At 39.7% G+C, this 72,089-nt stretch overlaps 1 protein-coding gene across 1 annotated transcript; it reads right to left on the bottom strand.

Annotated features, from left to right (window-relative positions):
- Positions 1–18,551: 18,551 nt before the first annotated feature.
- On the bottom strand, positions 18,552–45,144 carry LOC128944989 (solute carrier organic anion transporter family member 4C1-like). The gene is made up of 13 exons (XM_054288511.1): positions 44,910–45,144; positions 39,815–40,078; positions 35,888–36,082; positions 33,229–33,325; positions 32,217–32,338; positions 31,255–31,370; positions 30,830–30,974; positions 28,785–28,980; positions 25,492–25,645; positions 23,753–23,940; positions 22,128–22,192; positions 20,217–20,354; positions 18,552–18,676 (listed from the first exon to the last, which is right to left on the bottom strand). The coding sequence occupies exons 1-13, from the start codon at positions 45,142–45,144 to the stop codon at positions 18,552–18,554; spliced, it is 2,040 nt and encodes a 679-aa protein (XP_054144486.1).
- Positions 45,145–72,089: the final 26,945 nt, after the last annotated feature.

Here is a 72,089-nt window from a genome sequence, read left to right as displayed (position 1 = left end):
AGGTATCAGGGTGGTTATCCAAGTCAATCGTCCTTTACCTCTAAATGTTAAATAGAACAGGCATATCAGCAACACTAACCAGTATGATATCACTATCATTTAGAGAAGATTTGAACCCTTCAAAAGGTGAGGTAGACCCAAAGAGCTGGTTTGGAGAAAATTTCCCCTGGTGTCATTTCCTCACAGTGGGTACCATTACTGTGTGTGACAGGTCTGAATCCATATGCCCGCCTTCCAGAGGAAGTTAAAAATCTATGAGTTCCTCACCTTATTAACCCATAAAACTGGACAAAAGCCACAGTAGTCTTGGTTATGGGGCCCATGTTTAGATAAGGGCCTGCAAATGGGCGAAATATAGGCACAACCACATGCCACCCAATCCAGGATAAGCATGGTGACATCTAATGGGGTTTATGTATCTAGCACACAAAAAATTAGGTTAATCAAGAACTGTTAACCTAATGAATTAGGTTAATCAATAACTCTTTTCACTCTTTTTCTCTTGATGCCCTCATACCTCACGTTAGGTGCCAAAATCTGTCTTGGTTTGAAAAAAACAGATGTCTTCTAAGGAATGCAGGAGCCTCCCTTAAAATGGAAAATGTAAACCCCCCCGTTACAGGGCTTGCAAGGGTCTTCAGGGTGAGAGAGAGACGAGAATGTTGACCTCATGTTCAGAAGGCTTGATTTATTAGTTTATGATATATATATTGCATTATAACTATACTAAAAAGTATAGAAGCAAAGCTCTTAGAAGCTAGCTAAGCTAAGAATAGAAAAGGAAAAAATAACAAAGTTCTGTGTCCAGGCAGAAAGCAAGAACAGCTCTGCCATGAGCAGTCAGTAAATCCAAACATCCACAGGAGACCAATCTTGGATCCACCTGTTGCATTCCACAGCAGCAGATAACCATTGTTTACATTTGTTGCTGAGGCCACAGCTTCTCAGAAGGGAGAAAAATCCTAAAGAAAGGATTTTTCACAAAATATGTCTGTGACATTTCACCTTTTAAATTCTATTAAATTAAAAAGAAAAGGGTCTGTAATTTTCTCTGCGGTGCACATGCAGATGAAAGAACAAACACTTGATGGGTTATCTGTTGCCAATCCAAATCTTAATCAAGTGCTGGTGTGGAATGAACAGAGAATTTCTTCACCTGTAGAACATACAGTACTAACAAATCACCAAAACAATCTTACAATCTAAGAAAACGCAAAAAACAATGCAAAGAAAATTCAAGTCCAAACAGCTGAGTTTCAGGAAAATGTCCACGGACCGAAGATGTTCCTCTTTGCCATCTCTGAAAGTCCTTTTTGGTCCTGAAACAGGCTTGCTGCATAAAAGTCCTTCAATAGTTATCAAAGTCCATTGACAGTCATCAAACAATTTCAAACAATTTGAGACAACTTCTGGAATGTCCTTTTATGGCCCTTCAATGCTTTAGAGCTGCTGCCAGCTATTCAACTCTTTTTATTTAATTTAATTTTTTTTTTTTAATTGGAAAAAGCAGCAGCAGCAGGGCAGAGACAGAGAAAGGCCCTGGGGGGCCCTGGCCCATGGAGAGGCACCAGGAACCCCAGATCTGGCCCACAAAAAGGCGGGCCAGGGCTGGTAGGGGAAAGCAAAACCCCCAAACCCACCAGGAGGCCGGGCGGTGGCCCTGGCCCAGGGACCCGTGCCCAACAGCCCAGGCCCAAACCACGAGGCAGGCTCTGCCTTGCCACAGGCCTGCACTCTGCTGCCAGTACAATGGCAGAATCGGTGGCCACACACTTCTTTTGCCCAAAATCACTGAGACATGCCAGCAGCAGGTGAATAGAAGAAGCCCCAAGAATCCTCATCTCGGGTCTAGGAATGTTTGTTTCCCACAGCAAGCAAGCCATGATCACTTCCCGCTGTGCCCTCTGCCTCTGCAATGCAAATGCAACAGGTGTGTCTCCCATCTGCCTCACGGCACCACCCTCTCTGGGCTGGGGACCAAAGGCAGAACTTTCGGGACCCACCTGCCCCTTGTCGCTGGGGCTCAGGAGGGGCGGCAGAGATGGCAACCTCCAAGGGGCAGCAAGTGACCAAATACCCCCTAACCCACCAAGAACGCTGATCTTGAATGCCGGCAGATGGGCTGCACCCACAGCCAGCGGGCGAGCACCCCCTCCTCCACAGAAGGAGAGACCGGCACCCTCTTCCCCTGTCCCAGCTTCCCCCGCAGGGGCAGCCCCGGGATAACCCGAAAAACTCGGGGGGGAAGACACGCTGGATGCAGGAGGCGCCGCAGGATGCTCTGAGGGTCCCGCGGGTTTGGCGCCGTCTTCAGCATCATCCCGAACAGGCACTGGCTCGGCTTGAGGCGGCGGGGATATGCAGGAACACACCACTGCTGTGTCCCCTGGCTCCGGGAGCAGCAGCAGGCATGGCACAGGGTCGGCAGCGCCTTCTGCCGCTGGCTCTGGGGTCAGCTGCGGAGGCGCAATTGCAGAAGCTGGCGGAGTGCACACGGGCAGCGGCGGGGCTGGCACAGGCAGCGGCGGAACAGCCGGGAGGGGCGGCGACGGAGGATCGCTGTTGCTTAGCAACATCAGCTCCGCTGCAGGGAGCGGTGTTCCTGAGCTCTCAGGTGCAGCCGTGGAAGCCAGCGGAGGCACAGGCGTGATCGCCCGGGGAGGCGGCCGCGGAGCGGGTCCGGGAGGCGGCTGCGCCAGCCCAGCAAAGTGGGCCTCGGAGACCGGTACCGCCCCCATCTCTGAGCAGGGCAGGGTCGAAGAGGCTGGCTGTAGAGGAGCCTGCCCGGCTTCCAGGGGCGGTGCTCGCGGGGCTGGCCAGGGCGGGGCCTGCAGGGCTGCCAGGGGCGGTGCCCGCGGTGCTGGCGGGGGTGGTGCCGCCCACTCCCATCCCCCTGGAGAGAGAGAAGGGGCGGAAGGAATGGCTCCATCTGGACATGCTCTGAAGACCAGGTAAAAAAAACTTCTTTGGCTTGCAGCGAAACTTCGCCCCCCCACCGGGTTGCAGGGGGGCTGGAAAGCAGCAGATTGTCTTCCTCCAAAGGGTCTTCTCCTGCTGGAGACGGGGGAAATGGAGCTTGTCCCTTGCAGTTAGCAATCCAGGGAAAAACAGCTGCTCTCCTTTTCAAAACTGGAAGGAGTATTCTAAATTCTGGATAGATCCCGGGGTAACCAAACCCACGGTCCAAAACGAATTGGAAAATGGAGTCCATGCACTCCCATACAAAAACATCCAGAGCATACAGCAGATTAGTAAAAAACCCAAAGAGCTTTGCCCATCAAAAAAACTCATAGAAATCTGTCTCCAACAGGAGAATTCCTCCTCTTCACCCCATTTTTGCCAGAGGGCAATAAGTTTCTCCTCTGAAGCAGAGAAATGAACCTCATCCTCTATGGGGGAAGTCCCCCATATCAGCAGCCACAAACTATGAAGGGCCGCATTTTCAGGAAGGGAAAAGTGTACAGTACCTTTTGAAAGAGTCCAGCATGCTCTGGCCAGTTCCATGGTGCTGCTAGGCCATGCAAACATCTTCCTGGAGGCTTTTCAAAAGGTTCTCTTTGTGGTCAGCCTTGGCTGTGAACTCTGTCCAAATCAGGATCTTCGGTTCTTCAGCTCCTGGCTAGAATCCACTTCTGTGGTCACTTGTGAAGCAACCATCAATGCCACACATTCAGGGTTTACCCACTGCAGCACTTGCTCCTCTGTGGTCTCACCAATTGATGGTTTTCCTCCTCAGTCGGGGTTCACCAATTGTTACAGGGCTTGCAAGGGTTTTCGGGGTGAAGAGAGAGACGAGAATGTTAATTCCATGTTCAGAAGGCTTGATTTATTAGGTTATGATATATATATATTACATTATTACTATTAAAAGAATAGAAAAGTTCTCAGAAGCTAGATAAGCTAAGAATAGAAAAGGAATGAATAAACAAAGGGCTGTGTCTCAGCAGAGAGTGAGACCCAGCTCTGCCATGAGTGGTCAGTAAATCCAAACATTCACCCAAGACCAATCACGCATCCACCTGTTGCATTCCACAGCAGCAGATAACCATTGTTTACATTTTGTTGCTGAGGCCACAGCTTCTCTGAAGGGGGAAAAATCCTAAAGAAAGGATTTTTATGAAATGATGTCTGTGACAGTAAAGCCCCTTCCTCCCTCCCTCCAAATTATCACAATTTTTAAATTAAGGGCCTCTCAGGCAAAGATATGGGAATAGGAACAACAGTTCTTTACTAGTATGTATAACAAGGCAAAACAAAACTACAATATTTATGGCATTAACAACAAACAGAACCAGGGACCCGGTAACAGTTCCCTTGCCGGCAGTCCCTCTGCCCTTTGGTGCAGTTGCTATCAGAGTCGGCAGCAATGAGCAAAAGTCCTGGGCTTGTGGGCAAGATATATCAGCACTTTCGCAGTAGCTGGAACTGTGGGGACATGCCGGCAAGGCAGCACGGTACAGGCTACAGCATGGAGAAAATGCAGAGCAATAACGAAGGAACAGCGGAGGTGGGACAGCGGTGGCCCGCCTCTGAGAAGAGTAAGGAGAGGTGAAGTTCAGGATTCCACAAGCAGATAGTGATCGGTCATTCAGGGCTGAGATACAGTGGTGCTGCTGAATTCTCCTCGCAGTAAGCAACAGCCTGGCAGTCCGCCTCTGATACTGCAAAGTGAGAGAGGACTGCCCCCAACCCCGTCTCCTTTTTTACCTACTCCCATTCTCCCGGTGGTATCTCTGCCCTCCCCGTCACCGCCCCCTGCGCCCCCTTACCCACCCCCCCCCGCCAGAGAAACTCCCCAAACCCAAAGGAGTTCCCCCTCCTCACCATCTGTGCTTATTAGCAACTCAATGGGAACAAAATTCCATATTTAACAAGGAAAGAAGAGAAATAAGCCAACCTCCAACAGACTGTTGCAACAATAACAAGAACTTTTAAAAACATGTTAACAGCTAAATGTAGTGTAGAAATAGATATTAGAAATAACATTGGCCAGTCGCTGTCTCCTTCTCGGCTGTTTTGATAGCCTGGAAAGGCTCGGGGAGGCCCTGGGACAGCCCGCGCTCCAAAGGACGAGAAGAGTCTTCAGGTTTTTTCTCGGTCTTCAGTGTTTATTAGTTTTTATCTACAAGATTTTCTCTCGGCCCGACAGAGGTCCGCACAGCACGTCAGCCATGGACACACTGCCTCCCTTCGGGGCGGTCACTTATCTTTATACCCAACACTACGTATAAGATATTTACCTATTTTCCCCAATGCTTTTCACCCTTATTGACAAGTGCACTTTTAGTAAGAACCAATCCCAAAGTGCCACCACCACCACAGAAGATGAAGGCCAAGAAGAAGAAGAACAGGACACGCCCCAATTCCTCCATCTTACTTCTCTAGACCCCCCTGTACCGAAATTCTAAAACCTGTGTTTCACACTATAATTAACCTATCCCTTCACCATTTATCCCAGTGTGATCCTCCCGTCCTCATACAGGTGTTGTCTCCTGTGCAGGATCGAAGTCCAGCCACCAGACACTTCTGGCAACATTCCAGGATCTCCGAGCCCCCCAAGGGTTGTCTCGGTGTCTCTGCACCTCAGGGCTGATGTGCTGAGATCCCACAAGTCGCATCATGGAGAGGGTCACTTCAGGGACTTACACAAAGCAGAGATGGTTAAAGCCTTCTTTGCCCTGGAACCAAGGGAATAACACAAAGCTCTGTCAAGGAGGGTTAAGCTGTGCTGGGCCAGGAGTTGTCTCATTGTTACCAGCCTTGTGATGGCATTGTAATCTTCTGAGACTGAGTCTGATTCCCTCTGTGTTCTCAATGCCTTTATGAAACAGGAAAATATATTTCTGAATTACACTATTAAGGCATTAGAAATCATTATGGTATTAGAAAAGCTGAACTAGTGTTTTTATTATTTTTCTTATACTAAAGAGAAAGTGAGTATCTTCATCAACGTACATTTTCATAGATATTATATCTATAATCTGGCATGAAAGCATGAAATTAAAACAGACTATCACTGAACTGAGGCAAACACTGACCCATGGCTGCCCCCATGGTGTTGGAAGCCTAGATAGTATTTCCACAAGCAAAGCATGAGATGTTTGAGTCACACTAAAGAATGAATAAAATTATCCCTAATCAAAACACAAATCTCTCCTCTAACTTTGTTTTGCAATGTGGAAACAGTGTTGTCTACTGTAAAATGTAGATACTATAAACTTGTCTGTGGTAAAAGTATAAAATTATGCATCAATAGATGACTTAAATCAGCCAGGAATTAAGGTGATCATTAGAGAAGGTTGGGGAAAAAAAGACAATCCAAGACCATATCCTAACTTTTCTTTAACCTCAGTCTTCAATCATGTGGTTTCACAGGAAAACACAGGACCAAGCAAAAGCAAAAATACTTCCAATCGTACCCAGAGATTGTTCCAACCTTTCAAAACAAGTTGATAATCACAACAAGAACGTAAAGGGTGAAATGGCTCATCTCACTATTTTGAGCATGGCAAGAACAGCTACAGATTTGTATTTTCTTGTCAACTTAAGGCCTATTATTCAGAATTCAACAATAATTTTAATGCAGAACACCAAACCTTTTGAATCCCTGCCAAGCATGCAGCATCAGGATGTGATGCTTTCCACAGCTTTTCAAGAGCCATTTGGACCCACTATGTACACAGCACCTGACAGAGATTCAGCTTCCTGCTGGGAATGGGAACAGGACTATTGTTTGGTACTATACACTTGTCAAAAGTTCTGGCACCGGTGCACTGCACGCCACTAAAATGTTTTGATTTGCCATGGGAAAAGAGGTTTACCTGCCAGGTTTCAGATTTTGCTCCTCTTCAGCCTATGAAAATAGTAAATCTCATTTGTAAGAAGCTTTATAGATTGAAAATCTGAAGCTAATACTGTAGAAAGAAAAGTGAATTTTGTTCAAGCACATAATTTTTTTTATAACAGGCAACAGGGTTGAAGTGGAAGTATTAGAATAAGTAATCTTCATCATCACTTTCCCCCTGCAGAGAGAACAAGAAGATATAATGATTACTGGTATATTGCTCTGCATCAGATGCTGACAGTTACAATTTTACTTCCATTTTAATTTTCTGCCATGAATATGCTGCTCTCAGCAAATGAATTTACTGTTTGAAGAAATAAATTCCCATTAGGATCATATTTTAGGAGAGCAGCAACTGCATAGTTTTGTATTGTTAAATTATGTAGTCACTACAGTCTAGTTAATTTAATAGTTCAGAAGTATATGCCGGGGGAGGGGAAGAAGGGGATCTCAGTGCCCCTGTTTGTCCATCTCAATTACTCTTACGCTCTGAAGCAAGAGAAGAATATCCTTTCTGAAGAGAATTTACTTACTTCAACAAGACCTGGCTCCCTGTTATAATAACAAATAAACAACTAGAATGCCAGATAGTGGAATCACAGAAAACTTTGCTTTTAAATGGAAATTAAAACTCAGGATTACCTGAGATCTGCATTGAAAACTTCACCTCAAGTTGCCTGAACAAGCAGAAGTTGTTGGATAAATGCAGTTGCTTCTACCTTGAGTATTTAAAATGGAGCTCAGCTACCTGCATGTTGTACTCCAGTTGGACACAAACGTGGGTAGTCCCTTCAGATATCTCTTTAAGTGAACTTTATTTTTCAGATTGCTGAGGACATAAGTCTTTCAGTAGAGCTTCACCCAAACACTCTGAAGAATCTCCACAGGAAAACATGGCTCATGTTAAAATAAGCAATATGCCATTTTCCTAATGATGTTATTTAACCATCTACAAGTGATGTTAAGTACTATTCTAAAAGGATGTTATTGTTCAGAAAAATAATAATGGACCTAATGAGCACATTTTTCTAATGGTTTTTCTTCCTCATCCCAAAAAGTGAATTCTCCCTATTTCTACTTCTATATAACACATTACAAGTACCACTTTCTAAACCAAATCATAAAATAGAAATGCAAGGAAAATATTTTGTCTAACACAATGTGAAAAAGTTACGAGATAAAACTAATAGCTAGCACTTTGCTAGTTTCAATATGAAAGTGAAGGACAATAGAATACATATTGGGTGGACCAGGCAATTCATGCAAACCACTGTGGAGTTCAGGATGAATTAAATGTCTTCAAAGTAAGTCTAAACTATTCAAACAACAGAGTCTTATAAACAAGATACTACCTACCATTCACTATGTATAAGATTTCACACTTTTTCACAGAGCACAGAATAACAGCATCCAGCCATATTGAGTCCAGGTCATTTCTGCTGACCACAGTACTGGAAGACACTGACTACATATAAACAAAGTAGACAAACCAAAAAATGGAAAAATTAACTACATTGCTGTTGTCAGTCTGGTTTAGCTTGATAATTTTTCAAAATGAAGTAAACCTAGTCACTGACCATACCAACTTTAATACTGCCCTCTATGTACACAAGGGATATAATCTTGAATTGAGACTTTAAGTATCAAATGCCATCACAAAACAATGTGCAAAACCCAAGTTTCCTCAAGCACTGAAATTGAAGAGTAAGTTCCAAAAGACTCATTAACATGTAATTATAAAGATGCAAGGTATTACATCCCAATGGAATAGTCACCAAAACTATAACACAGTTTTTTTCCATAATCATTCCTGCACCAATTTAATTTCTTCTTTCAGTGACTTCTCTTGAAATTTACTTCATGGTACAATAATCTTCATTAGCACGTAGCAAATAATAATAATAATATATTCTAGCAGAATAGGGAACAACACTAGTGTAAAGCTAATTGAATACAAACACCTAACTGGAATGTGTAAAAAATTTTCCTCCTTTTTACTCAGTTTTATTATCATGGGAATATACTTCTTGTATTCATGGACACTATGTACTTTGACTAAGTAACAATGGGCTATAACTTACCTATGTGTTTCCCATTCTCCATTATTTATGTGGCTTTTGTATTTAGGTGACAAATATGTCTTAATTCCAGCATTTGGGACTGATGTTCTACTAGATCAAATTTTATCCAGTCCACATTTCTCATCATATTCACATGTTCAGATATCTGTGTACTCTCCCTGAAATCATGAAACCCATAGAAAAGACTATGAAAGCTATTGAAACAATTGCAAAAGCAGTTAATTCATTTGCAGTAGTAGTAAGTCTGCCCTGCATTATGGATCTTACTGCATTTTTCAGTAGAAGAGTTTTTGGGCTATGTCTGTTTTCTTGAGTACTTGAGCTGATAAGGAAACTCTCAGAGCCTTTTGGAGTTAGAAATTTTTATTGGTACAGTAGAAAAACCACCCTTTTTTTTCATTGCCTATTTTGCTAAAAAGCTCTATTGGACATTTTCTGAATACTGAAGTTACCATTCTGGGAATAGTTAAAGAGACACTTTGTTTAGTTTTTAAATTACTTTTTTCAAAATTTTGATGCCAGTTATGTGAGCAGACCTAAGCAAGTGAGATTTATTAGATTTCAGAATGACACAAGTCTGATGAAATTTTTTTCTGTTTAAAAGTTAAAAGTTGGCCACTAAGACGTTGAAAAAAACTAAATATCTTAGCTCAGTCTGTCTAAGAAGCTACTCAAGAAGTTTTAGTATGTTGTTACTTGGTCTCCCATGCAAAATTTAAAAGTGCTTTACAGTTTCCAGAAGCAGTCCTCAAACTATCTGGAGGAAAAACCTATGAATGAAGATTTTTCTGTGTTTTCATAGAATCAAAGAATTATCAAGATGGGAAAAGACTTTCAAGATCATCCAGTTCAACCAACACTGTCACTGTCACCACTGAACCACATCACCCAGTGCCAGATCCACGTGTCTTTTAAGTGTACCTAGGGATGGTGACTCTACCACCTCTCTCAGCAGCCTGGTATAGTTCCTGACCACATCAAAATTGTTTTCTAGTACCTAATCTGAATCTCCCGTTGTCATGGTTTAGGCCTGGCACAGAGCCAGTGCCCCCATGAGAATACCCTCTGCCGGTTGTCTGCTGTGAGATGTGACCAGGAATAAGCAAAGCAGGCTCCAGCTTAGAAATAAAGAAAACTTTATTAACTAAACTACAAGAAAAGAAGGGAAAAAACTATAAGGGAAAAAATTGCAAACCTTACAAAAAGCACTTTCCTCCTCCCCCACACCAAATTTCCCAATCCAATACATTCCCCCAAATCACCAACTCCCAGTCCGGCACAACCCTTTAGAATACTCAATCTTCAGTTCATGAAGAGGAGAGGAGTCCTTCTTGCACTATAGGCTTCCCCTGGAAACACGTTGAAACCTCGTGTGCTTCCATGTCACTCAGCACCGCCTGGAAAGTCCTTTTGCATCGTGACATCTTTCCTTCCATGCCCAGTGCTCTCACCACTGTGCATGGACCAGAGCTGCTTCTAGGGTTGTCTTTCAAGGATGCCTTTTCTCACTCCAAAAAAAGGCACAGTCTCTCCTTCGGGACATCTGTTCCCCCCCCAATTTTTCACCCCCTGGGGCCGAGGGGTACCCACAATGAACCCTCCTGGTTCTAAGGCACTGCCTCCCCCTAAATGCAGTCTCTTGTTGGAGAGTTTTGTTCAGACATGGCTTATAGAAAAAGGCCATGATCATATACAGCTGGTTAAGAAGTAAAAGGCAGCTGTAAGCAGTAAGTTCTCAGGCTTTTTCCTTAAAAACAATAAGCACTGTGTCCTTGCCTAAGTGATGAGACAAACATGGTGGAAAACATGGAGTCCTTGAGGGTGCTCAATAACCAGTCAGCAGCAGGATGAGGAAAACAAGTATTAGCCTCAACAAGAAACCACAGGTATTAGCAACAAAGGAGGGGTTGGCATGTAATCTGTAACCAATGATGAACTCAGGTTTTGCAATATGTATGAGCTTAATTAACACTACTATAAAAGTGTGTAAGCTGGATCTATAAAGCGGAGATCGATGCTCATCAATCGGATGTGTGCTCATCTCCCTTCACTTTCCTCAAATGGTGACCTCGATTGTGATACGGCGACAGACCACGGAGGAGTGAAGAACCGTGTCGGGTTCCAAAGCAGCCGGAACGGCAGATAAGCATGGAGAAAAAAGGAGAAAAAAGAAGCTGAGACGCGCCATGCCATGGGTGATCGTACAGGCGAGCCCAGCTGAAAAGTGCCGCCGCGACCTTGAAGAGCTGCAACAGCGCTGACGATTTAGGTATGGAAAGGCAAGCAGCATATGATTTATTTACTGCCTTTTTACAAAAATGGCAGGTTAGGGGAATAGATTTTCAAAAGGATTTACCAGGGCTTTTGGCTTATGGCTATGCTAAGGGAGTTTTTATTAACCCCCATATGGTTCACGAGTTAATGGAGTGGCGTAAATTCGGTGATTTATTGTGGGAGGCCACTTTAGAGGACGATAAAACTGCCAAGAAGTTAGGTAAATTATGGAGGGTTGTTCACAATCAGATGTTAAAGCTTCAGGCCGAGAAAAAAGCAGCCGAGCAGGCAACAGCTGCACATGGACGTAATAAAGATTATGATCAGGAAATGGGTACACCGCTCGCTCCTGCAGTGAGGACGGTTTTCTTGCCTGCTTCGCCGTCCTCCTCTGCTTCAGCAGGCCAGGGTAAAGAGCGCACCTCTGAGGCTTCCACACCCCCTGAAGAACAGGCCAAGACCACCCGATAAGCTCCCACAAAGTAATGAGCCGATCCCTGGGGCGGAAAACGACCTAGCGGAGGCTATTGCGAGGGAGTGACGGGAGGCTTGGGCTGCGCTGGCAAGAAAAGTCATGGAAAAGGGGGATAAGGCAGTTATCAGCACTGCTACCCAGCTGGCTTGTCCTGTTGTATTCAATCCGCAGGAGGGAGGGGGCATGCAGGCTACTATTACAGCCCTTGATTGGAAATTGCTGTCTCAGCTGAGGTCTACTGTTAGTCAATTTGGAGTGAAAAGTGAGCCAGCCAAACAAATGTTAGACTATATTTTTGATACCAGTCTTCTCTTGGTAAATGATTGTCGTGGAACAGCTAAATTGATCTTTACTCAACATCAGCAGTTGTTATTCAATGCTCATTGGCAAGAGCTTGTAAATGAATGTGTAGCAGTACAGAGGCAGCAGGGAGACCATCTCCATGGTATAACTGTGAACAAGCTTATGGGCTTGGGACCTTTTCTTCGTACCGAAGCACAAGTTTTGCTGGGGCAAGATAAGTGCCGGGAAGCTATGAGGTTGGTCAGGCTTGCTATAGAGAGGGTAAAAGAGCCAGGAGGGATACCCGTGTATATGGGAATTAAGCAAGCACCAGAAGAGTCATTCGGGTCATTTATTGATAAGGCTGCTGCCGCAACTGAAAGGGCTGGAGTACCAGAATATCTTAGGGGGGCATTACTCAAGGAGTGTGCTCTCCAAAATTGTAATTCTACTACTAGGAGCGTGCTTAATACTCTGGGTGCCAATTGGACTATAAAGGAGGCATTAGAGAGGATGGATTTAATGCCAACAGGAGCACAAGCCTTTGTAGTAGATGCAATCAAACAATTAGGCCTAGGCTTACAAGAACCGGCAAAGACCTCTCAAAATCAGGTGTTAGCTGCTCTTGCACCACTTCAAGCGTCAGCAGCACTGCCTCCAACGTCTAGTTGGTGCCAAAAATGCCGCTCGGACACTCACAATACGGGCGCCTGCAAGCAGAGACCGGGAAGCACGAACCGCAGTGACCGCGCACCGACACAAGTCGTCGCTGCCGCAACAGCACCCTCTCCTGTCTCCAACCCGCCACAACAGGGAGCCTCGGCTTGGAACTGGCAGCCGCCATAGAAGTTGCGCTGACAACCCCGCAGCCACGAAAAATCCCAACAGGGGTTCACAGACCTATTGTTATACAGGGTCAAGCTGGGTGCTCTGCTGTTCGGAAGATCATCTGCATTGGGATTATTTGTTTTGCCTGGCGTCATTGATGTGGACTATGTGGTTGTGGTGTATACCCCTTTCCCACCACTCCAAATTAACAAAGGACTGAGAATTGTTCAGCTGGTGCCACTTGAGCCAAATGACTAAGGGATTACAGACTATAAAAGGACAAGAGAGGGGAGAAAATGGTTTTGAATCCACCGGAGGACTTACCTTACTGACTTTGAACCTTTCTGAGAGACCCAAGAAAAGGGTGGAAGTGGAATTTCAAGGACAGAAAGGATTATTTTCAGGCTTGCTCGACACTGGAGCAGATTCCAGTATTAGCCCTAGCCGTTCGCCTCCTCTCCGGGTTTGCATGAATGAAAAACAGCTAACAGCTTTCTTTTTCAGTAGTCCAATTACCACTTACCGTGCAATGCCTGATAAGGCAGGACATTATGGCTCAGTTGGGGGTGGTTTTAACCCTTTGGGGTAAAAGCCATTGCTTGGACCGTGGCTGGGGAACCTTGTGACATATACTATAGGGATACTAGGTGTGCTTTTAATGCTTTTGCTTATTTTACCTTGTATTTTTAATTGTATTCAAGATATGGTCAGTAGAATGATAGAAAAAACCTCCTTGCACAAAAAAAAAAAAAGAAAAATGGGGAATATGTTGGAGAGTTTTGTTCAGACATGGCTTATAGAAAAAGGCCATGATCATATACAGCTGGTTAAGAAGTAAAAGGCAGCTGTAAGCAGCAAGTTCTCAGGCTTTTTCCTTAAAAACAATAAGCACTGTGTCCTTGCCTAAGTGATGAGACAAACATGGTGGAAAACATGGAGTCCTTGAGGGTGCTCAATAACCAGTCAGCAGCAGGATGAGGAAAACAAGTATTAGCCTCAACAAGAAACCACAGGTATTAGCAACAAAGGAGGGGTTGGCATGTAATCTGTAACCAATGATGAACTCAGGTTTTGCAATATGTATGAGCTTAATTAACACTACTATAAAAGTGTGTAAGATGGATTAATAAAGCGGAGATCGATGCTCATCAATCATATGTGTGCTCGTCTCCTTTCACTTTCTTCAGTCTCTGTGTCACAGAAAAAAACATGGTTCAGTTCCTATTATTTTCCCCTTTCTCAGTATTCACAACACTAGAAAGAATGTACTCTTGCCATTGTGAAATAAACAAGGCCAAGGAGACTTCTTCTCCTTTTTAATGCCTTTATTAAAAGTGATCAACTCAGGATTGGGTAGCTCGGCAGGTCTGCAGCATCCGTCGTCTCTCCCACGGCGACTCAGAGGAGGAGGATATCCACAGCTTTGTCCACAAGGGGCAGAGCTGGGGATCAGATCCTCGTGGGAGCCTTCAGGGCCTGCTGATCCCCGTCAGATGGTGCCCCTCCCACTCAGTCGGCCTGGTCTCACCGCCGGGGTCGTCTCTCTTGGTCAGGGCGAGAGGGTCCAAAGGTGTTCTGCATCTCTGCAGGCTCAGCACTCGGCTCCTCACGTCTAGACATCACTCCAGTCTCTCAACTCTTAGGTGGCTCGTTGTTTTGGGGTCTTCTCTGTACACCGGGGGACCCATGCTGCATTGTGGTCTTGGAGTCACTTTGCATAGCCCCCCCCCCCACCTTCTCAGGTCTCTTCACCCTTCTGGGAAAAGAACACCTTAGCCTCGGGCGAGGCTCTGCTAATACAAAAGGAGCGATTAGCCTCAACGACCCGTGATTACAATAACAAAACACAAAGAACTTGGGCAGCTACCGTGCTCTGGCTGCCTTTTTGTAACTTTTCTCACAAAAATAATTTTACCCGAATTTTGTTCATAACACATTGCAAGTAAATTTTGGTGTTAAGCTATTAAATTTAGAGAAGTTTTCAAACAAGAAGAATTAGCTTTTTTAACAGTGGCTTGCTTTCAGGGTCCAGACAGAGGCTGAGGTTACCCTATCATCATCCTTCCTCTTCAAATGAAAGAAAATGCAGTTTGCAGTCTTGGTTTTGAGATTAAAAATCCATATAACAACTAAGAAAGTTTAGATCAGTTTAGTCTCACCTCTAACAGTTAATTACAGTCACTCCCTTGTGAGACTCATGGAATCCTATATATTTACTGGACAGAGGCTCTAATAAACTTTTGGATAATTCATTTGCACTAGCCATACAGGGCAATGTACCTAGTTTTAGAAGCTTACTTTTGGTTCACCGATGAATTACAATGTTTCTTCTACTACAATGTTTAGTTAGACAGTCTTGTTTACAGTAGGATATGTTTCTAAATGTAATCATGCTAATTAGAAGACATAACTTTCAAAAAATCTTAAATCATCCTTATTTTGGACAATACTTGAATTTCTAAAACCCCAAATCTGTGGTAATTCATATAACCTCAAAGACAGAGTCCATGAATTTAACAGTCCAGCCATTCTAAATAGCAGTTCACAGAGCATGTAAAAATCACAACTTCTACTTGAAATGTTTTACCACTGCTACCATGAAAAGAACTATAATCACCCAATGAGACATACACAGAATATTACTTGCTAACCGGTTGTTTAATATCAATATGAAATACAGGCTGATGTTAAACAAACAACAAAACAGCAACAAAACCCAAGAAAATAAACCAAAAAACATTGTGCAAAACCAGATAGATCTCTGTCATTGTAAGAACACATATAGAAGCTTCACATCATAAGGTGAATGGGGCAAAAGTCTCACCGACGACCATCTCACAGAAAGACAGAATCATTCAGGGTGGAAGACTTGAGATCATTTAGTCCAAACCCTGTGCTCAAGGAAAATCAGCCAGAATAGATCACTCAGAATCATGGCCAGTCAGATTTTAAAAATCACCAAGAAAACTTCACAAATTCCTGAAAAAACTTATTGCAGTGTTTGACCACTTTCACACTTAAAAATTTCTTGTGTTCAGAGGAAATTTCAGGTGTTTACTTTGTGTGCACTGCCTCCTAACTGTCCAGAAAGCTGAGAATTAACAGCAGTGTAGTTTCTACCTCTTCAAGTCTCAGAACTCCCTTTAGCTTGACCTGCTGGCCAGAAGAAACTTCCCTAGGTTGCAGTATGAATGATACTCCTGTTCCTTAATCTCCTCTGTAGTCCTGCAGCACACCCATTCCAGTGAGTCTGTAACACCTTTGTTCTGGAGAACCCAGAACTAGTCCCAGCATTCCAGATGTGAGCACACTAGCATTAAGGACAGCATCACTTCCCTAGACCTGCTGTCAGCGCTTTGCCTAACGCAGATTAAAGACACCCCTGGCCTTTTTTTGCAGAAAGTGTGTATTGCTGCCTTGTGGTCAGCTTGTCCACCATGAACTCTTGGGCTTTCTCTAACGGGCTGCTTTCCAGCTGGGTGGTCCCCTACATATTACTGCTGCATGGGGTTATTCTTCCCCCAGGTGCAGGCTTTGCTACTTTCTTGAAATTCATGAGGTTCCTGTTTGCCCCTTCCTCAGTTTTGTAAAGGTCCCTCTCAACAGCAGCAATCAGTCACTTGTCCACTGCACAACATATCCCAGCATTCAGGCTATCATAAAAGAGTTGAATTTTACTAGCCCCTGTATTGATCTGTGGGGTTCAGCACTAGTGACTTGATTCAACCTGGATTCATGCTTTGACATTTTGGGCACAGTTAACAGGTCAGTTTTTAGCTCACCCTCCCTGTCTGGATACACACAACACACTTCACAGTGATGTTTACCTTTGCTTTATGAAACCTCTGGCCCCCACGACATCTAGTTGCCTCCACTATGTATTTCTGTGAAACAAGGTAAATGGATATACTTCTGTTTGGCCTGTCTTCTAGTTACTGTGATAATCCTAAACCAGCAAGGGAAATCTTTAATGGGTCATAAAGCCAGATTATAAATTACAAAAGCAATTCTTCCTTCTTTCTCCCCCTAAATAACCACTCCAGAGCAAGACTGCTGATAACTTCTTCAGAAGAGAAAGCTCTCATTGCTCTGTCCCAAAAGTTTTGTAATTTATGCAACCACATTAAGCAGCAGAAACTAAACTATGATCTCAGTCTAGGACAGAACAAAAGAGACAAGTTTACCAGTTGACTACAGTACTATATGTCTTTTAATGATCTGCTACACCCCACACAAACCATGTCAGAGCTACAAAACTAATTCAGAGTTTTAGGCCACATTGCCAAACATTAAGGAGGATCAATATTTCATTCTTTCAGGGCTAGTTAATCTCTTGCTAGGAGCCCATTCATCAGGAAACAAGCACCAAACTTATCAGGAGACATTCATCTATACTGAAGCAAGCAAATTCTGCCCTTTTTCTTCTCTCCCTCAAAAGCCATGAAGTCTTGTGCTTTCACATAGGGTACAGTCAATTTTTTTTTACTTCTTTCTTTACCATTTTTTTTATTTCTTTCTTTCTTTCTGAATCTTTCTTTACAAATAGAGGATCTTCTTGAGTTGCATATTTAACCTCTACCTAATTTAACAGCTATATTTAGAGAATTAGGTGAAACTTGAGCCATGTCATAATCCTTTGTTCTAGCACTTGTTTAAAAATCTTGACTGAGTCACTGAACACAGTCCTTGTAACCCAAGGAAGAAGGCACACAGTTTTATAAGAGTCACATGAACAGCCAATGCAACAGGAAAAAAATACTACCAAAGTAAAGCAAGTGTACAGGGTAACTTACTCATTAAAATTATCCTGTCAATGTTGAATGATACTTCAGAGGTAGGCAACATTGTTTAATGTCTGGTAACAGTGGCTAACTTGTGACCAATTGCACTGTGCTATACAAATATGGCTTTAATAACATGACTTATAACTTAATAAAACTTAAGTCAGAAAGAAAATGAAGCCATATTTTAGTTTTGATGCTTCCATACACATTCTTGCTAGCCCTTCATCACTGTGTTTCTTGGAATCAAGAAGAACTCAGTCACATTTGGAAATGACAAAGCATACACAGATGCAGTAAGAAAATAGGTTTTATTTTAAAATTTTATAGAAGCATTTTTAGATTGCTGAAATAAAGCAGCTGGACAGCAACTTTCTGTATATAATCCAGACAAACTCAAGTACATAAATTAACAAATACTTTGATTTTACAACCCAGCTATTCTATCATAACTATTGACATCCTCCTACAAATATTAAAATATGAACTTATGCCATTAAGATAACATGTAAAAATATTTCTAAAACATAGCCAAACTCACACTTTGCCAAGTGTTCCTACAGAAAAATCCCCAAAGGCACTAGCCCAAATTATGTGCACATTAAGTCCTCTCTAAACATACACAGTTCCCTTCAATATACCAAGTCAATTGTTTTCTCCCACTACAGTAACATTTAGGGATAAACACAGCTCAGTTCACTTTATTTTTCCTGTTTTATGATCAGACTATTCCATCTTACTTCAATTAAGTTTCATACTAGACTTTTAAAATTAGACTGCAAATTTCAGTGTGACTTCTTTGGACAGCCACAATGGAATACTAAATGAATTAGAGAATAGCGCAGATTCAAAATATTTCAAGTTCTTCAATGCTGAATATGATCTTTTATATTTAGACAATGGTGTACAAGAACTTTGGTACAAGCATTGTAATAATGCTTATATTTTTACAGTTTTCTTTCAAAAGTCCCTGATTTGCTCATAATTTATGTGTGTATAGCAGATATCTTTTCTGAAGTCTTTTGTTGCAGGGCTTTAGTTAATGGTGGAGGCTTGTAGAAATGCACTGCCATGATCACAAAGATGATTGTGACAATTTTGCAAGCAGCACCTGAATGAAAGAACAGGAGAGTTTTTATCACACTCACTTTCAGCAGCAGAGGCAGTGTTTCACTCATTTATAAAGCTTCATATGGTGAGTTATATACACCCTGTAAGACTGAAATTCACAGCCTTCATTTAAATGTACTCTACATGAATGAGAAAGGGCAGATAAAGACAGTCATACAGCTGAATTCAGACCACTCACCTGCCTGCCAATTTTTGCTTTGCTCCTGTATTTCTTCACCCCATTCTAGCCTGAAGTGCAAATCTTTCTTATTTCTTGTTTCAGTACTGTAATTTGTTATATCAATATTCTCTTTTCCAGAAACTAAAGCTTCCCACATAGAATATCTCTTAAGTATTCTCTGGTCAGATGTCTTAGAAGGCTATAGAAAGGTGTTTGCACAACTTGGAAGGCCAAGGAGAAGGGCAAAACCAGAGGGATTGTATTTGATCACAAATATGCCTTGAGATCCTTATCCTCAAGTTGTGACTGCTGCTTTTTCAGTTTCAGGATTAGACATCAGTACTTCAGCTCACACACTGTAAATATCACAGTTGCTAGAAGACAGGACATCAGCACTTAATCTCATGCAAGCTTAGCCTACACCCTCTCTCCCACTGGCATATATACCACACATTTGAAGGGAACAAATTTTTAAACAAGTCAGGATTTTTTCTGACAAGTGTTCAGACATATTTTCAAGAACTTTACATAAGTTACAGAAAAGAACTGAGATACAAAAAGAGAAAGAAGGCTCCCCAGACCTTAACTGCCAACACGCAACCCAGATAATCACAGAATGATCTGAGTTGGAAGGGAATCTAAAGTCTGTCCAACTCTTGTGCTGGGGGCAGGCACACCTTCCACTAGATCAGATTGCTCAGGGCTCCACACCTTGAATACTTCCAGGCATGGGGCATCTATAACTTGTCTGTGAAACCTGTTCTGATGCCTGGCCACCCTCTCAGTGAACAGTTTCTTCCTAATATCTAACCAAAACCTACCCTCTGAGTTTCAGTCCACTACCCCTTGTTCCATCACTATTCTCTCTTACAGAGTCCTTCTCCATTTATCTTTCTTGTAGGCTCCCCTTCAGATACTGAAAGGCCTCAATAAGGTCAGCTTGGAGACTTCACTTTCCCAGGCTCAACCAACCCAATTCACTCAGCCTTTTCTTTATAGGAGAGGTGCTCCATCCCTCTCATCATCTTCACACCCCTGTTCATGCTCACTGCCCTGAAGACAGACTGAAGTGTGAGCCAGTCCCTAAAAAATCTAGTAAATAAGTATGACAATGAAGCAAGATCAAAGACCAAAACTATTTTGTGTAATTTTTAAAGGAGTTTTTAAAGTAATGTTTAGGGTTTACTTACTGTGGTGTTTCTCCTTCCATAATATTTTGCTGATCATTTATGAAAGTAAGTTAAAAAACACTGCTGCCAAAAATAAAAAGTGTAAGGTTTCATATCAAAATAATCCCCATCTAGCGGACAAGGTCAGTATATATATTACCTAGTATATGTATTTAACATAAAAGACTTACTTATGCCCATGAGCAAATAAGCCATTCTTTCATTGTCATATACCCAGCAAGCTCCTTTAGTTTCACATTCATCAATATCCCACAGAGTACAACTGTTGTCTATAGCAGCACCAAACAAAACTGGTCCAGGAATAGAACCTAAAAAACACAGCAACACATTAGAATGTTTGAGTTACTTGACATACTAGTTTTCATGCAGACAGTGAAATGCTAAGCTGGTGGGGAAGATAAAATGGGAGAACCAGACACTAAATGTAACAATTTTAATCAAAGTCATAGGCTTCATATTACATAGTAAGTCTGCACCTAGCAATGCTCTCAGTTAACAGGTAGGATGCAGAGAGTTAATTCATTATACAGCTCTCACTTTGTTAAGCAAGAAATTTATTCAAAGACTTGAGCCTCTTAACTTCCTCTGTATTCACTGGAAAAAAAATTAAAATCAATGGTGAAAAAACTAATCAAGAAATCAGGAATGTAACTGAAAGGAAAAAAGTTCCTTTCTTCTGACCATACACACCACCCTGTTCCAAATTATGAGAACTAAAATATAATTATGTTAAATGTTCAGTTACACATTTCTCCCTATTCCTCATATGTAGCAAAGCTTCCAGTAAAAATTTCACCAAAAAAAAGAGCACTGTTTAAAATTATTCTTGTACAGATTTTATTAACTCCATGTGATTTTTGTGTGTTATAATGCACAAGTGTATTGCATCCAAGTACAGCCAATTTTAGAATAAACACACCAGGTACATCACTGCATGTCTACCCAACTACCCAAGGCCTAAACTCTCCTAGAGCTAACCAAGTAGCTATGTCCCTCACTAGGTCTTCAGCCTAAAACCCCTGTGCAATTCTTAAAGCCTAATGCAAAAATATGTTGCGGGTAAGTAATGCTGTTACTGCCTTCTTCAGCCATAGTACAAGCAGTGCAAAAAGTTCTATCACTCCACAGTGAAGTCAGGAGTTCGAGATCTAGCATAAATATCTGAACTCTGAGTTAAGTGAATCAGAGGGACCCTTATACAACACTGATCACAGACTTCCAGCTTATTTCTGCCTGTGGGGATGTTTGTTTTATTACACTTTATCAGCAGAATAACTTATATTAATCACAGTTCGAATACAGCAAGGCGGAACTCATTACTGCGAGTGTTAGATATGTAATCTGAAAGGAGAGGGAATGGCTACAGTACTAAATATTGGCATGAAAGTGCAATCAGCAACTGTGTCTTGTCCCAGTCTTGAATTAAATATACCATTTTTAAACTGTCTACTACTAAACCAAGAATTTTCATTATGCCTGAGAAAATTCAAATGCTTGTGGACCAGAAAATACATATGCTTACCCTTGTTTTACTTAAAAAGATTCATCTGTCCTACTGAAATGCTGGAGATGCTTAGATACGGAATTAAAGTATTATACTTCCCACATGATACTCTGTAATTAATTATGCACAATTATCTATCTTAAGAAATGCTGAAGTTAGTAAAAGACATTTTAAAGGAAGAAGAAGAGGAAAGGCTCCACATATTCATTTTTCTTTTAAACTTCTGGATTTCATATGTTACAAGAAACTGTTTTCTATTACATCAGTTCTTCTTATCTCAGTTTTCAGAATAGGCCTTCTTCTGGGGAAAGTAGCACAAGGTGTGTTTTACTGAAAGAATGGCAGTTACCTCTATTTGGCTTGTACTTGTAAGAGTGAGAAAGGCTAAAGAGAGCATGAATGCCCTATTAACAATGAATTTGAATCCAGATGTAACCTTACAAGTGTATTTCATAAGCCAATGACAGACTGCTTCAAGCGCCCCTGAAAGTTTTTTAAGGCATTATTTTAAAGTTGAGAAAAAAATGTCAAATAAGTAGATTACTCAAAGGCATATGTTTCAACAAGAAAGTCATACCCAGTATTCGCAGAAACAGTAACTTTACTCCAAGAGCAAATGAACGCTGTTTATCTGGCACACATCTGTAAACAAGATTTGCAGTTTAAGACAGAGTAAACAATTTCTACTTCTGTGCTGTGTCCCTCAGTGAATATGCTTTCTCTATATACTCTTTTAACCTGTTAAATGCTGAAGGGTTTATAAATCCAGTGTGCAGAACAAGTAACCCAACTATTTAAAACGGTGTTTAGATAAAAGACAGAAAAAACACCAGTAGCCCATCAAGAAATTTTAGATTTAACTAGTTTAACAAAATAGTATAAATAAAAAGGAAGCTTGCTATCAGCGTCCTGATATGAACATTTTTTCCATAGAATAACCAAGGAAATTAAAATAGTGTTAGGATGCAATCCAGAGCTACTATACATAAAGAAGTAAGTGTTGGATTCTATTATCCATAAAGGCAATTAAGAGAAGGAGAATGAGTTCCACATCATGCAGTAGATTTTTTCTAGCAGTAGAACACTGTCATGAATATATGAATTTATGTTTGAAATTGCACAAAAACGGCTTACAGAAAAGACATTGGAATATACTGTAAAATTTACTGACATTTTAGCTATTTAAATTAGTCTTTGAAAATTAATCTGCTTACAGTCCTTTTTTTCATAAAAAACTGTTCCACTATTTCAGCTGAATTATATAAGGATTCAAATATCCAAATGTTACTGCTTAGAATTACTGAAATAAAACTATGTCAGCTCAAATTTGAAGATAATGCAGAACTTTATACTATTCTGCCTCCACACTAATGACAAGCTGTTAATTCCAGATTTACACCAAACCTGGACACGAGGCTATTACAAAGCACTGTTGGTAGGATGTTATTGATTTCCTCAGCCTCTCGCCAAAGGGCATCTAGCCACATCCTCACAAAGCAACATGCTATTGCATCATGGTTATCTTTTCACTGGAAGTATTAGAACTACAAGTCAAACTTGTAGTTTGACTTCAACAAACACAAAAGAGCTCTGAATTCAGAATGAGAAGCACATTTTAAAAATAAAAACAAACAAAAACTATATTTCATGCATATAAGCTTCAGCAATTTGGAAGACAGCAAAACCACTGGTTAACTCACTATCACATTTTATATTAGTGACCACCATACATACAAAATCAGTATCATGGGAAATAGTCTACAGTTCTTGACAGACTACAATTTTTCAAGCTAGAACTCTGAATTGAGACAGGAATCTAAGGTAGAAAATAGAAGACGAATTGTTATTTTGTCCTTTTCCTGACACAATTTGAAATGCCCACACTATCAATAGGCTAGACAAATATTTTCTTGATCAAAGCACAAAGCACATTTATTCCTTTTTGCTTCAACTAAAACAGTCAAGAGTGCTCAAAATTCATAAAATGGACTTTGCTGCACGCTAGAGAGATTTTTTAAAAATAATTTCAAAACACATCTACTAACAAGAGTGAACAGTGGTATGACTATGCTCTGTTTAAAGTACTGCTTGCTTACTACATAACCTTGTTAAAATACTGCATTGCAAAGCAAAAGAATTAAGTATTTCACTGATAGTAGTTTTCAAAAGAATGTCACCTTTCTTGCAGACCAAAAAATGTACCTGAGAATGGCCACGGTTGTTGGAGTATTAGCCATAAATGTAAAAACAACAGCAAAAAAGAAGAAGACCAGGAATAAAGGTAAAAGTTTGCATTTTGTTGGGCATTTCCCAGGAACAGCTTCATAGAGAAAGTCTTCTGAACCATTTCTTCTTTTTGATTTCCCAATACAGGAACAGTTGTGGTATGTCTACGAATAATTTATAAGACAAAATTTAGCTCCCAGAATGTCACAAAATGACACCTTTTGGTAAATTTTCATTACATTTGCATGACAGAAGACAAGAATAAACATTGACCTTACTATATGGGAAACAGTTAATTTCCTGATGAGCACATGACAATAAGATTAATTTTTAAAACTGGCTCACCAGAATTTGACTCATCCACCTCACCTGAGCAAAAGGTATTTTTGGATTTTTGACCTAAAAAGACAGTGACAGCCTCCATTTTGTATGCTTTGTAAGCTTTTAGCTACACTCATAAAAAAGTTGCAGAGGTTAGAGGCAAACCATATGCAGAGAGGCAAGCACTACACTTCAGACTTTAGCAGGAAAGAACAGAAGCAATACAGTACCACTTCTATATGCAGGTGAACAAATTGAATATGCTCTTTATCTAAACTCACAGAGTTTGTTTTCAAAGAAAAATATAACATGTCAACAAAGTGTGAAATTTTGACTGCAAGAAGTAGTTACTCTCCTACATTTTCTTATGGATAATACCTTCTCTCATTTTCCAATATAAAAGTATAAAGGCCTTTCCTGGGTCAGCTTGCTTTCTGGATCTCTCTATACTGCTCCCACATCCCTTCTCAAGAGTCTATTGTACTAGAAGAGATAAGCCCAGAAAGCCCCTCAGTTCCAGGAAGGCTTGATAATAACCTAGGCACTTTCACAGCTCACCATTCCTGCATCAGGGGCTACTGAGATTCAAGTTTTCAAAACTCACGGAAACAGGGTGTCATGTAAATGTATACAATAAACACTGCATTTTGCTTAAAGATCTAGATAAGAACTGCAGGTTCTTCAGAACCTCAAGACAATTGCTGACTTTTCCAATTGTCAATCCTATTTAAAGTACATTTAGATTTAACTTATTTTCAGCATTAGGAAGTTTGGTAGATGTACGCTTGGAGAATGGCATCACACAAATGAGAAACACTGTGGCTAACCAGTAAACCCTTACAACAAAAGAAGGCCCAGAGATGGGAAAGACTGTTGTGCCCAGAAAACTCACAGAACAACGCAGGCTGTGAATGACCAGAAATGTTGCAAAGAAAGCTATACAGAAAACAAATAGCTGTGCCACTTCAGTGAATCAAAAGAGATGTAAATGCTTCTCTCTGAGTTCATTAAGAGAGTGGAAACATTTTCCTAAGTTAGCCAGACCAGCATGAACATGGGGGGTGGTGAAGGGAAGGGAGTGTAGCTCACTCCAACACACAGTATAAAAAGCTAGACAACTACCAGCAACATTTCAGAGAGTAATGGGCTTGACCTGGCTTCAACCCATGAATACCTTCCCAATAACTGGGGAGGCCCAGCACTGTGGCAGTGAACATGTTAAGAGATCAGCAGTGGGAGTCACACTGGTACCGTAAATGAACTGTGTATTGTAATTGCTAGATTTTGTTAAATACAACCTATATTTGGTATTGTAGGAAGGACATCTTGAAATACAGTGCATTTTACAGGAAACCAGAACAAACCACATCAGCTATCTTCATTGCATAAAGTACCTTTTTCATGTTGTTTAAAAGATATGAGGCACAACCCGCAAAACAGGGAGAAAAGTACTGGACTTCATCACTGCCACAAACTGGGTAGTATACGGAGCGCAAACACCGGCAGTTTGCATTGCATGGTGCTGTTAAGTTATACAGAGTGCCTGTTCTGAAAAGCAGAAGTTAATAGGCTTTTTAAAAAGCAATTGGAAAACAGAAGATATGTAAACAAGTAAAGCAATATTTATAGCATAATAAATTTTAAAATACTCTATTCATGTTACTTATGCACTTAGTTGTTTAAAAATAAGCATAGTAGTTAGAGCTCTGGATTTTCCATTTATTATACACCTAGGGTTTTTTATGCTGTTATTCTATCCAAAGATTATTCCTCCCATTTCCACTTAAAAAAAGAGATTACAAAATTCTGCATCTCAGCCCAACTCTTATATCATCCTCCCCCTCCCACTTAGGTATTTGAATTTCTTCCATTTATAATTTCAAGGAAAAAATACAAGATTAAAACCAGTATTTGGAGTTGTTTATTCTACTGATCATACTCCAACATTCTTCCCCTTTTTTGATTTGAGTCTAGTTGCAAAGTCACCTTATTTTTACTATTTCTAACACTGCCATGGAGACATCTAAATTGTATGAGCACAAAGACAACTGTACACGTTAAATGCAGAGTGCAATGACACTCTGAAGGAACTTAAAGATTTCCTCTGGCTGTTTAAGGAATAACTAATAACAGAGTTTACTTTAACTCTTGCACACTATATTTACTTTCAATTTACTTCTAATACAGGTAATCGCATGGTTTTATTTGAAGTAGTCCCACTGTACTATTAGCATGAAAGATCACATTGGTTTGTGTGAGGACTGTCCTAAGGCATAACCAGAGAGAATAAAAACATCCTTTGATTTTCAAATTGTAGTCCATTAATAAGTAAAGAATTTTCACAGCTTAAAAGTTCAGTCAGCTAAAACCAAGTTCTGGCACTGCCACTAGAGTTTAAATATTGTACTGTAAAATTAAAGTTCCACATTAATTATCTAAAGGTATGTTTATTTGTGAGAATTTGAGATTACAAAAAAATACTAATAGAAGAAATAGTTTATGTAGGAATTAACTTACATACAGTCAGACTTCAAATGGAATATAAGGGACATCATAACTACATATAAAATCCATTTTGTTGTAATTCAGCAGAACTCCACTAAATTAATTTGTGCTTTAAGCCTAAGCAAACTAACTTCAATTCTTCTAAGTATGAAGAATGAACTACATTGCACCATAAGCAAATTCACTAATCAGATTTGTACATTCAGTGCCTTCCTAGCCTGAGAGGCATGCAAAGCCTAGAAATATTTAATCAATTTGGTGGCATTTGTCCTGTGTACATGTGCAGTGTCTCTTTCCCTGACCTCCAAAGAGGGAATGAACATTTAGTTATACCCAGTCAGAGAAAAATAAAACAAAAAAGATACTCCTGGCTTTCCTAAAAAATCTAACTGATGAGACCACCAATTCTCATTAAAAAACTCTATAGGAGTTTTTAATCAAGAGACCCAGAGACACAATAATCACTGCATTTCTGTTCCTTCAGGTTTTAAGGGAAGCACTGGGCAATAGAATATGGCAAAAGCAATTCCCTGAAGTGCCTGTTGGACAAAATTATGTTAGTTCTGCTGATAGCCTATTTAGTAATAAATAGTGTTACTAAAAGTAAGATGCTGTTTTCATTAACACAAACAAGTGATCCTGTACTCATAATTCTGAGACAAAACCTGCAAAAGCTTCTCTCACCTTTCTGAGCTATTTTTCAATAAGAAGATAATGCTTGCCATGAAGGATTTCTTTAAATTCTCGACAAAAATCTACATCAAATTCTAAGTCAACCCTCAGAATAGTCTCATAACTTATTCATTCAGAAGCATTTGTTCAGTAGCATGAAGGCAAAGAACTTGGCTGTTCTTGCACAAGTTTACACATTTATTATTTTTTTAAATTTCTGCTTTAAAACAGCTACTGCTTTTAAAACATATTTTATTTCTGTATGGAAAACAGTTTAAGAACTGGCACTGTATTAATGCCACTAACTATTCTGATGCACACATCCAGTAAAGTATAAGCCAACCGGTAACACTGCATAAGGTAGAAATGAGCCATTTCTTATAATGGATACCAAGAGAAGAGATATATTTCAGGACTGGTTAACTTCCAACTTGGTTAACTTGCTGTAGATAAGTAGCCTTTAGCAATAGTTAAGCTACATAACTGATAAAGTTACACAAAACTGTAAAATACAAGCTAGTGGTATTTAACTTAGGATGAAAATCAGTTCAGCTGTAACTTTTGTCTGCTGCCTGTTACCATAGGACCTGATATAAAAATACAGGTAATTTCATATACCATTTTCTATACTATATCTTCAGCATTTTATTGATGACTACAGATTCTTTCACTAAATATGTAACTATAACTGTAGCCAAAATCTAAATTATGATTCACAGTTCTGAGTTGTCTAAGTCATCTGTTGCAAAGCCATATTTTAGTCATCCAATTTCAACACTGGCCTTTAAATATACTGTCAATTTATATAACAAGTTGTAAAGATGAAATCAGAATGAGTCATAACTTGGGCCTTTTTGGCCCAAGGTTTTTTATTTTCTTTCAGTCACCAGTGTATGGAAGTTTGTTGATTCATTTTGCATACTTTTGCATACCAGTAAATTTCTACTTTCCACCAACTTGCATGGGCAAGTTTGAGGCTACAAAACCAATTTCCTCCCCAACCCATCTCCTCTGTTTTCATGGTACATATCATGCTAATGCGTCAGCAAACTGCACCACTCCTCTTCCCCATCTCATTTAGCTTCAAGTGTCTCTTTATGCACTGGAGAAGAACCATCAGATTATGCTTTTATACAAGATAGCAGTATCTCGCCTTTGTGTAAAATGGGGGATTTGGGAAAACAATAAAAAGGTATTGGTAAGTTATTTATCAACTTACACAGCATACAATTGACATCTATGATTTTTTTAGATGGCATCTATCAGTTCCTAAGTACCAGACTACTTGAATTATCTTGCACAGCCCCATCTAGCTCTTTGACAGACCTTCAAACAGCTGCTGTTGCCTCTGTTAATTTATGATGGGATAACTGACCACTTGAGAGCAGACTTCTGGAATAGCTAGTTGCCCTCCTTCTGCTTTTACATACTGCTGGTGTGTACTATTTGAAACTATGGCAATTGAATAAATATTAATATGAAAGCCAAGAGTGCATTAAAATATATTTACCCATTATATGTTTCAGAGACACCTGCAAAAGGTTCATTCCCACATTTAGCAAATAAAAACACTGTGTTTAATATTAAGGCCACTGTACAGGTGACTATCATGAACTTGATTATGCTTTTCAAATCCATTTTGCGCTTGGAAACCAAGACACCACTTATGACTTGGCCTAGTGCTGCTCCTGGAATCAGTACAACCCCTAGAGGAAAACAAGACAAGGAGCAGTTACATAAAAGTGCAAGACTTAACTGTGATGCAATTTTATGCTAAGAAAAACAAACATCAAAACAGTTACCTGCAAAAAGCAGTCCGTGTGATATTGCTTTCAAACCATACTACCAGAATCTAACTACATGAGTAATTTATTGTACTGTTACATCACCTTTAGCCTTTCCAGAGCTTTAACTGGAAAGTATAATTTAGAGTTGTCCAAACCCCAACTTCAATACAGCCAAACTAGATGACTTAGGAGCACTATGGGGTGGGAATCTCTGAACACCAGTAGGTGTCTCCACGAAAACAGAAAATCCTGTTTCATTCTTTCAGTGGTTTTTTGACATGTCCATGTTCTTTCTTATACATCTGTTATGAACTTGTTAATAAAAGAACATAAACTCTGTTATACAAGACACACAAGATGCAAGAAGATATCTACTGAAAGATTTAAAGAAGTCTAGATCAGTGGGTCACATTTGCTGTCATAGTCTATATAGTCCACCATGATTTATCCTCTTTGCACTCCAGACAAATAACTGAGCATTTTTATATGGCTAATCTATAATACAACACAGAACTCAGTATAACTTACACCAACCTGAGACAGTTAACTTTACAAACAGTTCAGGTACAGTGACAAAACTGCCTAGGACACAGACCTGGGAATTCCACAAACCACAGTCAATGACAGTTTAAATAATTTCCACAATCATTGGTAATGCTTAGACTAATTAGTTCAGTTCAGGTACAGCCAGCTTTCAACATTACTGCAGGAATTTCTTTAAAGCTGTACATTTAATAGGCACTCTCAATATTTTCAACTCAAAGACATTCAATCAAGGTCTATGGACAAAAAATGCAACACAGCTTTTCACTTCACTCCTAGTCTTTGGTTAACCACTGAGCATATATTCCAACGTGTTTTTATGTAAAATTACAGATTATTTGTTTTGATGCAATGATACTATCTAATATTGCCCAGAGAAGTAATTTAGGAAGTCTTTCCCAAACACATTTCTGTTGGAAAAAGAGCAGCTCAACTACCCCAGTTATACTGCAGCACTCTACAGCTTAGCAAGACACTTTCTATGAATATTAAATCTGCATATTGCAAGCATCTGTTTGCATTATGGACATTTCTGATTTGATCTGGTTGCTATTCTTCAGAATTAATTATGTCAATAACGTGATTCTACTGAGCACAGCTCTTCCATCTGATGTTTTCTGTTCCTCCAATACTCAGTTTTTCATAGAAGCTCTCTCCTGTTCTACGTATTACTTCTGCATATCAGATAAAAACAGGTGACAGTAACCCAACTATAGCAGCGCCAGTTATATCACAGACTTACTACATATTCTGATCAGTCATTTTATTGCAAACTCATTGTAATGTCAGTGTGGAATTAAAGAAGAGAAAGGCAAAATCAACTTCTAATTTGTGACAAGCACTGCTTTTTTTCCCTAGTTGCCCTTCATCTTGATTGTTTTAGTAGGGACTAAGATACTACTGCTCCTTCAGGCAATTTCAAATAAAGGAAAATTAAATGTTTTTCACCAAGAATAAGAAAGGAATAAACTACTAGATAAACTAAAAGTTTCATCAGCACTCAAAATCCTCAGTCTACTCTGAATATGTAGAGTACTTAAGTAATACTAAAATATTTAAGGGGAGGCAAGAATAACAAAAGTACTGCTCTGATTACTGCATTCCACCTAAGTACATTCACAAACATCCAAACAAAAAAGATACTCATATAATCCTCCACCTTGAATGTTAATGAAGTGTTCAACACAATATATATATAAGATTTAAAATTAAAAAGCCGTATTACCTCCAAGAGTTGCTGAAAAACTTGATGACTTTCCAAACTGATTTTCTATATACTTAGGTAGAAATGTGGCAAATCCAGTGGCAACTAAAGCTTCTGAGGAGCTGGCTACTATTAGACTCATGAGCACTGGATTCCTCAAGAGTATCTATGGGGAGAAATTATCATAACACTCTGGAAATTATTTGATTTTGGTACCAACTAAAGTCATTATATTTTAAAAGGAGATCCTCTGAAATGGAACTTCAGTAATATGCCTTTCTAACAATCTCACGCATCAACAAAATGAACGTGCTTTAAGTTATCAGTAATATTGAAGTTTTCCCTTTCACAACACAATAAGCCATTTCTATAGGCCTCTAACATCCGGAAAATAATTTCATTTCTCAGAATATATTCAGTTTTAGCAAATTTGAAGTTTTTCTTACCAGGAGAGCCACAGGAAAGTCTTTAAAACTTTGTCCAATATCGTTGGTCTGAACCAGTACTTGACCTCCATCATCATGAGTTTCAGGGATTTTTTCAGCCTGAATTTTTGCAGTTCCTACAAATGGTCATATTTATCAACAATGAAAACACCGAATACCTGCACTCTTAGACAATGTGAACCACAAAAACTTCTGTTTCCTTTAGTTGGGAAAGTGCTTTCAGATATTACAGGTCTTCTTGCCTGTTTTATTGGCACAGATTTTTAAAGAGATCAATACTGTATTGTTGAACAAAGATGTTTGTTGAAAGCATTATACTTTCATTGGACATTGGAAAGCCTTGGCTGCAAGAAGATATTATCAGGGACATCCTAAAAACTTCAGAGTATGCTGAAGCCCCTTTTTTTTAAAATCATCCCCACATTCTCCATTTCCTACTTTATTTTTTCTTTTTCTTTTCCTCTATCATTTTTCTCCTTCAATATTACCATAGTAAGTCCCTTTGGATGCTCATGGAATTTCTACACTGTTCTTGCTGGGCAACACAGAAGCTTTAAATACAGTCTTGGGTGCTTAGCTACAAGCACCTTTCAAACTCTGACCACCAGTCTCCACACTTAGGTATTTGTTTCCAGTCCAGCCCATCATTATAGAGAATCACAGAATCACGGGCTGATTTGAGTTGAAAGGGCACCTTGAAGATCATCTATTCCCAACCCCCTGGCCATGGACAAGACCACCATACACGAGATCCTCCCTCTAGCTGATTCACCTTGTTTTAAAGGCTGCATATTGGAGGGGGAAACAAAACAAACAAACAAACAAACTTGTCCTCAGATTTTAGTCAAAGACAGTTAACTGAGAAACAAAATCAAACAGGAAACATTCGGTTCAGTATTCTACAACCCAAAAATATGAACAAATGTCTCTTTCAAAGTAGCCAAGCATTGCTAAACCTTTACCTGGTAGGTGCTTTGGAAAGCATGAAAAAGGTATTATAAGAAGCCAAACTGGAAAAAAGCATGCAAGAAATCCTATCCACCATGCTCCAAGCCAACGTGGGTCATCTTGATCCATCTTTGTACTGGAAAAGTAATTCAGAAAAAGCAGGTTTACCTTTCTGAATTTCACATTTTAGTGAGTTGGAATATTTCTTTTTAATGCATTTTAAAATAAAGCCTTTTAATATTGCTATTTTCCTTAGTTTTATATTAAATTTATTGTTTGCTTGTTTAAACCACCTTCACTGGGCAATTATAAAAATACGGAATTATACCAAATGTAGCCTTCAACTCATTAGTTAATGTCATTCCAATTTCAAGACTATTCTATGGCCCTGATTTCAAGATTCTGAGGTATTGTGAAGATACTGGGAATGCTGGATTTAGAAAGATTCCTCAATCAATGAGTTATACCAAAACCAATTCAGAAGTTCAGAATGCCATTGCATCAATCTGAAGGCTCTAAAACACAGGAAACAAAAGTGTAAATGAAGCTGCTGGTTTAACTGTTAGTACAATTTATAACACTTCTTTAAAAAATGGACTGTTATTCAACAGAAAGATTTTCTAGCAAGTTCTTCTCTAGGAGTTAAGAATCCTAATCCTAATACTCCAGCTTAAGGAAACAGTTCCACAAAACACCACTAGATGGAGGTTTAACCCCGAATATACAACTAAGCAAAAGGAAAAGCATTTTTTGCTACTGAGGTTTAGAATAGCTAATATTTACATGCTAGAACTAACTAATTGCACTACAGAGAAACTTCCACACACAATGGAGTCACTACTCACTCTAGGAAGTAACTCACTAACATGAAGCCTTTTCAAGTGCAACTTGTTTCCAAATTAATGAAGCTTTTGAAAACACAGTATTTTCTGAAAAATTTTCTCCCCACAGGGAGAAAAGCTGAATATTTTAGTAAAAAATATTAGAAAAAGAAAATAGGAAGCAATAAACTAAGTTGTATCTTGCCTTTTTGGGATCTGGATATCAATATAAACTTGAAGCAGCTGCCCTCCTAAGACATAGCCAATTGCAGGACCCAGCAGAGACATGGCATAGCCAACTCCTAGAAGAGAAAATACATCAAATTCATGAAAACTTCTTCATTTTTTTAAGCTTTCTTTTAATAACATTTTCAAGTCAACTTCAGACCAAAGGGTTTCTGTAAGTCAACCTGTTCTTTTACTGTCACTACAGTTGTAGCACCTAGAAGACAAAAATCTATAATTAAGCCTCAACAAAGAAATTCACAGCTCTCAGAAGCTTCAGGTTCAGCAAAAGGCTGATTGCACCTTTAAGCATTATTAGATTGCTTTTTTCCCCATTTTGTGTCTACATTTAAAAAATAACTAGTGAAAAAAATAGTGAAATTATGAACATTGGTTGTTAACTGTATTAACCACAATCTTTAAGAGCTTTCTTATTTCTATTTTTCAATCTTAAGTTGTTTTCTAGATTTTCTAAAACAAGAAGACAGTTACATCAAAGTGTGTGACTGGAGTAATATCTACCTTAAAATACAAAGCCAAGGCTCTTAACAGCTCCTGGCAGTTTTAAAGAAAAAAAAAACAAACAAGCAACAAAAACAAACACCCTAACCCCCTCCCCCTAAAAAAGAAATCACTAACCTGCAAAGCTGCAGGTGTAACCATACCCTACAAAAGAGTATAAGACTTTTTGATGTCACAATAGCATTCCTGGCCTATCAGACACATTTCTGGTAGGCAGTTTAGCACTCACTGACAGCAGGAACACTGTCTCTGCAAATTAAGGCTTCCAATTAATAGCAACTAGATCCATCTTTAATTAGTAAACATGCATTCCTACCATTTCCCCAGGTTGAATAATCTGGATTTCTCATTTGTTTCTGAAGTGCATGGGTCACAAGTACTTAATTTTCCTCTAGTTAGTAAGAGGAAATGATGGGGGAGCCAGGAGGGTGACAGGGGTGCAAGAGGACAAAGCAATGCAGAATGTGACAGTCAAGTAAGTAAAATTAAATACTGAGTAGATATGTCCCAGGTTTTCCTATATTTCAGAAACAGTGACATGGTCACAGGAACTTTCTAAGTTAAGTTCATATTCATCCTTTAGAACTTCAAACTGAGCTTAGAAAGTGCCTATTTTCTCCCACACACTCAATTTAAATACATTTGGAATTGTTTAGCTTTAGTTGTAGATGTACCAGTCATCATGAACATGCACCCAATATAGAGGATAAAGAAAATACCAACTTATAAGTTGCAGGCTTACAGCAAAAGGTGCTGGCAGCTATTTACGGACCATTTTAGGGGTGGGTTCTGGGATTATTTTGGTTTTGTTTTGTGGGTTGGTTTTTTTTGGGCTTTGTTATTTTTTCTGCACTGCATAAGCCTTCTTGTAAAAGGTAAAGCAACACAATATACTTAAATACTTAACACATTGCATGAAGCAAGGAAAATAACCAAGGCTTAGTTACCTACCCACTCACTTGCATTCCAGTTTTGTTATATTAGGCAGAATACACTGCTCTTCTGAAGTCAACTCAGTTGCCTGAAGACTGTGTATGAATTAGTTTTTTGTATTGAACTTTTTCTAAAAGTATAAACACTGACACCATTCTCCTGAGTTTTCATGTCACTTCTCGTTTCCCCATTTATGCAGACAACCCTAATTCTGCTCTATTTATTTCACTGGATTCAGGGGAGGAAGAAAAAATGCAATATCATCCCTCTCAAAATAAAGAAACAGCAAAAACAAAACTTGTCTTTTTCATCTCAGAGTTGTCATAGGCACCTATCCTGTTTGTTGGCATCAAATCAAGTAGCTTGCCTGGGAAAACTGTGAAAAATTTGCATGCAAACAGATAATTATTTCAATTTTGCCCCTTAAAATATTGTTCTAGTCTGAATACAGTCCTGGAACCTGAGATGTTTTGACTTCCTCCTGCAAGTAAGACGTATAGATAATATGTTTTGAACCAGCTTACATATGAGGTAGGGGAAATAAATATCTTCATACCCATAGAAAACACACTTAGACTGCAATGAACTTGACAATAAAATGGCATATAACCTAGAGAATGGTGACTGAAAAAGATTAAAAACCTTTGCTAAGTATTAGTACTCCTTAGCTTTTAAACAGTCCCAGTGAGGCAATCTCTGTACTTCCAGCCAAGTGCCAAATTTGTATGTGGCTAGAGAATGGGATTGATCAGATGAGACACACCAGTGTTTATGCACTGAGTGGACAGCCTACTATGAGAAGGTAAGTAAATTAAATTATTAAAGGATATAATATGATCTAGCTACTGACCTGACTGATACTTTTTAGTCACAGATGTTGAAAAATACTGTGTAAGGTTTTTGCTACAACTTACTCTGTCTAACAATTTTCAGTTACTGACATGAAAAGGTAACACGAGGGTGCTCAAAGAAGCTTTACCATGCTCTACAAAATGAAAATTGGTAAGACTTGGTACTTACAGCAGATTAGTATCTAAATTGCATTGTAACTGATGTAGAAATACTTCATGCACATAAGTAATAATCACAAAAATTTTAAATTAGATGAATTCATAAAAATACTTAAAATGCATTGCAGTCTATAATCTATGCAGACAGTGTTCTATAAACAGTTTTAAATTTACCTATGTAAAGGGAAGACTTATGTTTTGGGACACTCTCATCAATAAAAGATGTCCCCAAAGTATACAGAGGAGTGCCTCCAACTCCCAGCAGCAGCTGTCCGAGGATGAAGACGTACAGATAGTTGCGAAGTGGAGAGCTTGTGCTGGCACTGCAAGTGGCATTAGCAAAGGTGGTTTCTGTAGTTTGACATGTGTCTGAAAAACAGAGACAGCAAGACTTTACAACTCTGTCACCTAACTCATAGTCCAACTTGAAGAATAATCTGTACTAAAAGCTAAACTACAATGAATGCTGTTATGCCAGGCTCCTATTTTAATTTTCACACCTGTTAATATATCCAATATTGCAGTGCCAAGCCTTCTGTGATATCATATCCCCCAAAAGATTTATTAGCAGGGCTTGGGGTTTTTTTCCTCTCTATGAAGAAACAGGATTGAAATAGCCTTATGAATACGCTTTGGCAACAGGAATCAAATGGCCCACTAAATATGCTTTGGCTTATTGAAAGTATTATTGACCAGAAATTATTGTATGAAAAAAACCAAACAACCAACCACCTGTCAAATGGTCATTCCAAAGTTTGAGTACTTCCATGTAACAGACACTTCACTGTGTGCCTGTACCTTATAACAGTTCTGAGGAGCACTAACAACTCCCACTCTTAGGTGACACAGCAGCCTGCACAACCTGAAGAAATCTGCCTGACAGAAAGTGAAGTCATTAGCAAAGATAATCCTTCCTTTACATTCAGTCTTTTGAGAAGTGTTTGCCTATGAAAACCTTAAAAACCTACACCACTCTCTCACAGAACACACACTGCAATGCCTCTAAAAGGAGAAGTTAACGTAAAACCTCTGCATTTATGCACACACACAAAAAGAAAGCAGTGGTACAGCAGCGTAAGGCTGTGTCTGCTGGTGTAATATTTGGCACTACAAGGAGGGAAGAGAAAAGAGGAACTGAAAACAGGTAGTATCGTGTTGTCCTCTCCTTCCTCTTGCTATCATTGCACTCTTGGTAGCAGAATACCAAGAGACAAGATGTAGGAGAAACATTTCCATGGTTCTCCTCATAAGAGCATAAAACCCTAAGGAGGAGGATAAACCCATCCATTTGGTAGTAATGAGCCCCACTAAACAAATATATGAAAATGTCATCCAGATCAGATAAGTAGACTGATTAATTCACACTATTTCACTACAAAATTATTACAGCCTTTATTTTTCTTAGATCCTTTTACATCTGAGAACGCTTTTTACTTACACATAGAAGAGCCAAGATCAATCCACACTATGGTCTCACAAAACAAAGCTTAAGAAATGCACCAGGTATTTAAAGAAAACTTATCTAAATCATTACTTCCTCTAGCAGACAGAGGCGATACAGTGCCATTGCACAGAAACAGGCCAACATGTGGGATAAGAAAACCTCACATCAAAAGGAAGAGTCTTTAAAGTTTTCCTTCCTTTCAACTTAGGAAGTATCCTGAGTACGCTGTCCCAATGTTTGACTGTCTTCACAATGAAGTTATTTTCCTTGTGTCAAGTGAGAAACTAGGATTCTCATTTGCTGCCACAGACATACTGAAACATGTTTAATTTTTAAAATAAAATCCAAGACTGAAGTTTAAAGGTACACTGCTTACATTATTTGTGGTTCTCACAGTCCTCCGTGTTAATTAATCAAATTAAATTGATTCTGTTAAGGCAGCAGGGGGAGCCCTTGACTGCACATACCACAGCCAGCTGAGGCACCAGCAGCCCACACAACCTGGAAATTTACCAGAACAAACAGCTGGTTGTACCTGGGTTACAAATTTGAGTCTAAAACCTTCCTGGAAAATAGAAAACACATTTTATGGTGTCTTAAAAAAACGCAAAACCCCAACAAACCAAAAAAAACAACTCCGCTGCTCCACCCCCTCCCCCCAAAAAAACCCAATCCCAAAGAAACAAAACCCAACCCCAAACAATAACAGGCAGACAATTGATTAGCAGATCTTTCAATATGAAATGGATTAGACTATTTCTAGGAAGTAGTAAAAAAAAAAAGCCAAAATAAATTGGCCTTATAAGGCCTGTTCAGAAAAAATTCAGTGGTGGATTTTAATACAAGCTTAATTTAAAAAAACTTAGGATCTCTATAAGCAACTCGCACAAATAACTAAAAGGAACACTTTTGGGGTGTGGTGCTATTAAATCCTGCAACTAACTGTATAGCTAAAATGTTTCATCAACCTCAGAACTAGTTAAACCACACAACACATAAACCTGTGCTGTGGTTTACTTGACAGTTAAGAGATGCTGTTGCACTGCACCTGAAGATTTATTTTGACTGCCCAGTGCTGACATTCCCTGAACTCTCAGTCATTTATTTTTGATAGTGTTTTGTTTAAGTCAGCTTAAGATCTGGAATGTGTTCACCACCAGCACAGCACAGGCACCTGCATTACAACAGTCAAAACAGCAGGCAAGCTGTCACCTGACAGTGCTATGGTGAAGAAACACATGCTAATCCAAAAATTCCCCACTCCTTTTAGGTTTCAAAACTCCATGGGGAACATGTACCTAATAAAGCTATCAATATATACAGCCATCTTCAATGATGGATGTTGGATAAAACAGTAACATGCTCCTTGGAATTTCAACTAAAATTGTTTGAAAGGGGGAAAATCGGTTGGAATAACTGGTAATGTACTCTCTCACACTGTCAGTATCTTGTTCCAAATGAAAAAAAAAATCAAACTTTTATGTATTATGTATTAAATTCAGCTTCCCCTTCATCAAAATCCAGTAGAAAGGTGAATACTGAAACCAAAATTACAGGGCAATGGGACTGTAACAGAGCCAGGACCCTTTTGTCCTTCTCCCAAGAGCTAACAAGTAATTATCTGCTCATAGCCCCCAAAACAGTAAAGATGTTTTCTTCTGACCCTGTTCAGTTAACTTCCATTTCAGATCCTCATTAATTAGATAGGAAAAAATAGCTTGCCCACCTTTTTAGACTAACAAGTAGACAGCTCATAGAAGGGGACAAAATTAATACTGATTACTGCTGATTACTACTAATTTGAGGATCAACAACCTTTCATCATGTTTCTTCATAGCTACTGATTTTTTTTTAGTGAGCACTCTAATATGTTTAGTCATTGAAGGCATAATTTTGATTAAAGACTTCAATAACAAGACAATCCTAAAAGATTAAGTCATCCCGCTTTAAACATATCTGAACATTTCTGTATTATAGGTGTGCCACTAAACTGAAATACAAATTGTTGGCATTAATCACACTGTGCTAAGTCTTGTTTTGTGAACAAAGTTTAAGAACTGAGGGATAGCTACACCCATGACTTAAGTACTGCTCTGTTCAGTACAGTTCAGTACTGCTTGTTCCCTCTCTATCTCAAGTAAATCCTTAAGTTAAAATCAACATCTTTTTTAAAAGAACTTAGAAAAACTTGTTAATGAATTAATCAATATGCCTTTAATAGTTCAAAACCACAAAGAAATGCAAGCACTAGTCACCTTCAGGTAAGATGGTAAGATTAACAGCTTTAACATTTCCCCTACCTTGCTAACCCAGCTTGATTCCATCTCCTAAGAGATGCCACATAATTTTTTCTTTAGTGAATTTTAATTGCATTCATCAAGGCAAGAAAAAAAAGCATTTCATTCAAATGTCGCTTAATAGCAAGAACCGATATTGACACTCATATGCCTTCTGGAAAAATAAAGTTCACTGTGCAGAGAGGCAGCTCTTGAACTTCCAGATTTCAAAGAATCAATTTTCAGTTACAGATAGCACCCTGTTTTAGGACATTGAGAGAGATTAACTATGTTGTAAGGAGTTGAAAATAAGGAGTTGCACCAAGTTAATGCAGAGGTTTAAAATTTTTAGTTTAACTTTCAAAACAACTGTAAGCTTACCTTCAATTTTACTTCCATACTGGTATTTTCCACTGCTGAAGTGTGGTAAGGAAAATACAAGTGAGCCCAGTCCTAACATAAATGCTGAGAAAGCAAGCCATCGTGGTTTGTGCCCTCTTTCTCCCAAGTAAGATACAAACAGTGACAATAAACAAAAAGCAATATCATAGCTTGCAGAGATTAAACCAGTGAGGGAACTGTTCAACTCGTAACGCTTCTCAATTGTTGAAATACTAATGTTAATCAGGCCATTTACCACAATACCTACAAAAATAAAAAAAAGGAGATAATTAGTCAAAGATACTTTAACTCAATAGAGTTGCGGAGCTAAATTTATATATATTTATACAAGGCTGCTTTATAAGGTATTTACTAGATATTAGGTATTTATAAGATACAGGTACACAGTAGGTAATACAGTGCCAGCTTAGCCAGTCAAATTGTACAGGACCTATGTATTTGTCTGAAGCACAGCTTTCAAACAGAATGCTTTACGGTGTCACAAGACACTTTAAAAATTAAAGGTATTTTAGTCAAAGTTATAACTTGCATTAGAATACATGCTATGGCTGAAGCAAGTTCAGGACATAGTTTTCTACTTACTGCAAACAACCAACTTCCCTGCTACCACAAAAGGAAGATAAAAGAAGATGAACAAACATGAATCCTCCATAATATAAAAAAGTGTAAAGCTATTCAATAATTCTTTGCAACTGTTTCAGAGCAACTGAGGTGATTTACTTCAACTAAGCAAAGAAGGTTTGCCCCTTGAATCTGTAACTTCCCTGAAGTTACAGAACAACCTGGAAAGAAGTCACTGCACAAGCTGCCCTACCAAAGCACAGATGAACCTGCAAAAAAATTAACCGAAAGTAGAACTAAGCTTTTGCACACAATTGCCAGTGCATGCTTAAAAACTCTCTGTCCATTTTTACACAAGCACTGTTTGTAGACTAACTTAAATCTTCTACACTGCTTCACATTGTGTTTCTGTGAAAAAGACTAGGTAGTTAAACTTTGGTAAGTTTGGTTTTAGCAATCCCAAAATAGGATTCAGTGACAAGATAAATAGTTGTAACTATAACACTGTCAGGTAACTTTATTATAGTCTAATTAAATTGTACCTATAATAAAAGAGATACCTGAAAAAATAGTTGTGAAGTCTTAAGAGTCAGAAGTACAAACATGTTTCAGTTCTGTAACCTTACAGACGACTGATGAGGATCTTCCCTGACACAGGCCCTTCAGTTACTTTAAAATTAAAACATGCTTTTCTATTGTCTATCTAAGAAAAGAATATAAGACTAGTGACAGAAATGTGTTTAAGTTAGTTTTCAACAAGCTTTGAACCATCCATAAGTACAACTACTTGAGCTAAGTTTCAACATCTCATTAGAGCACTTTAATTTATTTTAAAAATTACTCCAAATAAACCAGCCATTTTCTAATAGCCAAACATCAGCTTTCTATAGGGAAACAACTCTTCGCACAATCTTAGTTCCAATACCCTACTATGGCCTCTTTATTAAGGCTGACAATTTCACCTGTTAGTTTAGTCATCACACTTAAATTCATTTGGGATTGACACAACTATACAGGTGTCCTTCCAGTGCCATTAGTTATACATTCAGTAACTTTATTTTCCTCTTAAGAAGCATTAACCAAATAACAATACTAGTATGACGGAATGAACAAACAAGTTTTTCCCACCTGCCAGAACTTTAACACCTACTAAGGCTTAAAACACTTGAGTGAAGGTGTGCTACACAGCAAGTGGATTACAGAGCTAGAAGGCATTGTCTTTTACAGGTATTTTAAGTTACTACCTTTAATTTACATTCTGAAACTCATAAAGCCTTCCATTTAATTATACTGGATAATCAGACTTCATCTGTAAAAATGCAGATGTGATGAATGGCAGCATAACTTCTCCAATTACATCAGCCAGTGATTAATCACTAAAGTCTCTTCAAGAAAGGCAGAATCTGACTGATAGCAGTTTGATCAGAAAACCAAATTCTGTAAGGACATCCCAACACTTAAAACTGTAGTATAGAAATTACCAACCAAAACCTTGTTGTCCTGCCACATCTGTTAAGAGATTTAGGTAGAGTGTGTACTGACACAAAATCCAGATTAATTATACACCAACTTTATTTGCTATCACAAAACACAAGAGTATTCTTTTTCTTCATCCATTCAACAAAAAACACGTGTTTTGCAGTTGTCATAAGAATGGTGGCTTTAACAACACATAAAAGTAACAATTTAAAATGCCTTGGTAAAAGTACCAGGTCTAATCAGCCTATAAAATATTAGTGATATACAAAGATTTTAGATATATTAGACTGGACAGTCTTAAACTGTGGTTCTGGTTTTTTTATTTACTAAAAATCATTAATGACATGAGAAATAAACAGTCCTTCTTGTACTCAAAATAGTGAGATAATCTCTGCCTTGTTTTCTACTACAGCTATGAACTGCATCATATCCAGTTAATGTATTACTAGATGCAATCATACATTTCGGCAACTCTAAGTGCCATAGAGAAAGCAGGTATTAGTCATGTAAAAAAATTCTAGGCAAACAAGTGTTTTGTGCTCTGGAAATACAAGTTTCACATGTACTTGAAACAGAAATGGCCAGAAATTAGAGTTAAGTTCCACCTGAAATCTTCCGAGAAGCTGCAAAACAGCATATCAGGTGCTAATGACAACAATCTATTTTTGAGAGCAGCTAGAAAATAAGATGACAAATACATGCTTTCAGTTAGATTCACAACATACCAGGTCACTACAGATAATCATCCACTATGTTCACTCATTTAGAAAGACTAGGACAACAACTTACATTCAGCGAAAGTGTGTTATGGATTACTTCATTAATCCTCAATGCATTAGGAAAATATTATTTTTATATATTATAATAGATATATCTTATCTTCCTCAGTGATGGTTTCTGTAATTTGGAGGGTAGACCCAAACTAGAGTACAGTGTTAGGTCACATAACTTCAAAACCCTAGGTGTGTTTTGTGTGCTTTTATCTAAACTCTGAAGCTGCAAGACCTGAATATTTTCACAAAGTTTCACACACAAGCCTGAATTTCTTGCCGATGAACCTAGTTTTACACATCTCAAAAAGAATTGCAGCTACTCTTCAGCACCCAGTTTCCTTTATGTTTCAAGCAAAGGAAAGATTCTTGTCAGAAAATCCAGGTAACACATCAGGAATGTCACAAGATCTGTAACAGCCATGCCTACACCTGCTTCCAAAACAAAAATGATTCAGTTTCTGCCCTTTAAGGCCTTAAACCTGAACTACATTCATTAGGTGCCTGGCGTACATATAGCATTACATAACCAAAACAATATTTGGACAAGTGGCACAAGCAACACAAATAACCTCCTAAGGGGACAGAGATTCTTATAATACAAGTTGTTTTTACAGTTGGAAACCTATCCAGTCTACAACCAAGATTTTAAAGTATGCTGAGTTTGTTATTCAGCTCAACAATCAGATCAGAACAGAAGGACTGATTTTAAGAAATTCAGACACATTAGAAATATTCAAGACACTATATTTAGTTTTAACAATCTTTTCAGCATCATATTAAGGCATTTTTAATTGCTCATCCCTATTCTTATGCCACCCAAAAAATTTATATGTGTATTCTAAAAACATTTTACTACTCAGCTACTATTGAAAGCTATGATGTAAAAAGTTTTTCCACAGACACACCACCCCCCACCTCTTTGTGTTTATAGAGAAAACAAATTTGGCAGGACAACTGCAACAGGAATAATCTCCTGACCCTAACAGCCATAGCATGACCTTCCAAAGTCAAACAAGAAACAACAGGCTTATCCCAAAACTTTCTAAATACTTCTTTTCTAAAACTAAACCTATATGCTAAGACAAGATCAGAATCTGAAGGGGATTAAACCAGAAAAAGTTCTCAGAAACACATACTAAGGCACTACTTCATGGAAGGAATCTCCAAGCATTACAAGGAGCGTTGTAATCTTCTAGGTTTTAAGCAGAGTCTCCAATTCTCTTCTCCTCATACCATTCCGGCTGCCTCAGTGTGGTTCCCCATGGAATGGAGCCATTCAAATAATGCATTTCTTTGGTACAGGCTGCTCTCTCCTCTAACATCAAATATCCAAATAGTCCCCTCCATACCTCTGTAGAAATCCCTTTATGAGTAACAACAAGGAGCTTCAAAGCAAATTGTCCAGGAAACATCCTTTTCTTTCCTAGCTAGTCAAATAAAGTTGAAAGGTTATGAATATAGGCCCAGTGGTTCCCTTTGGCAGACATGCATCCAAGTTCCACAAATCTCATTTTCTAATATTTTTTACAGTAATTCTTCTCCTCCCCTCAGTGAGCATTTCTACTTTCTAAGTCTAAGGCTTGCTAAGGCCCTAACCAATCATTACAGGAAACCAAAAGTATGGACAAGAATCTCTGAAGCTGAAAAACAGGAATCTAGGGCAAGCTAAACTTCAGGTTACTCCCAAGGTCAACTTAAATCATTAGTTAAGTTTTAAGAAGATGGCTGCACTGTGATTCACAGAACAAAATCACATTTTTTTGCTGTTTTCAAATTTACCTGAAGTCCTACACAACGAGGCCAGGATTCAATTCAATTAGCAAGCAGGTAAGAAAGTAGTGGGGTGCTACAATTTTATATTGGTGTTTTAATCCTTAGATTTTAAGCCTCTGCCTGTGTGTGCACAAGATGAGCTATTTCCCTGTGGGCAGTGGGGATGCAGCACTGACAAGTGCGTGAAGCAAAGAGCCTGCAGGCGCGTGGACTTCGTGGTCAATAAAGTACGTGCAAAAAGAGGAAAAGGACAAACGGAATGAAGTACAAGGAATACTGTGGAACGTCCCCATCCTGGGCACAGAAGAATGTATACTTTCGTCCCTTAGTCAAACCATTACCGTCACTGTTCAGCCACAGCACTAGACGAACCCACCACCCAAAACATCACCAGTCCTTCGCCGCCCTCCCCAGCCCAGGCTCCCGCCCGGCTCCCCCAGCCCCGGGAAGGGGAACAGCGTGTGCCCTGGGCAGCAGGGACAGGTTACCTTGGAAGACGGCCAACAGGCTATAAGCAGCCAAGTACCCCTTGGCATTGTTGCAGAACTGCAGAGCTCTGGGGGCGCAGGGACCCCACCCGCAGGGCCCCTCCCCGGGGTAAGGGTCGGGCCCGGCGGAGGCCGCGGCGCCGGCGCTTGCCCCGGCGGGGCCCGCGTGGTACTGCTGGCCGAAGTCGGAGGAGGGTGTGTCGAACGCTGGGTTCTCGATACCACCGCCCTTCATGGCGCCCAAAAAAGCCGTTGCCAGCCACGGTTGCAACCGGCACGCGAGCCCAACGCTCTGCTAAATACCCCGACGGCGGCCCAGCTGCGCCGTGCATGCGGCGGTGCTTCCGCCGCCCCTCCCCGGCCCACCTCGCTCCTGCCCCCACTCCTGCCCCGCGGCCGGCCCTGCAGAGACTTCTCCCCGCACCGCGGCCTCGTAACATCTACAGCTTTGAGAGATTTACTGAACGTGGGCAGGTGGACAAGCATGTAGATGTTCTCCAACAACATTCTTCTGAGGGGAAAAAGAAGTAATAGTAATAATAATAAATCCCGTACCTGAGAAAAATCATCAGGAATGTTCCTTTCGAGAAGCAGAAAAGAAACCAAAGACATTAAAATGTTCTGTGTAAGTGTTGCAAAAAAGGGAAAAGTTGCAAAATGTACCAGATATAGTACTTTCCCACTTGAGGCAACATGATTTGCCCACAACAAAAACTCTGGACACTTGCAGATGCTATCCTTTTGAAATGCTATTCTCTTCCTGTACCTCAGAAACTTTCCACATGCCGGCGTTCCCAGTCATTAAACACATCGGCTCAGTTACAGACATCAATCATGAGAATTTATCAAGGGCATAAGAAAGTCTGAGTTTGTTTGCATTTAGTATAAATTGACTCATCTTCACAAGCATAACTGGGAGAGAGTCTGGGGCTCCAGACTGAGAGCTTTCACCACAGAGGTTCATCTTGGGCAGTACAAGACAGTCCTGAAAAGTTCTTCCCTTTTAAAGAGTCCAAGACGTTTTAGAATCAAGAGGAAGAGGATTGAAACCAGAGGCATCAGCAGTGACTTTGGTTTCAGAGTGAAAGCCAGGGCATCACCTTGAATTCCCAACTGTTCTTAGATGCAAGCAAACATTTTCCAGTATTTAGATAACAACACAGAAACTTAATGGAGACATTCTTCTGTAAAATGAAAACAAGTAAGTTAGATGAGAGAATGTATTTCTATTTATTCAAATAGGGTGAAAATGGGAAATCAGCTGTTATTGATGTTTCTGCAGCATCTTGTAGGGACAGTGTGTGGTGGCTGGAGCTGGAGGGGCATGGACTTCCCTGAGTCTTCTCCACCCTCTTCCTTGGCCACCTCAGGGTCCCTCCAAGGTGCTGTCCCACACCCACAGCCAGAAGTCACCTTCCCAAGCCAACAGGAGTGCAGAAAGCTGCTTCCCAGTGAAGCATTCCTCTGCTGCTCACTGATGATCCCAAGCCCTGAAATTTATTATAATTTCAGGCTTTAATCCAGAATGTTGTTTCCTTAAGTGGCTATCAAGATATATCCCAGTTAACAGCTTCATGAGAGGTCTAAGAATATACCTAAACCAACTGGCACACCAGTCTGTTTAAAGGAACTTCTTTTTGTGTTTACATTTTTTTTTCTTTTATATCCTCCTAATTATAGTAAAGTAGGACATGCCATTTGAAATAACATCCTGATCTTTGCTAGAGTTCCTACATGCTTGTATAGTAAGAGTAACCCATGAAATTGCTTAACTATTATACTGCTAATAAGACATTAAAACCTCCCTTGATCTGCCAGATCAGCTAGGTTTGTTGTTGCCTTCATCTAGTTGTCACTGTGTCAATTGGTGGCATTGTTTTATCACCACAGGAAGGTGACAGGACGGAAGACAAAAAGAGAAGCTAGTGGAGCTTGGTATGAAAAAAAAAGAGTGTTCATATGAAGCAAACAACATTTTCAAGAAAACTGGTGAGGAGGGTAGCATTGTGGTGTCCAGTGTAAATCTAATCTAAAAATTAAATAGGGAATTGAATAATCAAGGAAATTAAATTGGGTTGAACTTAGAAGAGTACAGATTTTAGGAGAAACCTACAGGAACAGGAAGAGAGAGACAGAGAATAAAATATGTGTTTTTGTGCTGGTTATGTCCCCAAAAGCAATTTACAGAGAAATGAGGAAGATTTAACCAGCTTTTATAAACTGCTTTCTCTGAGACAGTATCTAAAGCCATAACAGACATTTAAGTTCATGGCATTTAAGACTGGATACAAAACCTATCTGAAAATGGCAAAATATAAGTGGTTTCTTCGATAGCATCTAGAGTGCTCAGTTAAAAAAAAAAAAGACTGTGAGGTGAATTTGGAGAGGTATTTGCCTAGACCAAAGATGCTCATCAAAAGGGCAAATATGACCAACAGTTTATGTGTGTATTGAAGTCAGAGGTATCTGCTAAAATTCTTTTCTATGTTATTCTATATAGTGTACTACTTGTATCCTCAACTTCAGATGGAATCCATTTTGCAGGATAAAATGTGCAGAAATATTACAGAGAAGTTTGTTTTCTACAAAAAGGTGAACAAAGCAAGTTTGTTCAATCTAAAAAGTTGAAGTGTTTAATGAAATATGCAGCCATAAGGAAAAAGATAAAATGCAACAGACACTTTCAGAACAAATGAGCAAACTGACTACAATTAATTTTCTCTTTTCCAGCTAATTAATTTTCTCTTTGACATTAGAAGCCTTTTAATCTTCAGTAGAGGTGAGTTTTTGGAACATAGTAGTAATGGATTTACAGAACTTTAAAATTCCAAATGGAGATGTATCAAGTTATAACCAGGATAAAGAAATGAGAACTGATTATCTAGGAGGAATAGGAAAACATATCCTAGGGGAAAAATAAGGACATTTATTACAGAAGAATATAATAAAATTCAAACTGGAATACCTTGCAGAGACCCTATTTTAAAGAAAACAACCATTTTAAAGAAAAAAATTGCTAAATTTCTAGAAGAATTATAAAATTGTGGCCCTTCTAACTTCACAGTATTGTGTTTGATCAGCTACTGAGTCTGCACCCTCACAAGTCATGGTTGTCCAGTTGCATGTTATCATGCCATGTAACATTTCTTGCAGTCATGGGAATGCCAGATAATACCTGTGGTTATGTTTAAGAAATATTAACTGCATTATGAAGTCTCAGAACTGCCATTCTCTGAATTTCAAGTAATTGAGATTTTGCAATCAGATAAGGCAGATAGGGGAAAATACATATCCAAAATATTTTTTCAAGGATCTCAAAGCCATCCCCTGTCATATAAAGGCCAAGTGGAGCACAAACCCACTCTCATAATGCAAGATTATCTCCCAGAAACTCAGTAAAACATTTTTTCAATACAATATTTCCTTTGAGTCAGCCAGCTATAAAATAAGATGCAAAGTAGATTACCTGGGGTCCTTAGAACAAAGTTTCCAGGCAGCTTCTGAGTGTTTGCTGAATGTTTCAGACTTCAAATGCTTGCACAACTTTATTTCTGATACCTTGCCACTGGCAAAAATCCTCCTTTTTTAGTTCTTTTGTCACTAGCTCTCTCTGCATAATTTTCTACTGTTTGGGCTGGGTCAGAATTCATGCAAAGAATACTATGAAAAAACAATATTACTTTTTTTTTAATGAAGAATCTCCTCTTGCATCTTCTTTTTAAATTTTTTCTAGTTATGAAATTTGGTCTTGAATTTTTACATACTTTTTGCTATTTAAAGATGCAGCTAGCAGTTTTACCAAGTGTATTTCCTGTTTTGAAGAGGAATTTTAGTAACCAGAGTGAGTCAGAATGAAATAGATTGACTATTTCATTCAATGCTTGATTGACTTGTAGAACTAGGAATTTTATATATTAGTTATTTTTTCCAGACTATCTTCATTCGTTTGTAAGATCTTAATCCTTTTCCCGTCCTGATGGTGTGTTTGCTCTCAAAATAATGTTTAAAAAACGTATTTTTATTGCCCATGTGTAGTTTTCTACTTATTTATGTAAAAATTATGTGCTTTGAAAACCCTTTTGAAAACCCTAATATCTTTTTAAGTGAAAAAAGAAAACCTACAGCTATGTACACTTCTGTAGGATCTAAGTAGCTGTCTGTATCTCCAAATCCCATTGTGCCTCAGGGAAATCATATTCTTCCGTCACCACGGTAGTGCTTATTTAGAGTCTTGTATCTACATAAATTACAGCAGTGTAGCTTTTCGTTTGGACTGTACCTAATTTTGACACTAGTATGGGCCAAAGGAAGCAATATCAACTTTCCTATTTTGAATATATGACAAATGAGATATTTTCTTGAACCTTTTGTAAGGCATCCCATTTTAATTCTTGGGAAGTCCAACCAACATATCCTGAACTGCAACACATTTAAGTCTGTGCTTGTTTGATTACTAGATTAGTGATACTAAGAGGGTTAAAGTGGTATCCTACAATTAATACCTATAGTTATTCCCATAATTTATTAAGCTGCCTAACTAATATGTCTCAATATGGAAACTTAAGGCTTCTCCTGTTTTTGTCTCAATGCCATAATCTTTTTGTTTCAGCCAGACCTCACCTGCTTTCTGTAACCTTCATGTTGTTTGAGCTGTAAACATACTCAGGGCCACTATCTAATATGATACTACTACCACTACCAGAGGGATTGATTTTTCATACAGTAAGTTTCATCCTTGGAATTTTCCTAGCCTTGGAATTTAATGAGTAGATCAACAGAGAAGAATGAATTATTTCTTTTCAGAAACACTAGTTTCAGTATTTTCTAAAACTGGAAAGTCTCTTTTCTTTTTGCCTGGTTCACAGATTGAACAAAACCAAATTAAATTGGATCTGCTTCATTGTTTGTTTCATCAGCAAATAGATAGCCTGTAGTGGCAGGCAGCTAGTAAAGTTTTATGATATACAGTAAATTCTGCATATCCCGAGCAGGAACATTCACAGCATTTCTGTCTTACATACTATGTTTACAATAGTGGCAGTTTTTTTTTTTTTAGCAGTGAATTTGATCTAAATATAATGTTCATAATACAGCCCCTCTGTATTAAATCTGCTTCACTAGTTTCATTGCCAGGTAAGTTCTACTCATCATGGGTGAGACCACACCCATGGAGCTGTCCAGTTTGCGCCACAGCAAGAGAGAAATGGAGCTGAAAAATGTGCAGTGAAAGTCCACTGCAATGTTGAAAGGACTGGAGAATCTCTCTTATGTGGAAAGGCTGAAATAGACAGCACACTTCAGCCAGGAGAAGAGTAGGCTCTGGACAGGGATCTTATCAAGGTACCTGAAGGGAGGAAGCAGAGAAATCAGGGCCAGACTCTTCAGTGGTGCCCTGGGACAGGATCAAAGGCAATGGACACAAACTGAGACACAGGATGTAGTCGTAACATCAGTTAATTGTGAGGATGCTCAACTGGTTTCTCAGAGAAATTGGGGAAATATCCGTGCTTACACATGTTAAAATGATGACTGGATATGGTTTTGGCACCTGGTTGTAGGTGATGCTTGAGCAGGCTGTTGGACCAGACTGGTTCCAGAGGTCCCTGCCATGTTTGATCACTCTGTGATTCTGTGCTCTGTTGCATAAACACATATTTCAACAGCAGAAAAAAAAAATGTGCATATTTTGGAGTGGCATGGAATAATTCTCTTTTGTCAGAGTTCTAGTTATTAGTCTAGGAAGTAGTCTAGTTGACTTTTCCTCTTTATTAACTGAGAACATTGCTGTAAATGTGCATATAGGAAGAGAAATTATCAATATCTACACTTGGGCTGTTAAAAAATTTCCCTGACAGAAATGTGTAAAAAAGAAACTTGCTAATATCTTAGAGACAGGGCTACAAAAGAAGTCCAGTCAATACTAAGTACAGCCCATATAGTTAACCTTTAAAAATAGATTATAAAATCAGTTTTTTATAAGATTTGAGTTCTAAATTAAATTGGCAGAGACTCGAGACTTTGGTCTATTAATACTAAATAATTAATAATTATCTATTTCTCTTTCCTGAATCTCACATTTTTCTAAAAAATTTATGGTTTCAGTTTTGGAAAACCCATTATTTTGTAAGGGATGGGTCAATTGATATGACATTCTTTGTAATGCAAGTCATCCAGATTATATAGGGTGGTTGTAGCAGTCTTGCAAATCATAGCCACACATTGCTTAAAAACATCTTACTAGCAGATATTTCTGTCTAGATGCCAGGAGTATATCCAGATAAATATATAAAATCTGAATTTGTTGCTTTGATTTTCAGAATGTCAAATATTTCCAACTGTTCTAGCCTTTTACCAGAAAATTTTGACATTAAGTATAATAAAACTAAAATTACACAATTTTGCCCTATGATTTTATTGATGCAGCATAAACCTGCCTGGGTTTTTCAGGGATTTTCCCATTTTTCTGAATTTATAAAGCTTCTGTTTGTATAGGAGATTTTTAGTATGATTTCATTCACTTATCCTCCTGGCTAAAAGTGTTTCCAGGTTTATTTTTATATGTGCTTAGTCATGATAATTGTATACGTGGAATATAAAAGGTGACCAGTATTAATATATATTACAAATTGAAAAATCTGTGCCAGAAAATTGTTAATCTGAAGAACACCATGAAATATCATAAAAATCTATTAACAAATTAGGCCTTCAAAAGTTTCCTTGATGCCCTAGATTGCAAGGCAATATGTATTCTGTTTGCCATCTGTTAGAAGTGTGGCAGTTCTCTTCTGTTAATCAGGCAGTTTTCTTTATCTCTTCCACAAACCAACCTGCTGTTACTGGGCTGTTGAGTGTCACTGCATGACTGATAAAAATTACATCATCCCATTGTGAGATGCTCTGCCCAGAGGGAGGAGCCAAGCCTGCCTAACTGGATATAATCCAAGTTTTTGGGACCCCAGAACAGCCTTTCCACTGGATTCCCAGAGGAACAGCTGCCTTTTCCCACTGAATCTTCAGAGGAAGACTACACCCTTCTACAGGATCACTGCTCCAATCTGCCGCTCCAGGAGGACTGCAGCCATCATTCCAATTGGACTGCCACCCACATCCTGACCAACAGGGTGTCAGGTTGTATTCTGACTCTGTCAGTGGTTTTTCTTTTGTATTATTGCATGTATTTTAGGATTTTTTTTCCTTTTCCTAATAAATTGTATTCCTGACTTGGAGTCTCTCACTGGTTTTGCTTTCAAACCAGAACACTTGAACAGAAAATACTCTTTTTAACAGAAAATTTAAGCTTTGCACACATTAATTACCTTTTTTTATTTGTTTTAAACAAGAAAACAACAAAATACTGAAAATAACATTAAAAAGCAAATGTATAAATTAAAAGCTCTAAATGGAAAGAAAAAAAGAGAGAACTTGACAACTCAAAGTCAATTGAAAAACTGCACTGGAGTTCAAATAATTTTAGCTACAAATTAAGCAATTAACCTACTCAGCAGCCCACTGAATACCACGTTCAGCAAATAGATATAATTCATGGAGTATATCAAACAAATGTAAGTGAAGAAAAACCTCAAACCCTTTGTATGTTAGCTCTTAACAAAGGCAGTAGCCAAATTATGAAGTTAAATAATGAGAAGACTTTTTTATTTTTTGCAAAAATGCTCAAGTGACTTATTTGACTGGAAAAGAGTGTTGTTCTTTATTCAATGGTTTATTTTCAAGGTCCATAGCACAATAATTAAAATTGCAATTAATTTATACATAAAATGACATGATAGGTGTTGGTCACAAGAAACCATAATAATACATTTCTATTTCTTTATTTTTGATTGAGAGATTGTATATACCAGATTTAAAATTTGCTTCATATACAGTCTAATTTTGTACTAGATTTTTTTTTTTTACTTTTATAGTGACTAATGCAATGGATTAACAAGATTTCTGTTTCAGATCATACAAGTAAAGTATCTGGGTCAGAGCTACCTAATTTGCTGAAGATTACGTGATTAGGAAGCTGAAGCTCTGAGAAAACAGAAATAAGCTAAACTAATGGTTTTCTATGAAATAAATCATATTTACATTTTTGTATAATGTATAGTTAATAAAGTAGGTGATGTTAAAGTACCTTGCAAAAAGAAAGGGCTCTATTCAACACAAGATTAAATAACCAAAACCTTACAGTCAATCTATTTAACAGCCTCAAGAGTGACAAAAGAGCTATAGGGTGAAAAAGGATTAGAGGATTTCCCACTAAATGCAACAGGAGAGGGCATAACATACCCACCAGAAGGTTCAGGAGACATGGCACTAACAGAAAGGCATGGGAAGATTTTGACAGATCTACAGGCCCGTCTTACTATCACCAGGTTATGGGATCCAAGTTGGAATAGCTTCCTTGAATTTTGAATAGTTTGTTAAGCTCATATTTCTAGGGGAAACACACTTAGACCTCTAATCAAGGAATTATTGATAGTCCAATGGCGATGCTTTTAACATTTCGAGTCTAAGTTGTGTATAGCTAAAATGACATGCAGAAACCTCTTGTGTTTCCCAAGATGGCTTGAGGCTTCAGTTTGGGTGATGGGGGAGAGGTTGCTATCATCTTTTCACTTATGTAACTTGGAAAAGGACATTGTAAAGGTAGGCAGGAGAACAGCCCATGGTTCTTCTGCTACTAGTCATCATCTCTCAATAGCTAAGGATCAGCTGAAGAGTGGCTTAGTCAAATTTCTCTATAAACACTCTGAATTCTCCAAGTAGCAATTTCAGCACTGACACACTGAGACTGTGAAATTTCAGGAGACCTGAGGGAGCAAAAATCACCTCTAGCCTCACAGAGAGTTGTGAAATAATCAATGACTGTAGAGGGATAGAACACAAGTAAATAAAGATAGTATAGAAAGTAATCTTACCTACCTAAAGAGTTGCAGCTGAGCCAATTATTAAGGATTAGGAGCAGGCCTGATGTTAACAGGCCCCAGCTGTAGCCAATAAGAAGAGTGTTATAAAAGAGTAGATTGGTTAGTTGAGGGGAACTGGAGTCATTTGGCTGCTGTGAGGACAATGCTTAGAGTCAATGCTTAGAGGAGGTGCCTACAAGGAGTATCAAGGAGGTATGAAACTCTAGCAATATGGAAATCTTGCAATGTAATGGCAATAGAACTCTTGCACTATAATGATAACAAATGACTGTGTCGGGAGTAGCAGTTTTTTGAGACATCAAGTAGCATAACCCCTAATCTGAGGTCAGGGAATGAAAAGGGCCAGTGAGTGTGCGAGGGACTAGGAGCTAAGAGGAAACTACAGAAGCACAGCCAGGAAGGCAGGGCAGGGGCCTCTCCCCTGTTCTCCCCTGAAGCCCCAGGCTGCAGGCAGGAAGGCAAAGGTGTGGGTGCAGACCCCATGTGAGGCTTTCGAAGCCTCAGACTCAAAGTGTCTTAGAGTGTGTCACCAGAGGAAAATCAAAATCTCAGGAATAATTGTGGGTAATATAAAAGTGAGAGAGCAATCCATAGTGTTTTCCACTTGGCAATCAGAAGCACAGGTGGACATTTGCAACCTGTCATAAGAAAAAGGATATTGAAGGTTATAAAAAAAAGCTGTTATAGAGGGCAAACAAGTGAGCAGTGGTTGAGTTTTGGAGGCAGTACAGCTCCATCACTGTTAGACCTGTGAGCATGGTGAAAGTACGTTCATGACTGGTTTTGTCAAGCAGCAGCACTTGCTGCTGTGCAGTTTCTGGGGCGCCAGGCACTGAGAGCATCAACACCACAGGTAAGGAGACCTGGGCATGATGCAGCTCCCAGGGGAAGCAGAGACAGCCCCTGGGTTGTAAGGTATGTGTGTATTCCATTTGCCATCTGTTAGAGGTGGGGCAGTTCTCTTCTGTTAATTGGGCAATTTTCTTTATCTCTTTCAAAACCAATCATCCCTCTGGGGAGATATCTTCTGTTAATGGTCCATTGAGTCTCACTGCATAACTGATAAAATTACATTGTCCCATTGTGAGATGCTCCACCCAGAAGGAGAAGCCAAGCATTCCTACCTGGATATAGTCTGAGATTTAGAACAACAGACGCAGCCTTTTCCCACTGGATTGCCAGAGGAGCAGCTTGCTTCTCCACTGGATGTTCAGAGGAAGACCAGGCCCACCTACACTACCACCAGGCCTTCAGAGGAAGACTACACCCTTCTACAGGATCACTACTTCAACAGAACACCCTCTGTCACTCCAGGAAGACTGCAGCCAACATTTAATTGGACAGTTAGCAACACCCTGACCAACAGGGTGTCAGGTCGTATTCTGACTCTGAGAGTGGTTTGTTTTCTGAGTTGTTTGGGTTTTTTTGTACTATTGCGTTTATGCTTTTTAATTTTCCTAGTAAAGAACTGTTATTCCTACATCTTTTCCTATATCAGTTCCCATATCTTTGCCTGAGAGCCCCTTAATTTCAAAATTAAAATAATTCAGAGGGAGGAGGTTTGCATCTTCTGTTTCAAGGCAGGAGCCTAGACACTAGGGTAGCACAGCTGCACCATCAGAGCTTGTGTGAGCACATCCATGGAAACCTGAAGAAGAGATAAATGGGAGTAAGGAGTCTGGAGCACTGGACATCCTTGTTGACCTGGTTAAAGAACTCATATTATGAATATTTGTTCTAATTTTCTTGAACTAGTTCACTTCAAATAGCACCATCTGTGCATCTTTCCCATCTTTAATTGCTATCATGTGTCTTTCTTCTTTTGTTCCACACCCTTGTTTAGATGGTAATGGCAGCTGGGGACACACACATTTTTTTTGTTGTGTCAGTATCCTATTATTTTACCTCCAAAAAGAATGTATTAGTAGTCTTATTTGAACCTTAGATAGTCTTTTTCTTGTTCCAAGCATGCAGCTCACATCCATGAAGATGCAGAAGCCTTAAGTAGTTCTTAAAATTCATTCTGACTTTAGAAATTTTTCAAATTACTAGGTTACAACCAAGAAGAAAGTGTACAATTTATTCTACTTAGAATATATTCTCTTTGGAAGAATGTTAGTCATCTGAGGAAAACTTTGAGAAGGAATTGAACAGATTGGATAGCATTCTAAATAAATGAAGACCAGCAAGTAATCACTTGTGTGAGTAGGAACACTACAACGTGTATTCACTGTCAAGACTGTATGAACTCTCATTAACTGCAATATTCTGCCATCAATATAGATTTAAATGCTAAGGAAATATTTTTAGAAGATGTAAAGGGTCACTACATGCTGAAACTGATAAAAGACCCATGTGCCTCTAGTAGTAGATGATGAATGAATTCTTTAAATGGAAACATAAAAGTTGGTAGTTTTCAGGATTTAAGTTTAAGCCAAGTAAAATACAATAAAATATAATGTAATATAATAGAAAAAATGTAAGTATAAACTATGGAAAAAAATAGGAAGTAATATGAAATTCTTAAAATTAACATAGAATTAAGTACATTAAAGAGACTCCTGTTTGTATGAGATTAAACAAAAAATGGATTCTGGATATTTTTTGAAATGTATTATGGCATTTAATTTTCAGGGGCAGCATTACATTAAAATGTGTTACATAGGAAATATTTTAAAATTCAATTCATAAATATAGTCTGCCCATTTTGTAAGTTATGTGGCAATATGTAAATTGTAATCTTACTCATTTAATTGTTTAAGCCATAATCTTTAAGCTAAATCTCCAACACTAAATCCACCAATGCAGTGAATGTTTGACATGTTTGTGAGACAACATTAATTAAATAATTGGCAGTTGAGAAAAAAAAACAATTACCCACTCAGTCATCCCATGGGTTTAATACTAACATCTGGTCTGAATAAGATTTAAAGGCAGTGGGATGCATTATCCCTATGCCGAAATCATTCCACAAGGACTCAGGCTCTCTTTCAAACCAGATAAAGCATTCCGAAATTCTGGCCTCGACCTTCAGAAATAATCTGATCTGTTGAGTCTGTGAGACACACTCTGCTGTAAATATGTGGAGAGGTTGAAGAAGCAGGCAGGAGAAAAAAAACCCCAGCTATTTTAAAGGAAGCAATTATTCATATCCTTCTCATATATTTGTACTACTCTGAACTTTCTTAATTCATCCTTTATGTTGAAGGCTGGGCCAGCCACCTTTATCTGTTAAATACTTTAATGTCTTAAAATATGTGTTATTGACATAATTCACATGATATTTTTCTGCGTAATATTTCAAATTCTCTTTAATTCACTTTTACTTTATTTCTTACATAAAATTTATAAAATAATTTTTATTTCAAATCTACATATCCATAAACTTGGAGTCCATGTTGCAAATATAAACTTCAAATGTTGTAGCAATAAGATTTTATCTTCCATTATTAAATACCTCAATACAATGTGACATCTATAAAATATTTGTAAGTGTGCAAAAGCAATCTGCTGTTTTTCCATAGTCTCCTTTTTGTTCAAAACATAAATTCATAGTAATCTTAAAGAATAATACTTTAAAAAATATTACTTAGTAGAATGTCTTAACCCGCCAAAGCAATGCAACCATTGTATGTCTGACTTTTTGAGATAGAAGAGTTGATAAAAATAGTGTGAATCACGTCAAATTAAAAAAACCTAAAGAAACGGAGTGATTCTGTGAGGTAGAAGTGGCTGCTTAAGGTTTCAAATGTATGAAGTTGAATGACATTTCACTTGGCCTTATACTTGGAAGTTCCAGGAGAGGGCTCCAAATTGGACTACTGAGAAAACAAAACAAGAGTTTATTGTCATTTCCATTTTCTGTGTGATAGTATGAATGCACATTTTGAAGTAACTTGTTGATTTCAGTAGTATTTTGTTTAGCGTTGTTGTTTACAAACATTGGTTCACTCTGGAAATACCTAACTTGCTGCTACTTCAATGGTCTTCATCTGCTTGGAAGCCAGTAGTTGATTAGCCAGTTTAAGTAGAGTTAGACCTCAACATGTTTCTTAATAATTTATTTATGAAAATGTTTATTTATTTCATAAAACAAATACCTTAGAACCTATGTTTCTCTTTTTCCAATTTTGTTTATTTGGGAGCATTTTTTCAAACAAAACAAAACTGAGAACATGTGTTTGCCTTACAAAAGAAAGAAAGGTGTTCAGTGAATTAGATGCCTTTCAGTAATCTATTAGAGTGTGATTTCCAGCTTTTAAAGGCCTAAGAACACCTAATGGCTAAAGGTGAATGGTGCATTCCATTAGAGCAGTGGTTATGAGCCCACAATTTCATGATAATTTGAAAGCACAGGTGTCAGGTCTCATCTGTGCTATGAGTCAATAGGGCTTAGGTCAATATCCGTGTTTCAGCCAACTGGAAAACAACTGCCCTGTTATATCAGCAGTGGTTTGTTAAGAACTTACCTGTGACCCAGAAATCTGAGTGATATGGTCAACAGGAGAAACCAGCTTTTTTTTAGTGCACGTCTCTAAAGACAATTTTACTACAGCTTCAAAAAGTTTGCCACAGCAAGAAGAGATAGCAACAATGGGTAAGTTGTCTAGTACATGCCAGTGACAGCAGTCTGGGAGATTCTGTTCTAATGCACACACTGAGGAAAGGTTTGGCCATGTTGCTGTATCATGTCACTATGGGAAGACAGTTTGGTTGTTTGCATATTAATGTGCATATTAAATCCAAAATCTGTTTAAAAATTTTTAAATTGCTGTTAATGGTATTAGAACATACCTTTCATCATAGATTAAAAAAGAAAAAGTAATGTAACAAACAACGTGAGAAAATGAGAAAATTTATCTGTGGCCGTATAACTGAAGAGGGAACTGCATATTGCATTCTCATGAAATCACAGAATCAAAGACTGGTTAAAAGTAGAAGAGACCTTAAAGATCATCTAGTTCCAACCCCCTTGCTCTGGGCAGGGACATATTTCACTAGACCAGGTTGCTCAGAGCTCCATCCAATCTGGCCTTGAACACTTCCAAGGTCTGGGCATGTGCAGCTTCTCTGGGCAACCTGTGCCAAGGCCTCATCACCCTCACAAGAAAAAAATTTTCCCTAGTACCTGATCTAAACTGATTCTATTTTAAAGCTGTTTCAGTAAGCCCTTCTCCCTTGTCCTATCACTACAAACACCAGTAAAAAGTCCATTTCCATCTTTCTTGTGGCCTCCCTTCAGGCACCGAAGGCTTCAGTTAGGTCACCCAGAAGCCCTCTCTCCTCCAGGCTGAACAATCCCACTTGTCCTAGTCTTCCCTCACGGGAGAGGGACTCATCCCTCTGATCATCCTGGTGGTCTCCTCTGGCCTCTCTCCAACAGCTCCATGTCCTTCCTGTGCTGGGACCCCAGAGCTTGAGGCAGCTCTGCAGGCGGGGTCTCACCAGAGTGGGGCAGAGGGGCAGAATCCCCTCTCTCCCCTGCTGCCCACAGGGCTTTAGATGTAGCCAATACTTTTATCAGGACATAAACAAATGAAATTTTTCTATTTCAGTTTTTAAAGTAAGCTACCCAGTGCCTAGAAGTTCCAATAATAGCCTGCTTCAGCAAGCATTGCTGCTCATCTTTGGAACATCAGGGTCTGCTGTACATAGTGATAATCTGTTTTATGGTATTTTTTTTATGGCTATGTTTCATAATTGGTGTCTACAGTGAAGTAATATATTTTTCTGCTCCAATACCTTAATGCTAAAAGTTCAGAGTTATTCATTAATTATTTGGGATTGGGATTTGAAGTTTTTTTTGTGATAGATCTGAATGATATTTCCACTGGCTATAAAAATACCACTTTAAAATGTATTATTTCTGGAATTTGAAATCAGTAGTGTGAAACCTCTCACGTAACAGAATGCCTTCAAAATTGCTATATTCATCTTGTTCAAATGAAACTAGTATGTCCTCATTGTCAGCTGCATTTTGGGAGAGCACAGAGGAACTCTTTCACAAGAAACACATAGGAATTCCTTGACAAGAAAGAGTGTTCTTCTTCTGAACTGTCTTTCTAGCATTATCTCTTTCTGTTAATGTTTTAGTCAGAGGGCTAAATGTGCCTCTATGACAGAATTCATGCTGCAGGAAAAGCAGACATCCACTGCTGGTGATACTTCTTGATGTGGATGATCTGATTTGCTGCTGCAAACACAAAGAAGCTGTAAGACTCTGAGTCACCTCTGCTGCTGTTTATTTTACAATTATTTATACATATTAAACTAGCCCATTTGTTTGTCATGGGCTGGGCTATTACCATGAATAAACTATTGCACTGTCTCTTTGGACACTGCACAGATATTTAAAAGCCAGTTTTATGCTCGTTAACAGGTATGGAAAAGGAGAGACCAGTTCTTTAGCTGTCATTGCATTGTGTTTTAAGAGCTTCAACCAGTGATACATCAGCCAGGGTCTCATTGGGCAAGTCCATTAACTCCTCTTTTCTTCTAGTGCCTGCTATCTCTCATTTCTTCTTCCAGAGCTTAGCAGAATCTTTATCTGTGAAAATGCAGTAAACCAACTTTTCTTTAATAGCTGATAAAAGGATAAAAGTGTAAATGCAGGAAAAGACGTGTTAATCAGTACACTGTCCATGACTACTTTATCAAAGCAAAGTCCTCAAAGGGCAGGCTGGTTGCAGTTTTTGCTGCTGAGAAGGAAACTGTGACGTAAAGCATGGCAACTATTTAATGAGCACCAAATCCTCTCATCAGCAGCAGACATGGCATCATGACCCACACCTCTCTACCGACCTGACCCTTCATGGCTTCTCATCTCTGCTCTGCCCTAACTCTATCCTATTCTAATTTTTGCATCAGAAAAGTTTTGAGGACAGTCGCATCAACCCTTGCTAACATTTACAGAAATATTGATTTTATTCCTTTTGTTGGATTCTCTTTTTAATTGTGTACAAGCCATAAAATCATTAAAATATGGTAGAAAACATTAGGTTTTTACTTGAGCAGAATTTTTTTTCACAGTACTAAAAACCAGTTCATTGCACATTTCTGCAAAGTCTTCAACAGTGTTTTTTGAATGCTATTCTTGCCTCTGTCTTTGGATTTCCCAAACTATGCATAGTGCTTCATTTAGCTTATTTTCTTCCTTCATAGCAGTATTGGGTCAGCTAAGTATTTTGGCCACAATAATTTTCTCCTCTTTCAACATTTCATGTTCTGCTTTCAGAAATCTCTTCAGTTTTCTCTTGGCTTGAAACTGGAGGTGAGACGGAGTAGTTTTTTTCCAAATTAGTCAGTGCAATTTCACAAGAGTTCTTTGGGCAACCAACAGAAGTGGGGAATGTAAATAGAAAAGACCAATACCACTGCTTGAAACTTTGTTTTAGAAGTATGTTATTATGTTTGAGATCAGTTTAAAAAATCCTGAAGATTCAAGGCAATAAACCATAGTAAAGTAAACCAATGGAGTATATCAATATCACCATCTTAATTTATGGTAACCTTGAAGATGGCAAATGGCATCTTCAAGACAGATAATAAGCTGACTAAAGGTCAAAATAGGTGTATAATTAGTGTAGTGAAGGTGTTTAATTTACATATTTAATGTATTATTTTAGGATAAACTAGAATTTCTGGACTGCTGCTATGTCATTTGTTAGTGAGTTTAAGTTACTTATACTCTGAGTTCAAAAAACATAGTGAAACTTTGTTTGTATTACCAAGAATTCATCATTAGCAAAGATAAGGCTTTAAATAAACACACACGGAAGTCAGAATTTGGCTAAGTCTCTGAAATAATTTCTCTTTTGGATCCTAAAGTAAATCAATTAGAACTCACTGTCAGATCCAGTGTGCTTCAAGCATTATGTTTACCTAGCAGAAATGAAAGATTACCTACAGAAATACTATCTTTGGAGAAGACTCCTATCCAACTTTATAGTTCCCAGGACAGGCACTATAATGAGACCAATAGTTTTCTCCTCAATACCCAGGTAATGTATTTATTAAAAGGCTCCATAGCAAATTAAACTTGTAGAAAGTCTGCTCTGCGGCCGCAGGAGCTGGACAAATGCCAGCTAGCCGCTCCCAGTGTGTGGCCAGAGGGGGCCACAAGATCTGCCACTCCCAGGTTCTCCTCGGAAACCCCTGGGTAATGGTGCCATCTGCGGTGTGGGTGGCGCAGGTGAGAGTGTAGCTACGAAGTCCCGAGACGAAGGAAGGAGAGAGCAGACACTCACGTAGATGCTAAGAAACTTCATTTCCCAGGCGGGACCAGGGACAGGCGTCAGAGGGGAAGGCCTTGGGGAGGCACTGATAGAGGGAGAGGGCATGATAGGAGGGGACATAAAGTAACCAATAAACGAAGATCAGGGGAGGAGTGTGAGACACATCTGGACCAATGAGGATCACATAGGGGAGGGAAGAGGCTCTGGAGGCAAATCATACATTGAGTTAGGGATGATTGACACAGAAAATTCTCAAAATAAAGGGGGGGGGGGGGGTGGTTACAATGATAGACAGGGGAAGTGGGCACCAGGAGGGAGGAAAGAAACTTATAAGGGCATAAAGGGGAGGATCAAGGGATCAGTCATCTTGAGGGACAAGCCATTGGCAGGAAAACAAGGGGTAAACAACTGAGGGAGAAACCATTGTGAGGGGAGTACATGGGGGGAACAGAGGACCAAACCATATCTTAAACTTATAAAAGGGGTAACTAACTTTACAACTGAACTCATATAAATACTTTTAAAACATACGACACCACACTCCATGGCAAATTAAACTTGTAGAAAGTTTTGTTCAGATATTTGATAAAAAATACTCAGCAAAAGAAATATTTTACATTTTCTATTGGCATTATTTCATTTGATATTTTGCATCCATTGTTTCAATTGACAGGTGTTACTTTGCTATTAACATATATTTTGCAAACATATAGACATCTGATTTCAGGTGGCCTAGTGGCAAGGGAAACTTTACTTTTTTATGTTGACATTTTCATTGATGGATGTAGTAGTGTGTTTGTCAAGTTTATTGTATAGCTCCCCCATTTTGTATTGTTCCCCCCGTTTCATGTAAATGGTTTTGCCCTTCCCAGTTTTCTCGCCATTAGCATTATCTGTCAGTAAAGTTATATAATTCCTCCTCCCCCTTATTTCCTTACATTTGGACTTTCTCTCCTCCCTGGGCCCAGTCAATCACCCCCCACTCCTCCTAACTTTCCAGAATCTTCTTCTCTCTGGGGGTTGTGGTTGGCTGTGGTCCCGGGGCCCCTCCTTTACTTTGTATTCATTGGTTTCCCCTTTATGTCGGTTAGGTTAAGTTCATCCCTCCACCCTTCCCTATTGGTTCAGTGTAAACCCCTCCTTTTTACACCCACCCCCTTTATAACCTCGTTTCACCCCCATTTTGGGGTCTCTCCCTGGATGTCTTTTTGGGTTGCACATTAAACCTGATTCAACCCCATCGAGAGTCCAGCTCCTTATTCCCAGTCGCGTTGGCAGCGAGATTGGTCCGCAGGTGAGCACAGCCCAAGGCCGTCAGACGCCGAGGGGTGCTCGCTTTGGGTTGCAGCTGGGTGTCAACCTACCCTCTGCTAGCCGGACAGTGACCACCCAGGCCAGATACACCCTTGCCGCAAGTTTGCACCCAACGTGGGGCCTGGCTGGACAGCTGGATGACTGGACGCCGGGTCACCGGACCCCATGGACCGGAGTTACAAATTCCTTTGGCCGCCAAGTTACCCCTGGTAGTAGCAGACCCCGTTCTAGGGGTAGCGCTCCCAGGGGACCCGAAGCCACAACTCCCGGCACCTCAGGAGGGCTTCGGCGACTGTGAGCACCTGTCTGAGTTTTTGTTGGCACCACCGCTAGATCAGGTAAGCCCTGGCCCTGAGCTGGGGACTCTCAGGGCTTCCCCCCTGTCTTTTTAAGTTTCCCTAGGGGTCCATGCCCTGCTTTGGGCTCCCAACCTTTTTTCCTTTGAGGGCTGATACCCCGGTCTTCTAGGGACAGTCCTCGCCCCCTATCGTTTTTTGTTTTCTCTTTCCTGTGGGGTCTGTATCCCCAGACTTGGGGCCAGATCCCACCACCCAAAATCCTTTCTTTCCTCCTGTTGAAACAGCGGGGGGAGCAGGGGTCCGGCGGTGTGTGTCTTGCTGTTTTAGTTCTCGTTCTCCTTGGGCGGGTGGAGTTTTTCACCATGGGATCTTGCTCCTCCTAAGGCGACCTTGTTTAGGGTACCTTAGGAGTCACCATGGGTGCTAGTTTGAGCAAATCCCAGAAAGGAGCTTATTATGTTGTGAAAGGTTTGTTGCTTGGGGGAGGGCTTGCTGCCCCCAAAAAAGAGTTGAAGTTGTTAATTAAGTGGACTTTTTCTCATTTTCCCGAAGTCACCCCGGAAATTGTAAAGGAGCCACAGTTTTGGGCAGCCGTTGTGGCAAAATTAGATAGCAAAGTTAATTCCGGGGAGACACATCTATCCACTGTGGCATATTGGGCAGGCAAAGTGCTAACCACACTGCGCCCACCCGGGAATTTGAGGAAAAGCCCATCACATTTTAGTTTGCTCCCCAGTTCTCCCGGTTCGTGTGTTCCTACCCCCCGTTCCTCTCCCTCTTCCCTTTGGCAGGAGCCCTCTCGGGGGATCCTTAAGACCAGTAAGAAGCAGGAGGTCCACCCTGCCCCTGCTCCTCGTGACCGGCTCGGCCTGCCCCTCCGAAGAGCCCTGGCCAAGCTCTTCGGAGCTCTCTTCTCGATCGCCCTGTTCCTCTCCCCAAGTCACCGGCTGTATCTCCCAAGGTTGTAAGGTTTTCTGAAGTTGCCCAAGATGGCTCCCATGGAATCCAAAATGGAGGAGACTGCATGGTCTTTCCCGCCTTTGCCCCTTCTTCTACCCCGAATCCCTTTCTCCCTAAAGCCAACCCCTTCCTTTCCCCTGACCCGTCCTCTTTTCCCATAGCTCTACCCTCGGTTCCTCCCTCTGTTCCACCCCTTTCTCCACCTTTGGTTCCTCCCTCAGCTCCTCCCCTCGCCCCACCCACAGTTCCACCCTCTATTGACTCCTCCCATGTTCCTCCTCCTTATTCCACTCCAACTCCTAACTCCACCTTGGAGGCAGAGAAAAAAGAGTCACCACGCCCTTGCTGCTGCCCTGCCCAGGGACCAAGCCTCTCCTCAACCTCCTCCAATTCCGGTTCCCACACTCCCCCTTCCGGTTCCCACGCTTCGTGTTCCGGGGGCGGAGGGGGGTGGATGACCGGAAGCTGGGACAGGTGCCTTTATTGGAAGCCACCCCGGTAACATACCACCTTAGCGGGGAGGGGAGTGCTCAGGCCCAATGGGTGCCTATAACCCAGGCCTGGATCAAGGAGCTGTGCAAGGCCCAGAGGGAGTACTCCTGGGAATCTGAGTATGTCTGGGGGCTCCTTTGCCCGGTTCTTGCACAGGGAGATCTGGTGCCCGCGGACCTGAGGGCTCTCTTCTCCAGCCGTTTAGGGCCCGTGGAATTCAGGGTCTGGGCGGGAGAATGGAGGAGGGAGATTGTGGAAGTTCTCCCAATGCTTTGGGTGAATCCCTCCATATCTCACGACTCCGAGGGCTTGGTGATTTCTGAGGATCGTCTCGTGGGCACCGGGCAGTGGGCAAGCGGGGCAACACAGGCAAAGGCGTTGTTCACTGAACAACTGATGGAAACAGGGAAGGCTGCGGAACGCGCATTTTATAAACCAGCTACAACTACCTCCCAGCTAGAGGAGGAAGAAATAAGGCAGGGTGCGCAGGAACCTTACCTGGCATTTATGGAGAGGCTTTACAGGTTCGTCGAAGCGCAGGTTCCGGGGGAGAGGGAGAGAGAGGAGATGTTAAGGCAGATGGCCTATTACAATGCCAATACAGCATGCAGGCGGGCCATCCGATCTCTCCCTCGAAACCCCCGACCTACTGTGGAGCAGATGATGGAAGTGTGTGCCAGGGAGGTTCCACTGCAAGATCCGAAAGCGCGCCCCAAAAGAGCGTCCATAGCCTTCACGGAAGATCCTGATGCCGAAGCTGCTGCCGCCGCCAGACCAATGACACCTGGGTCCGGCAGAAGAACAGTGGCGACTCACCCCTGCCACCTCTGTGGCAAAGTGGGGCACTGGATGCCTCAGTGTCCCATGAGGCAAGACTATATGGAATATAGGAGGAGGAGGGAGGAGAAAGAAAGAGATCGAAAAAACTAAAATCAGAGCGCAGTCCCTCCCTGTGCGTGGACAAAAGTGTGGCGGGCACGACAACATCCAGCAGGGAGGGAGGAGAGAAGGGAGAGCCACCACATGCTTTACCTGATTTGTCTCTTTTAATTCTGGACTTGACATGACACACCTGTGGTATTCAGCCCCAGCCTGCACTTAACACCTTGTCCTCTGCTTCCCCATACAGGCTGCAGCTCACTAGGGACCTACACCTCCCAAATAGTGATTTACAGCTGGTGTCTGTTGACCTCCAACATCCCGGTCGCTGGAGGAAGTTAGGACGTTGCAGGTGGACCATCGTCGGGGACACAAAGCACATGCCGCGATACCTTTACATTGTCCCGGGACTGGTCACCACCGACCGGGACCGTTTCGCGGTAGGGCTGTACTGTGTCCGACCCCCACTCTTCCTCCCCGAAGGTCAGATCATCGCCCAGGCCATTCCATTCCCGGATAAAGATCATCAGAACAAGCCAGTGGAAGACTCATCGCCTCCGATAGTGGCCCGGGTGCAAGTAGTGGGGAGGGAGAAGCCCCACCTGACATGTCAGCTTTCGTTGGGCGGGGACCACAAGATCGTAAGGGGTCTTCTGGACACAGGGGCAGATGGGACAATCATTCCCTCTTGGGAGTGGCCATCACATTGGGGCTTGCAAAACGCAGCTGGCACGATTCAAGGTGTAGGAGGGCTCCAATTGGCTAAGCAATCAAGGAGCGTTGTACAAATTACGGGACCCGATGGGCAACTGGTTTCAGTACGCCCAATCGTATTAAATCACACCGAGCCTCTCTGGGGGAGAGACCTACTGGCCCCGTGGGGAGCCAAAATTGACCTGCCAAAGGCTCCCCAGGTTTTTCGTTCAGTGGCCACTGAGGACCTGGAAGCTGGATTGGCAGACTGATAAACCAGTACAGGTCTTGCAGTGGCCACTTAACAAACAAAAATTGAAAGCGCTCAACGAGCTCGTTCAGGAGCAGCTACTTAAGGGCAACATCGTGGAGACGATGTCTTCCTGGAATTCTCCAGTTTTTGTGATCAAAAAGCCCAATAAAGATAAGTGGTGGCTCCTGACCAACCTTTGCTAAATTAATGAAAAAATTGTAGATATGGGGTCTCTCCAGCCAGGGATGCCCTCCCCAGCAATGCTCCCCCGAAATTGGAATCTGGCCGTTGTTGACATCAAGGATTGTTTTTTCCAAATTCCTCTACATCCTGACGATGCCCCGCGTTTTGTGTTCACGGTTCCTTCCATCAACCGTGAGTCCCCAGACAAGCGCTACCACTGTCAGGTCCTTCCGCAAGGAATGAAGAACTCTCCAGTGATCTGCCAGTGGTACGTTGCTTCTCTGCTGTCCCCCATTCGTGCAGCCCTTGGGGATGCCGTCGTGATTCATCATTATATGGACGACATCCTCCTGTGTGCGCCCGACGATGATCTGCTTGCCCATGCGCTTGCCCTGACAACCAACGCGTTGGTTGCGGCAGGGTTCGAGCTCCAGCAGGACAAAATTCAGAGGATGCCACCTTGGAGGTACCTGGGCCTTGAAATCACCAAGCGGACCATTGTTCCACAAAAGATGGCTATTCGGACGAAAGTCCAGACCCTCATGGATGTTCACCAACTATGTGAGTCTTTATATTGGGTGAGACCGTGGCTGGGCATTTCTACCGAGGACCTGGCCCGCCTTTTCGATTTGTTGAAAGGGGGAGAGGGGCTTAGTTCCCCTAGGGCTCTCACCCCAGAGGCTCAGGTAGCTTTGGAGAAGATCCAAAAGGCTATTTCGGCCAGGCAGGCTCATCGCTACCATCCGGGCCTGCCTTTCAAATTTATCATACTGAGAAAGTTGCCACACCTCCATGGCATAATCCATCAGTGGGACAAGACCCTAAAGGACCAAGGCTTGGGAGACAAACTCTTAATCATAGAGTGGGTCTTCCTGAGTCACTATCGGTCCAAAAGAATGACAAGGCCACAGGAGTTGGTAGCCAAACTCATCCTCAAGGAAAGATCGAGGATCAGGGAGTTGGCAGGATGCGATTTCGCATGCATTTGCATACCAATTGAATTGGAATCGGGCCAACTAAAAGTGAAGACCTTCAATGAACTGCTGCAAACAAATGAAAATCTTCAGTTTGCATTGGACAGCTACACTGGGCGTATAGCAGTCAATCGGCCTGCCCACTGCTAGCCGGACACTGACCACCCAGGCCAGATACACCCTCGCCGCAGATGGAAATTAATTTTGTCAGTAGAATGATGTCTATTCACAAACAGAATTTCTATACTCAATCATTTCAGTAAAAATTGAGGAAAAAATATGAAAATGGAGAACACAAATACTAGATGTGATAAATAGGTATGATTCGTGCTAATAAAAACTGAAGCAGTAATCAATATTGATACAGTAATTAATATTTGGGAATAATAAAATAGTTAAAAGTTGTAATGCCAAAGAAGAGAGGGAGAGGAGGGGCTCCCGTCCCCCCCGTTCCCGTTCCCCCTGTTCCAGCAGATGTTCACAAGGACAGGAGGAAAGAAACTGAGGATACAGTTGCTAAAAATGAGCAGAAAGGAAGAAAAACCTGGTTGGGTCCCAGAAAATGCTAATTATAAGGGATTTATTGCCTTGATATGTAGATATAGTGAGTCTTGGCTTACATTGTACTGGCTTGATATGCATGTGTAACTTGAGGTGAATTAAAAGACAAAGAAGAAGACTACACAGCCTTCATCAGTGATGACCCCCAAAGACTTGTACAACCACCAAACCGAGTGGCGGCACATGCGTGGTAAAGGTAGTAATGAAGGTGGAGATAGAGATATGATGAACTGAAAATGGGAGGAGATGGCATTTACACATGGCATAAAAGAGGGGAATCTTCACTTGGCAAGCTTGTACGTGATGTGGCAAGAGTCCAAGAGCCCTGTACTCAGTACCCCGCAGTTATCTTTTGCTTATGCGCTATTATTGGAACCAAATTATCCCTTATTTTAATCAAATTATATTGTATCCAATTTTATATTTTTTTATTTTAACTATTCAATTAAAATTGCTACTACTTTTAATATTGTTTGGTTATTTTTATGATGAGATAATTGGGCAAACATAACACTAGATGTTATAAAAGTTTTCCAAATTTCACTATCTGGAGTCTTTCACCCAGCTGTTCTGTTTTCTTATCAATCTTCCAGCAAAATAAGATATTAATGTTTTAATTAAGCAACAACTCATTGAGGAGCCTTTACTACCAATGTAAATTGCTTCTGGTTGCTGGCAGGATTAGAAGAGAAGTTACTTAAGTCACTGGAAGACAAGTTAGTTTTTGGATAAAAGGAAACTGTAAATGATGTATTGATAAATTGTTTGCACTATAAACAGTATTTCAGTCCAGAACTAGGCAACCATATTCTTGCACTTAATTTTTTACTTCAGCATCAACCTTCTGTACGTCTGCATTACATGGGCAAAACCAAATTCCATATCTTTTCTATAAAATCCTCTTTCTGCTCCCATTCCAAGTTTTGCTATTATTCTCACTTCCATTTGAAACTGTGAGGAAAGTCTCATTTATTCATCTTCTATCCTTATGTTCATGTCTATTGACTGTGGTCAAAAGGAACTGTTGTTAACATGATAATTTTGTGGTCTGTCAGATTGCCATCTTTATTTGAACAGCCACGCTTAATTCTTCTTCTCTTCCCAATCAAATGGAAAAAAATATTCATTTTTTTAAATAATTAATATTTTTAATTAGATAAATAGTTTATATTCCTTCTGTCTTAAGGAAAGTAGGCCATTAGTAAATTTTTCAAGCAGTATGTGAAAGTTCTAAAGCAATGCCTATGCATTTTTCTCAATCCTCACATAACTAAGTGGTAGAATTTGGTAACAGTGAAAAAAAAAAAGGCTTGAATAGTCTGCTTAAAGACATACAGAGAATTCTGCTTGTGTTCCATACATCTAGATTTGAGATCTCAGAAGATTGCAAATATACCTTGAATATTTGTAAGCTAATAAAAATCTACCAAGTAAAACACAGTGTAAATACCAGGTTTATATTTACAATATTCTTTCTTGGAAACAACAAATTCTGAGTTGCTAAAAATACTGATTTTTGAAAAAAGGAATGTCTGTTGTCAACTTGTATTTCAGTATTTTAGAACTGAAGTGCAAAATTCAGGATGCCATATATTTACTTATACATTCATGTTAATTCTGTTCTTCCTTTTATGTGAATTAACTCCTGCAAATAGAAACAGAAGAAGAGGTCCCACTAAAAGTACCAAAACCAGGGTCATTTTGAAAAGAATAATAAGGTGAATATTTCACAATATACACCTTGCAGTATTTTAACAGAAACTAACCTAATATTTATAACTCCCCAAAAATTTAAATCTTTTCATTTTTACAGTTAAATAACATATTTTCAAGATTTAAGATAAACTTAGAGAGAACAGTGAATCATTAAGTATAAAATGATGGCACGTTACTGAAGCAGCTATGATGATCTGTTCTTGGAGACAGTAATTCAATAACTGAAGGACTAAGAATCACTCATTCCTTTGGAATACAACTACGCTATAAAGAGACAGACATTAATGCTAGGAATAAATTCTAAGTAATACGTTTAGAAAATGCAAATATAATCTTGGCAAGGTCTGTGTACATTGAGTTTGACCTTCTGCAGAGTTCAGGAACTGATTGTCAAGATGAGCATATGGAAGGGTGGTATCACAAGCAGCAGAACTATCTTTCTTTCCTTAGACATCTTTCCCACCTGTCTATCTACTTGAAATCTCCCACTTTATTCATTTGATGGCAATGTGATGAAGTCAGGCTAGGGATCTTTCACTACACATTTACCCTAGTTTTCTTGCCTGGCTGTCTTGATCTGTGTGTGGAGGTAAGGTCTCGTATCACACTCATTTACAGCTATCTGTTGGCTATTTAGTAGTCATCATGAGATATTAGTGCCCTACGTAATCCTGGAAGAATATGATCCTTTTCCAAGAGCACTGACAAAGAGTATTTGTAGGCAGTTATACCTTCAGTATCCCACAAGGCTCCATCTTATCTTATTATAACATTCTTATCTTATTATAACATTAAATTGTTAAAGGCCATTTGGGCAGATATTTTGATACTCTTGGGGGACAATGTTCAACTCTACATCATTATGTATCAGCTCTTTCCCCTTAGCATTTTCTAGCAAAGACTAGTGTTTGAAGACCTTATACAGACAGGTAGTGAATAAGTATTGTAGCAGCAAGCCCCTGTATGGGGAATAACGAGCATTGACTCCATGATTGCAGAAGGCTGATCAATTGCTTTATTACTATACACTCCTATTAAGAAAAACCCATCACCCTTGCCAGATAGTCCGATACACACTTGGTCAATGAATCCAAATCACCATCACCAGAGTTCAATTAAGAAACTGCCCTTTGGTAAACAATCTCCATAACACATTCCACATGTGGACCACAACAGGGTCAGCAAGTGGAGATAAGAATTGTTTCTCATTTTCTCTGAGCTTTGTCACAGCTTCCCAGGAAAATCCTGGGAGAGAATTATGTATATATGTCTCTCTCTGTTCAGAGGATGTGTGATTACCAAAAGTAAATTAGTTGAATCATAGCAAAAGTGGCATCCTCTTTACTGAGGAAGAATATACAGAAGTTATTTTTTGTGTTTGTTTATGACTCATGTCACATAGGAAAATTATTTGCAGGTTGCTGTCACAGACAGGAAAATATGGTGGGACAAGATGCTTTTTTCCTTACTGTAGGGAAAAAATTGTTGAAATTGTCAATGTCACCAATATCTAAGTTAAAAATTAAATGATACATGCAATTATATCATACATCCAAAGATACAATTCAGATGATACATGCAAAATTCTGAACTATGTTATTAAAAGCAATTATCTTCTTTTAGCATATGATTGTTCAGATCTGTTGTTCTGGACTCATCATTAGAACAGAGTTAATTACAACCAATGCTTTG

Source organism: Melozone crissalis, unplaced genomic scaffold (assembly GCF_028551555.1).
Source record: "Melozone crissalis strain CALT ecotype California unplaced genomic scaffold, PUWL_Pcris_2 ptg000005l_1, whole genome shotgun sequence".
Taxonomy (NCBI): Eukaryota; Metazoa; Chordata; class Aves; order Passeriformes; family Passerellidae; genus Melozone; species Melozone crissalis.
The sequence above is the reverse complement of the archived record's forward strand: the minus strand, read 5'-3'. Positions and strand labels throughout refer to the sequence as shown.

Excerpts from the sequence above, each read along its gene's own strand:
- LOC128944989 (XM_054288511.1), bottom strand. The coding sequence starts at position 45,144 with ATGAAGGGCGGTGGTATCGAGAACCCAGCGTTCGACACACCCTCCTCC. Across the intron at positions 32,339-33,228 it reads GATATCCAGATCCCAAAAAG|TACAAAGATGGATCAAGATG; the intron begins GCAAGATACAAC and ends TTACTTTTCCAG. Across the intron at positions 28,981-30,829 it reads TTTTTCAGCAACTCTTGGAG|GGGTTGTACTGATTCCAGGA; the intron begins GTAATACGGCTT and ends GTTTTCCTCTAG.